Consider the following 72,089-nt stretch of genomic DNA (forward strand, 5'->3'; position numbering starts at 1 on the left):
TCAATGTAAGGATGCTTATGTTTATGAAAATGAGAATGACTCAAATGATGTATGTTTCCATGGAAATGAATTACCATATGCTATATTTAATTGAATTGTGATGCACTAACATATGTTGTTGATGGTATTTAGGCTTGTGCCAAGCTTGTGGTTGGATTATATTATGCTTAATCTTAATGTTATGTATTGAAATGGTAAGTTATGTTCATGTTTTACGAGCTTACTAAGAATTATGTGCTTATGTAGTTTTCTTTCCTATGTGTTTTTTTAAATAATCGGAAGCTCGATCGGTTTGGAAACTCGTCGGAGACCTATCACACTATCCAGCATAAATATCGGTAGTTTTTGATGTTTTGGCTAATGTTATAATGACATGTATAGGTGGACTTGTGTTGGTATCTATTTGAATGTTAGTTGATAATTTTGGCATGCATAAGTGTTTTGGTACCATTTGATGTTGGTTGGATTGGGTCATGTTGGTACTTTTGGTGCCCTATTAGTATGTATTAATGTGGCTATATATTGATGCATGTTTGAATGACCAAAATGGTATGTGATGAGTTAGTTTTAATCTGGCCAAAATATGGTATGCTTAAATATGGTATTGAACTAGATGTGTATATTTGAAATGTGGTAAAATATACATGTTTAGGTAAGTCTGAATGCTTGCATTTGAGGTGCCTTATATAACATATTGGTTGAATGATCTTGGACTATTGGATTTGTCATTTCATGTAAGTTTTGGTTATGTTTTGAGGCTTTGATTATGTACACAAAATACCTTTAGGTGTATGCATGGTTTGGTGTTGGAAATGACTTACTGAGACACAAGCGTATGGGGCTATTTCAAGAGTTATACGGCTTGGCACACGAGCGTGTGACTTGGCCGCGCGACCCTACTCAGTATGTTACATGGGTGAGGACACAGGATTGGACACGGCCGTGTGTCCCTATTTCGGTTGTTACACGACCGTGTAACCTCTGCAGTCCAAATTTTCTAACTTTTTTTTGTACTTTTTGATTGATTCCAATATGGTCTTGAATTGATTCTAAGGTATTTCTAAGGCATCGATGGCTCAATTAAGGGACGTTATGTATGCGATTGAGTGTATTTAGATTATGTTTTCAATGATGTATGAAATGAATGTATTAATGTTCCGTTTGTACAGTAATGCTCCGTAACCCTATTTAATGACAGATACGGGTTAAGGGATTTACATTTAGTGGTATCAGAGCTACGATAATTATTACATTTACTAGTTTAAAAGTCCAAGAAGTACTTGTAATTGGACCTAATATGGGAGAGGTACAAAATCCCCTCATGTAAATAAGGGGGACGACAAACCTTAGGATTATTAACTAAGGTTGTCGCCCCCTATACTCCTAGTTAGATTAGGAGTTTGTTTTTCTAGTTGAAATAAACTTCTACAATTCAATAAGGGTTCTACTTCTCTCTATAACTAGATGGCATCAGTAGGACTTAAAACACAACTTTAAGATATTGTTACCCTACCCAAAATAAAGGGAATTTATTCTCATCTATTAAATATATTTTTCGAAATAATAGTCTTGCCTGTTTTCTATTGAGAAGGGATTTTTTTCACACTTAAACAAAGAAAACTGTTTTCGATTTTGTGTTTGATTCGAATCGTTTGAGCCCACACTTGAAGTAGTTTGTGGTACAAGAATAGTGGAGAAAGCCATTCGATTGAAAGCCAGGAACGACAAGGATCTGTATAGTCGAAAACATATGTGTGAATTCGATAATTACTTTTTTATTCCATTATGTATGTATGTGTGCTTTTTTTATAGTATGTATTGTGTTGCCTTGTTGTAACAAATCTTTAATCATGTTCGATAATCATTATAGGTGACAGACTGACCAATTTGTGTATGAATTAGGGCCAAACTCGGCAAACAGATACTCAAATCGATATTAGAGTTATTGAGGTAATTTTGAAGAACAAGGGTGTTCGTATTGGCATCCTTATGACTCTCATGGGTATGCTAATGGAAGGGATAACTACAACCAATAGTGGTCAACTAGTTATCCGACCTATGATTGGTATTATCAAGATTATTGTCCGGATAGGGTTATAGATTGCGATGAGTATACTAAAGATCCATATATTGATACTAGGGTGTGTATACTCGTAGATGGTACTTCTTCATGCCATGATGCCATGAAGACTATGAAGAGTTAAATGGAATAGTATCTGCAAGTTGTACAACTCCAATCTGTAGTTTACAACCCTACTAAAGATTATGTTGAGCATGATGCTTCCGAACATGAAGAGGATATCCTCTATGATGTTGGTGGAGAGGATGATTCGAGTTTTGGTAGTCAACAAGAGATATGAATTGGAGACCAATATGTAATTTTGTGTGATGATGATAGTGTTTCCAATCTTATTAACATAGGAGTAGGAATAGAGGAAGAGTATGAGATGGAAGAGCTTGAACCAATTTTAAGTGAAAGTGTGGAAGGGATGACACATTTTCCAATCATAATTGAAGAGATTGAATCGAAAAGGCCAACCAAGGTTTTTCTTTAGAAAGTGAAGTTCCAACCTGAAGAGGAAGTAAGGCTCGGGTTTTTTTATTATTGGAATGATATATATATTTTTATTCCCAAAGCTATAGTACCTCGAATTGAGTTAATAAGTTGGTTGGGCTTTGGTGTCAAGTGGCTCGTAATGTCGATGTCTAGGAGGTCGAAAATAAAATAGAAAAAGTGTGCTCGATCTAAGATGAGGGTTCTTATTTCATGAATGAAGAACAAATGACATTACAAGGTTGTGAGGACCCAGTGAAAGTTTTTCTTCGGTGGCAATACCAGTCGTCCCGATCTTAAAAGGATTTGCTTGATTTCTTTTGTTGTTATTTCATTTTTTCTTGTTCTTCGTATGTTTGTTTTGTTTTTTTTATTTGATTGTGGTTATTCTTTTGTTGTAGGTACTTGCTCATGCTTGGACTAAACATCAATTTTAAGCTTTCACAAGGAACAAGGATGCTTCTTCCTAATTTAGGGAGTATTCTTGTTCCCATTTTTGTTTCTTTAAACATTAAGGGCAATGTTTAATTCAAGTGTGGGGAAGGGTCTAACAATTTTTCATGTTATGTTTTTTTTCTTTTTTCTTTTTATATGGTTATGGTGTTGATATGCATTAGTAGATGCATGACATGAGATTAGAGGCATAAGCATATGATCTTGATAATTGCATAGTGATTAGCTGATTGGTTATAAGAGGAATTTGTTCTTTTGAGTTAATAATTGAATAGTTATGGATGCTTGAAATTGGTTTTGGTATAAAATTTGATGCATGTTCATGCCAAATGATGCATGGAATGTGAGATTGTGATTTAATTGATGGTTGTTTCAATTGGTTGATTGTTGTATAATGGATGTTTAAGGTAATTTAGGATTGTTGATGGATGAATTAAGGCATAGTTTTGATTGAGAGAGCCAAAATGTACCATTTATGTATGTAAATCCTTAGCATCCTATGTTGAGCCTTAAACCCTTTTCTTTGGTAGCTTCTTTTGTTTAGCATTCGAACCTTTCATTGAGCTTTTAATTGCCTTATTTCTTTTACCCCGATTTTTGTTGTATACATTGGATTGGCTGTTGAACTATGGATGCTAAGGGATTAGGTAGAACATTAAGACGAATGTGAAAAAAATTTGAAAATGAATAGAAGGGAGGAAGTGTTAAGTATAGAACACTTGCAAAACCGAGTGCTTAGTTGGAAATTTGTTAAGAGAACAAAAACATTATGGAGGTTAAAAACACTTAAAGTAATAAAAAGTATAGATTGGGCTAAACGCAAAGTGAGATTTAGATTTAAATCACTTTAAAAAAATTAATAATTAATAAATTATATATATTTAAAAATAAATCATGAAAAAAGCTATTTGACTTGTAAAATATAATTACATCTTTTGCAACTAACTAACACTAATTCATGTACTTTTGTACATACATATGAATTTACTTACACAAAAATCTAATATTTATGAAAAAAAAACTTATAAAATGATGAACTAGCTAGTAGTGTACATAGAATATCACTAAGCAAAAGCTCATCAATCCTACCATTTCAACCTTACCTTTGCTGCAAAACTATCTATTGTTGGCCACGATGCCAAAGATTTCATCGATTTCCAATTGTTGAATATATTGGTATAAATGTTCTTAGTTTTAATTACCAGCAAAACATCCAAACTAAATCCAATAAGGGAGGCAATGGCCATTATGATATACACAATAGCATAATAATGGGCTCCGACATAGTTATTCCCACCTCCTAGTGTTGGAATAGCCTGTGCCTCATATAGGTAGCCAGCAAACAGGCCTAAAAAGAAGAAGGAACCTATTGGAAGGTTGAGGATTAAAATGTTGTAGACCGTAGTAATTGAAACTAAATAATTCTGAAGCAATAGGGATAGTCATTACTAGACGGACTCAACAACAAATGCCAACAACAATTGAACCAATGTAAAGGCAACTAGGCAACCAATGCCATGAGAAGGAACTCAACTGCCATCAACATTCCTAAGTGGCCTAGGTATTATAGCTTTCTTGTAGGTAGTTCAAAGGCCAAAGTGAGTGTTGTTGATTAAAAAGCTAATTCAACTAAATACATGGCAAATCAATGCACATGGAATATATATTCTCATTAGGCATCATTATCTGCTAAGTGAAAACTAATCCTACAAAGTTATTCCAAATGGCCAACCTTGCCATAAGCTAAGTTGTAAGCTCATCCAATGGCATGCATCACCTACACCATTTTAACAAATTTATAAAGAGATGAGATATGCTTATAATAATGTAATAAGGACCCTTCACCAACAAAATATTTTCAATTAAGTTTTTGGGATGTTATAGTTTGCTATATATTTTGAGTTTCTAGATTCATCAAGCAAATAGCCAAATAAGTTTTCTGTGACGTTATAATTTGCTATATATTTTCAGTTTCTAGATTCTATATAATTTGCTATATACTACGTCAAGAGATTGATCCATCAAATAACTTGTAGAGAGAAGGAAAATAAAATACTCTAATGAAATATCTCGTTGAAACTTGAAATCCGTTCCCAGGCCACCATAATATTGCATTGTTCTAAAGTGGTTGGGGGTTTAAACTAGAAGCTAGCAAGTTTACCTTATCTAACATGAGATGAAACTTATGGGGGCGTCACTAGGGGCTGGTGGGGGCTCCACCCCTAGAATGGAAAAATTTTCATTTAAATCTTTTAAAATTTTAAATTAATAAAGGTAAAATTACACTTTGACCCTCTTAAAAATGATAAAAATTTGATTTAATCCCTTGAAAATTATAAAGATATAGACAACTAAAATGGTGAAAGTGCATATTTACTATCATAAAAATTACAATTTAATTTCAGTCCCCCTTAAAAGATTTTCTAACTTCACTGGAAACATAAAAAAAGAACAATTTACATCTGAAGAACAAAATTATAAGTTCAGATTTCATTGCATTAATCAAATTGGAGTAAAACTGAAAGGAAAACAATTTACAACTTAAGAACAAATCGACCAAAGAAAAAAAAAATTCAAACATAGCTATATTTTTCCTACCAAATCCAACTTTCCAAACATCAAAACTATAACTATTTTCTTTTTGGTATGAAAGAACGGCAACCTAAGGGTTACCAAACATTAGAGTAACATTAGCACTTCTTAGTCAATCCTCTCCTACAGCATTCTTAGCCACAACAGGAATGCTCCAAAGAAATTTGATTCCAGGGTCTCATGTAACATAAGCTTAGCCAACTGGTCAGCTGGCCTGTTCCCCTCACGGTTAACATAACGAAACAAACAGTCCTAGGTCTTTGCAAATGCTCAAGATATGTCGAACTAAAGCCTCACTCATTGTCAACATTGGAGCGGACCTGCAACAAATATACTAAGCTTAAGTTGTCACTTTCAACTTCGACTTTCCTGCAACCCAATTGCCAAGCAAGCTCCAAGCATTCAAGAACTCCCCATGCTTCAACTCTAAGGACAGTGCAACAACCTAAGTTCCTGCAATAAACCCTGATCCAATGTCTTGTGTGATCCCTAATTAGATCACCAGCAGGAGCTTTGCCCTCTACTTTAATGACATCAACATTGACTTTGATCCACCCATCTTTGGCCTCTTCCAAACAATTGGTTTAAAGAGAACATGACCAGTATTCATTAGCCATCATGATATGTTTTGTCCAAGCTAAGCTCTCAGTCAACACATCTCTCGAGCCCTTATTACCATTAACCTATAGCTATTTTAATCAACATAATATAATATTTCTTGATGAATTCTCCTTTTGACATACGGTTAGTTTTAAATGTGTCGTGTAGTTAATTGTTTTATTTAATTACTTTGAAAATTTAATTGATTACTCATCAATTTTCTTGCCATGATATTATTCATTTTTTTTGCTTAAAAATTGATTTCATTTGAATCTAATAAAATTAATTATAAATATATTTAACATATTTAAATTAATTCCAATTAATGTGTAAGCCAATTTCTAGCAAACGAAAACTAGAAAAGGTGGAGATAAAAAAAAACGAACACCCACGAATTATGGAAGATGAGAAGAAAAAACTATATTTAAATTATTAAAATTCTACTTTAAAATTATATTACATAAATTACCGTTATATCTGTTAAACTAGTGTCTTTAAATTCATATATGATATTTAAATTCATGTCTCTTTCAAAAAATTTTATATAATAAATTATATTTATGTAATTTGACATTTTTAATTAATTTTTTTAACTTTTTATATATTTTATTTTAAATAACTTACATTTTAGTTTCTTACCAAATCTTGCACAATTCAAAAATTAATTTAAATGATTTTTCTATTACCTTAAATAAATATCAATCTAAAGTATTTGAAAGGTAATAAAAAGTTAATTGTTTTTATTTTTTATTATAAATATTCAAATCTTAAAATGGAACAATTTTTAATAATCTATATGAAATTTAACAGATTTTTTAAATAATGTTAAAGCAAGATTAAAATTTTTAAAATTTAGACAATAAGTAAAATTAGTTGAATACAGTTAAAAATTCCACAAGCAAAATATATTTGTAGTATCTCATTCATTTTTGTTTTAATCATGGTGTGTTTAATAAATTTTATTATATGCATACATTTATAAAAAAAATTATAAAAGATAAAATTAATAAATAAATTAAGTGTGATTTTAGTTAAAATAATAAAATTAGTTGCTTTCAAAAACAATTGAGTAAAAAATATATTTAAGTTTGAAAGATGTAAATGTTGGTCTCAATAATATCAGTTGAAACTCGATAATAAAATTCATCAATTCAATCAAAATTTTATGGGTAAATTATACAAATGATTCGTCAACTATATCCGTGTTCCTATTTTGATCATCAAACTTTAGGATTTTTTAATTTTGTTTCTATTTTGGTCACTCGTCGTTAAATTGATAACGGAAATAATGGCATGACATTTTTTCAATTGATATAATAACACATTTAGTCCTCAATACTTATATATTCTATCAATTTGATTCTATTTGTAAATAATTTAATCAATTTAACCCTTCACATTTATAAATTTTGTCAATTTGATCCTAAAATACTAATTTTAAAAAACTAAAATACTTGTGGACCTATCATTTTTAAAGATGTAAGCCCCGAAGTGGGCTGTATAACATAAAAGAACAATATTGATTGAAACCCTGAAAATATTATACCTTCAGTCAATTGAACAATAAAAACCAAAGCAAAAAGGCGACAGGTTATATCATTTTAAACATTTGGTAAGTAAATACAATTAACTACATTTCTTAATTTCGACCTAATAGTGCAACTATCCAATAAAACATATATGTATGTAGGAGAGAAGTTGTCTCTATTTTAAAATTTGAAAGATTTAGTTAGGAAGTTTGAATATTAAATTGATAGAATTTGTAAATGTGAAGTGTTAAATTTATTAATTATTCAGAATTAGGATCAAATTGATAAAATTTATGAATGTGAAGATTAAATTTATTAAATTATTTAAAATTAGGATCAAATTAATAAAATATGTAAGTATTGAGGGTTAAATATGTTATTATACCCATTAGAAAAAGGCCAGCGGGTGATTAGAATAAAAACAAATACAAATGTTAGTGCCTTAAAGTTGAGTGATCAAAACAGAAATGTGGACATAGTTGGGTGACCATTTGTACATTTTACCCAAATATTATTTCTAACATGCTTCACTATTTACTTATATTTTAATTATTATTATTAAGAAAATAAATAAAGAGAAGTTGAATGCTGAAGTGGCAACCATGTGGACGGCTTTAGCCGACAGTGTCGAATTTTAAGTCGAGGGAAACGGTTTCGAAGGTCTGAAGTAAATATCATTGAAATCCAAAACGAAAAGGAAAAGAAAATGGGAGAAAATGAGAGGACGATGAACAACATCAAGGGCAAGGGAGTTGCAGAGCGTTCAAGAGCTAACCACAATTACAGTGGTGAAGACGAAGACGACGACAATATTACCAGTTTCTCTTTTCCTTCCGTCAAATCCAGTCCTCGCAACGCTTCTTCCAAATACGACTTCGTCAAGGTTCTATCTCTCCAAATCTCATTTATTCTAATTAAGTTTAAACAGTATCTTCCGATTTTCATATGTTTTCTCTTTTATTTCTTTTTGGACTTTTAGGTGAGGGTCTGGTTGGGTGATAACGCCGATCACTATTATGTTTTATCCAGATTTTTGCTCAGCAGAATGTTAACTGTCACAAAGGTCTCAATTCCATTCATTTTTTTAAATAATGATTTTAAAGGATTTTATTGAAATATGCTTGCTTGAATTTCTTTATTTTCTTCGCTTTTTACTATTTATGTGGTTTTTTACTAGATTATGTTTGGTTTGTTTATTTTATATGTGTCGTTATGACATGAGGGTTTCAGATTCCGAATCATGTAGCAATTAAAATCGCTCTTGAGCTCAAGAAGCTGCTTATAGACAACAGCCTTTTGGATGTGTATGATTTCTTTCTGTCTCTTTTGATTTATATATCAGTTTTATTTATATATATTAATGATCTATTCGTCATATACTTGTGCAGCTCACAGTCTGATTTGGAAGTTAATCTTTTTAAGGTGTGTTCTTAACATTTTCGAGTTTGTTTTATGGATGAAAAAGTAGAGCGGAGAGCACTTCCAGATTTATTGGAGGTTGTAGCTTTGTGGAGCGTTCTAATCATACACTTTGTGCAGCTAATGGAGCGGCGTGGTTATGGGGAAGAGTATATAAATCGGTACAAGATGATGACCAGGTTAGTTAGCTTTCAAGATGATGCCAAACAATTACATGGTGCCTGATTATGGAATTAAAATTTCATTTTCAACTTCGTTATTGCATGTTTAGTAGCATCAAAGCTAATTATGCCAAAGAACTGTCCTAACTGTCTGATAATGGTGTTTGCTTCCTTATAAGAGTTTCCCCTTTTGGGTAATTATCTTCAATTTGTTATGCTAGATAATTAGTCGTATTGTGGGTCTAGGTCCAATGCATGTTTTCACCCTATACTTGATGATTATAAAGACACAAGTAATATTGGATTAAGTTTAAGTTGGACTATGCATGGAACAAATTTCCATTGACTCATTACTTGCTCTTGACATAAAATATCAGAGCAAGAATATCTAAGGAACTTCTAAGTGTTCTTTGTTTCTTTCTTTCAGATTTCACCATCAAAGGGTTCCTTTGGTGATTCTTGTTTGTGGAACTGCCTGTGTTGGGAAGTCTACAATAGCCACACAACTTGCACAGAGGCTGAACTTGCCTAATGTCTTACAGGTTTAGCATTCTGTTTCTTGTATTGAAATTTTAATATTTTCTTCATATTTCCTTGTTGGTTAAATCTGTTTATTATGTTTTTTATTTTATTTTATGTATTTACATTTCTTTTTTTGACTTGTTACAGACAGATATGGTTTATGAATTGCTGCGCACAGCAACGGAGTACGTCTAGAATCTATTTATTTTCTTCTCTTCTTATATTATACAGCTTTCTGTTCCAATTTAGAAGTTTTCTGACTATTTCAAACCTGTGCAACAAATTAAATAAAATGATGGTTATCAAGTAAGACATTTTATGGTTTCAATCAAAGGAAGACATTTTCCATAACCTGTAATAGTTTGTTCTAGTTATACTTGATAGGAATTAAGCTTTTCATTTAGAATGTGTCTTTTTGGTTTTCCACTGAAGTGTCACCACAGCTATCTATTGATTACAAGATAAGAAGTTTATTTTGCTAATCACTTGCTTTTTCAGGTAAAGGTAGATGTAAAGGCACTACCTTAAATTGAATAATGCATTTGATTTAGATGTTTATTGTTATTGTTTTCTTGATTTTTAGTATCGCTCACAATCCATGTGTCTTAGAAAAAGTAGATTGTACTTAATAGAAAAAAGCTCATCTGTGAAGTTGGTTTGCATGACGTCCGTTACTTTTAACAGATTGTAAAAAATCCTTACTTATCTTATTTGTTTTAGTGCACCATTGGCATCCACTCCTGTATGGGAACGGGATTTCAGTTCCTCCGAGGAGTTGGTTACAGAATTTTGTCGAGAATGCAGGATAGTTCGTAAAGGTAGTTTCTAAAATATCCAGTTAGCTATGATGAAATTTTGTTCTTTCCTTATAAATGTAAAAGCAGGAATTGCCTAGAGACATATAAGACCCAAATAGCTTGTTATATGTTTTATTTGTATTTTTTTGTAAAGGTATATTCACTATTGGTTTTGTTTTGTGCTGTTTATTTCCTAGGGTTGAATGGGGATCTAAAAAAGGCAATGAAAGATGGAAAACCAATTATAATCGAGGTGTGGCTTTTTTGATTGCTGATTACTTTCTTTTTGCCAACATCCTACTCATTCTCCATCCCTGTGACTTTGTGCATATGCTTCTTTCTTTCTTTTATCTTTTGTGGTTAATGCTGATGTCATTTCACCTTAATGTGCTCAAGAATTAACACTTTGATATGTTCATGCCTATAGAGTACACTATGTTTTGATTTTTTGTGGTTCATATTAATTATTTCTTTGCATTGATTCATCTACTTTAATAAGATATTTTGGTGCTATCTTGAAAATAAAACCAAACAGTTCCATAAAAATACATTATCTGGGAAGTATATCTTTGGTATTGTAGCAATTGGGCATGAAAGGGTGTCGCACAGCTTGCTCATTCAAATAAGCGCAGAGTCTAGCTGGCCATGAGCTGCTTTCCATGAATGAATAGATTTTATGCATCAAAATACATTATTTGTTGTTTCTATTGTATTTTCAGGGCTTGAATCTAAACTTCCATCCTTAGATTTCTATTGATCTTCATGGTTATTCTTGTCTGTGATTTGATGAATGTAATAGTTAACATAACATGATCTAGCCATAGTGGGCTTTAGTGGGGCATGGCTATGTGTTTGAACAAAAATTCATATCACAATGTGATATGTTATAGCCTATAGGGATGAGGTTTGAACTTTGATCTTCTACCATATTGCCCTGCAGATAGGTGTTATTTCTGGAATTTGTGTACTACCTTTATATCTGTTCATTTTTTTGGCTGCGAGCTTTGATGAAATGTTATAATCTGCTTAAGTATTGTAATTTTCGTCTGTACCTGCTCATTGCATGAGATTGGGAAGTATTGGCATGCCACGTCAATGTGTGGCACATTGAAGTTGGTGGGTTTTCCTTGTTTTTGTGACAATAACAGGGAATACATTTGGACCCAAGCATTTATTTAATGGATGATGAACATAAAGCTACAACCTCTGTGGCTGAAGGGCATCAACCAAACCCACTGTCCGTTGCATCAAATTCTGCAGTGCAAGTGGAAAATAATTGCACAAGTACATCTGAAAGTAATGTGGTAAATAGCCAAAACCATCTTGTGCATGGTGTGTCTGCTGATCAGGTGAACAAAGTCTCTGAATCTCTGGAGTCCATTACTCTAGCAACTGCATCTGAGAATAAAGGTAGATTTCTGCTCTCAACTCTTTATTTGGTATGGCACCTAGCTTTGTTTCCTGTACATGTTCAGTATTAGAGTCTAAGTAAGTGCAATATGACAGTTTATTAACCGTTTTTTTTGGTTTATGCAGGTGAAACTGTTAAGGCAGCTGAAGTAAATGGAAGTACCTTTAGAAAAGAGAAACCTGGTCCTAAACCAATAATTATACCCATAGTTCTGAAGATGGCTGAATTTGATCATAAGGTGTAGTTGCTTTCTCTATTCACTTTTGTATATCCAGATTTTACGGTAAACTACATGAGAAGCTTGTCGGTGAGTGTAAATTTGTTTTAGTTAATAATGAGGTGCACACTGCTAAACTTAGCATATTGAGGAAATGCCAGTTCTAATTCACCTTTGGTAAAGCTGCAAATACTGGTGCTATGTTGATTTCCATTTATAGAACTCTCTTTTGATAGAAGCTGTACCATCAGAAACCTGTGTTTGTATGGGGAGAAAAGCCCACCTAAGGATTTTGAACTCTCTACAATATGGATGGTTCCTTTAGTGGAGCATGGAGCTTATTTTCCACTATTCTGTGTGTCTTGTCATTTGTTGGATGGGATATTCTAAATGTAAATTTATGACAGTTGGGTTCTTTTGATGGTTATATCCTTGCATAGCAATGATGCTGCTGCATTTTGTTCTTGATGTTGAAAAGATGTAATCGGGTTCATGTAAAGTTATTCTTGATGGTATGAAGGTGGCTTTCTTTAATTATGAATGTATTTCAACTGTTCCCTTGTAATGTCTCTCTTCTCAATTTCACATGATTTTCTAAATTCTAACCAGTTTCTACTATATTCAGGCATTACTAGAGGAGCGGATCACTACTCGGACATTAAGTGGTAAATGTGTAGTCCAGGTATAATAACGGTTCTGGGTTCTCATTCCATTATAAACTTTTGCTAAACCTGAAGGTGAAGTAGCTATCATCATGGCAGAAAAATACTACCATTTGACAGAAAGCTTTGTGGGGTCATTGGATGGTATTTTATGAATCTTTAACCGGATGATTAGGACTGTTAGGTTGATTTGAAGTTTCTTCTCAATCTTAAATGTTAATATTTTCCCTCTAGCAAAGGGCTATGATTAAGGACTGAGTTCTACAGTATGATTCTGTAAATATAGAGTAGCTGTTAGCTTCATTTGGTGTTTGGAAACTTGATTCTTGCAAATTTCAAAAAGTTATATTCCTGTATGTTGTTCCCTTTAATATGGATTCTTTGCTAGTTTTCTGTTAATGGTAGTTTTGTTAAAGCTTTACCTTTAGCTTGCCTAGAACCTTGTGTCATCTCAAGTACAGTCATAAGTTGCCTTCTATCAATAGTGGAAGTTTTTCACTCTTATTTGAGTATGAAAACAATTACTTGAATTTTAGCACATGGTAAATTTGTCCAGAGTTCTGATAAGCTGGAGAGGATACCTTTGTCAAGTAGGACAGTCTAACAAGGTACGCTAAGGTGTGAAATGATGCCTTCCAACCATGTCCATGTGTGCAAAAATTTTGCATCATTGTTTCTGCTAAAAAAGGGCATGCTGATACCTTGATTTTTCTTTTGCTCTATGTCAAATCTCTTTCTTCTTCAGTGTTGTTTTCATTGTTTATTCCTTTTGTAAACTATTTACTCAATTGACTTTTCTATTCCACTGTGATGAAGTTATAATAAAAACTTTCAGTTTTGTTATTCTTTTATTACAGGATACAGATAAGCTAATAACCAACTTAAAGACTATTCAAAACTATCTTTGCTCTTTCGAGTCACAGGTATGCCATTTCATGCCAGTTTCTATTGATTTTTGGCTGAAATATTTGTTCCTTTTCTCTTGTGTTTTTCAGTGCTATTTTCTATACTTAATATGTAACATCTGTATGCAATAAAATGTCACATTAAGGTATCTTAGATTTAATATAAAATCAGATTGCTGGTAAAGAAAGTGGGCCATGTGTAAGATGTCCCTCTTGATTGTCCTATCTAACACTCTCCAAGATGATTTCATGAGTTTGCTTTTGTTGGAATTACCATCTGATGTTTTGTGCTTATGCTTTGGAGTTCCTGGATAGTTGGATTGCCCTATCATTTTAGGTATTTTAAAGTTTTAGTATGGTAGAAGAGTGCAGTAATGAGCTACCTTACTTTTATAAGGAAGCAAATCAACAGGCATTTACACCCCGGCTTGTCATAATTTTAAAGGCTTATTTTGACTCAATTCTCCAGTTGTTTGAAAATTTAAGTGTTATTAACTTTATGTTGTTTTTCATCCATCTTTGTTCCTTGGAACAGGGTTTAACAGTTGTCAATGTAGCGGCGACCACATTTCCACAGACATTAGATTGGCTGCATGGATATCTTCTTCAGGTACACGTTATTTCATGTTAATTGTAAAAGCCAGAAATGCTACGCCATCTGGCAGCAGCTTCAACCTGGTGAAATGGATGATTTTCTGAGTTGCAGCCAAACATAGTATGATGTACTTTAGTTATGTTTTCCCTTGGCTCTAAATTCAAAGGTTCTTGTAGTTGGAAAATGAGACAATTGTGAAACTTGATTCTCTGTTCAGCTAAGAACATAGATTAGTAACTTGTTTTTATCCATTTATGTTGACAGTGAGATTATTGTCCAATAAGGTTGTATATATCAAGTTCTGCACCAGGTTTTGTCATGTTAAAAACACAGCCCAGCTATTGAGGATACATAGCAAGAGATTTTGTTACCATGAAGAAGGCAGTATATAGCAATTGTCATTCTCTTAAGTTCGTGGCTATGTAAAACAACCATGCAAAATGAGAGGCTATAAAGTGTCCTTATCATCCATAAACTTCACAGTCAAGTTTGTTAATAAGTTAGGTGTCCAAAGAAGGAAGCAGTTGATATTAAGTCTTGGCAAAAATATTTTATGATGTAGTTTACTGTGGTCCACACCTCGAGGTGACCCCGTTAATCTGTATTTCATATGTATCTATCTTCCAAACTTGCACATCATTAACAAACATCTACTTACATTGCTTGTCCATACAGTACAATGTTGCATAATATCAGCATTAGGTGCCTTCCCTATATTTCTTGATCAATATAAACTGATGTGTACCCTCTTCTTAACAATGGCTTTTCTAGTGCATTGAGCAAGGCATTTCCTCAGAGTCCAATGAAAACAGTAGGCAACCAGCTGAAAAATAGGCTATGAGCTGTCGTTAGCTTGGGCAGTCGGAGGTAAGAATGTCACCCTCAATATTTTTGATATTTGTGCACCATAGATCTAAAACAGGGCACGTTTCAGTGTATGTAGGTATATATGTAGAATTGGGGGTGTGGGGGGAGGAAGTAGAATATAGAGTACAATTTGATGCTGAGAAAGAAAGAAAAAAAAAATCAAGAGTAAGAAGATAGAGAATCCAAGTATGATTAAAACTGATTTTATTTGCATGTTTGCTTTTATGTAATTGTATATGTCATGGTCTAGGCTTAAATCTGGTGCCTTATGTTTGAATGATGACGTGCTTCTTATTTGTTCTGTCAGAGCTGGGATGGGATATATTATGGATGCTGAGAGCAACACCAGGATTAAGCTGCTGAAGTTTATGGGATTGAATTTTAGAAATCAAATTAAAGCAAAGATGGTTGCATGTAGAGTATCAGGCGAACCAAGTTATCATTGATCTCATCTGCCTTTTCTGGCAAAGCCTGGATTTTACCCTTTTTTTAGAAACAATTGTATCCTAGTTGTATTCACTGAAAGAAATCAAAAACCATTTCAAGTTGATTATGATATGCTCAAATCATTGTATTTGATCATACACTGTTTTTTATCCGTTGTTTTCCCTTTACCCATTCAACACAAAAGTCTATATCAGCCGTTGATTGATTTCTCGAAAGTATTACTTAAGAATTTTCTTTTCATAATTTATTAAAAATTGGAACATGTTTTTTCTTACATTTTGATGTACCAATAAATGAGGTTGCTTTTATTGTAACATCCTATTTATCTTCATTCTCAAAGTATACTGCCATTCAACAAATATAATCACTCTTTCTCCTCATATCTTTGCCAACAATCTGATCTTAAAATTTAATTATTGTGTATGTTTATTTAAAAAATTATACACAATTGAAACAAATAATTGCAATTTTAATATATTAAAAGAAGAGTATATAAATATTATCATCTCTACTTCATCATATGCACTACCATCACATGTTATCTTCAAGTTATCATCTCATTTAAATCTGCTATTTTTATGAATTTTGCATATAATTTATTATGTGTTTTTGTTACTCCCCGAAAACCACTATGATATATAAGTGGTGCTAGTGGGTTTTCTTGGTAAATAAAATGTGATATATCGGTGATAGTAGAGAAAGATATTAGATATTGAAGAAAGCTGAAACAAGTGAAATATTATGAAATATTAATTTGAGGTATAAACTAAATTGTAAAGTTATGAAAAGTAGAGAAGTCAAATTATAAAATTTAAAAGATGCTAGATTAAATTGAATTGGTGGAAAAAAGTGAAAGGATTGGAGTTAAATTTTACAAAAAGAAAGTGAGGACAAAATGATCATTATCTAAATAAAGATATTTTGGTAAATTTATCAAAAATATTTTTGAACATGTGTATTGAATTTACTTGATGAAGTGAGAACTAATGTGTGCATTATTATATATTTATTATATTTATCAAATTATGGAATTTTGACATGATTTGGGTCATTGGAACTTGATGAAAATAGAGTTGGATTGAAATTATTATATTTAAGATATTATTATTCAAGCAATATTAAAAGAAGTGTTGAAGAAGCAAGAAGAAAGAAAAGTTTGGCTTTTATTCAATTGATCTTCCTTCATCAATTTTTACGTTCTTTACTCAAAACCTTTAATTTCTAAGTGAATTTTCAAGTGAAATTAAGTCTCCAACAATATCAAAACCTTAGATTTCGCAATGAAATTCATGAGTTCATGGGTTGAAGTGTGAGAAATCGACATGTCAAGGTAAGAATTCAAGTGTTCTTTTCAGAATTTTGCATTTAGTTGAAATAGGATCAAAAGATAATAAATTTTTTACATAAGTTTTGATTATGTTTATGACATGTTCATGAAGAGAATAAAAGAGGTAGTGATGAAAGTGTTGTATACAAAGAAAAGAAAGTGACAAAAGAGTGAAAAGAAAAAAAGTGAAGGGGAGGAAGTGAAATCTAGCCAAAAATAGGTAAGTACTACGAATTCTATTTATTTTTCAAGGGATTAAATTGATATATGTGACAAGTTAAGTGTAGTGAATGTAAATTTAATTAAAAATAATATTAGTATGAAAGAATCAATGAGAAATAGTATTCAGAAACGATAAGAATTAAAGTGAATAAATTGACATATCATGTGACATGAGAAGTGAAAGTGAAAATAAGCTTGAAGTGTAAATAATATGTTAGAAAATGGGACTAAATTCAATAATATACAAAAGTATAATAAATTTTGTAACCAAGTGATCTTGAGATAGAAATTATTAGGTGATACGTGAATTAACAAGTAATGAAATTAGCGAAATGAAATATAGTAAGTAAAATTAATAATGAATAAGTGTTAATACGAGTGAATTTAATAAATTAATTATAAAGTATATAAGAAGTGAACGCAATAATTAAGTGAAAGTGAATATGACAAGTGATATATAAAATTAGTGAAAGAATATTTAATGAAGGGTTATTATTTTGTACACTACCACGGGAGGTTTTTTTAACTCCTCAAGTAGCTTAGAATTTTACATGTATCCTTATATAATATTAAAAAATTAAAATAACTTTGACAATATACTAAGTAAATAACACTTGTCACTCATTTAATAGTGCTAGTGGAGTTTAAAAAAACTTCACTGACAATATACTAAATAATTTTTCTTTAATGAATGAATTAACTGATATATGAAATGAATTAATTATGTGAAAGTGTGTGATATGGGCATAAGTAATATATGAAAGTGTACATGTGAATTTGTAGTGCAAATGTGATGAGAACAAAAGAAATGTTCACAAGTGAACAAAATAATGTAAAAACCCTAGTAAACAAGGTAGAACTAGTGGGATAGGCACTTTGGTGCTTAGTGTTAACAACACTTCACTTTTGTAGTGTGATTCACACTTCAGTGCACAAGTGATTAGCACTTCAATGTTCTGGTGATTCCGCATATCATTCTCGGTTCCCCATCGTTCACTAAGGACTATGTTAAACAAGTGGAAGTGAAGAAAGTGACCAAGTGAAATAAGTGCTAAGAGAAATAAGTGGTAAGCAAAGTAAGTGGGAAGTGAAATTTTATACCTAAGACATGTTACATTAATTAAACATTTGATACTCCTATAACGAAGTGGCTAAGACAAGACATAAAATGAATTAGTGTATTTAAATGAAATAAATATTAAATACTGAGATAAATATAGAATTCATGTGAGTACTTACTAAGCTTTGATGAAGCTTAACACGTTTTCAAACGCGTAGATTGAAGAAAGCGTTCATGAGAAAAAAGATTGAGCGTGGCTTGCCAAATCATATCTCACCAACAAAGTAAGCATTAAGAAGTATTAGTTTTAAATCATGAATTAGTGTGACATGTACATAGGTATCTATTGAGTATGAAAGTGATAGATAGTTAGTGCATTGGCACAAGAATTGAGCTACGTTTTAGTGAAAAATATTTTGAAAATCTAGTGGTTATTGATAATTCTAAATTATATAGACATTTACAACACCTTCAGACTAGTAATTCATGCAAATTCTGAGTGCTTGATAGTAAATTCTATAGTTTTTATTACAAAATTGTCAAGTTGGAGAAAATTAAAATTAAAATATATATTTTACTTAATTACATGCTAATCTTATATACTTTTGCCAATTTGAAGCAGTTTGGAGCAGTAGAAAAGAACACAGTCTTAAAGCTCACCTATTGATGCTTAATGTTGTAGCATTTCTACAGCATAAGCCATGCAGACATGAGTTGATAAATAATTAGCATGGAACACCTCAAATAAAGTATTGGAATCTCAAATTCACCTTGACCCAGCTCTCAAATGGGCCATTGAAGCTGAACAATCCTGCTACCAAGAATAAAGCCCAAATCCTCTAAGGGAGGAAAGAGCCCAATCTGGCCATGGGGATGTCAAACTGTCCAATGGAGACTTGGTAAATCACCAAATCAGCAACCAACCTCCATTTCCAAAAAATATGCAAACCGTCCACTCCTTCCAACCTTTCTCGCTTGAATCAAACTTGAATCAAGCTAACATCCTTCCAAAAATAGCAAACCATCCACCCACCTTCCTAAACTCAAGGGCCGATGATGTGTGTCGAATCCACCAATATAAACCTATGCCTAATTTGCGATTTAAGCAGTATAGGGAGTAGGGTCAATCCCTCAGAGACTGGGTTTACTGTAAATTGTTCATCTTTTGACCAGATTTATGTCGGGGCAGTTGTCGTGCCCAAGAAGTTCGGGGGGATAAAATTTGAAGATCTGAAATAAATAAAATGCGTGAAAAGAAAAAGTTGAAAACAGAATAAGAAAAACAGTTAAATAAATATGAAGAAAAATTAATTAGAATAAGCTCAGCTTTAGGCACGAATTTTCCTCGTCTTTGAACCGATCCTCGAAATTAGATGAACTCCTCTTTTCCAATAAGCTAGTTATAGCTACCAAGGGCGCCTCGGACACCAACTCTTCCTTGTGTAAATTAGTTATGGAACATCCAATAACTAACCCTTACCGATCAAACAACCACGAAACGTTCGTGATTTAGAACTCCGACAGCTTTGCGTTCTAGAAGAGCCTAGCTCGAACCAATGCCCTCAACCGCGTGAGACATTTAAATCTGGTTACTACTTCCCTTGACGGAACCAAAAAGCAATCTCCACTTGGCACGCCAACGCCAATGTGTTCACAGAAAACCGATTAGAAACGTTCCTTTCGGAATTCCAACTGTACGTCTAACCACACTAAATCAAACGACGTCTTCTTTGACTTAATGTTGATCTGACTTTGTGAGTTGACAAAATCATACTCTTAATCTAGAGAAGTAATAAGTACTGGAATTTTAGGAGTTAAATTGCTCGGGTTCGTAACTCACGGGTTTTGACGAGGCTAGTTTCGGCCTAAAGCTGAAAATGGGTTTAGTTGGCTAAGGTTTGGAACATGATGGTGTTGGGCATAATTGGATAAAGTAAAAAAATAGGTGGAAAGGATGGGTGGCGTAATTAAATATAGAGGCTAGAAATTTAGTAATATATTAAAATGGATGGTTGGCTACTAGAAATGAAAAGGGAATTTGAAAAAAAAAGAATTGCAAAAGATTTAAGGAGGTGGCTAACTAGGAATTAATAAATTGAAGAAAAAGAAACTATGAACAACAGATGCTACGTGAGAAAAAATGGAGAAAAGATTGAATTCAAAGATGAAAGTTGATTTATGAATTGATTGATGATTAAGATGAACAATGTAGCCTCTATTTATACTAGTGGCCTTACTAAATTAAGAGCCAACTAGTATAGAAAATCAAGGAAAAATATTCCATGATATAAAAAATATCCCAAAATAATCTCCCACTAAGTCAACAATTTCAGCTAATTATTCTTGGAAAAATTCTGCTTTGGCCCTCATTTGCTTCTTTCTTCAATCTAGCCCAATTGTTTCCTTTTTCTTCTATTTAGCCCCAAATTGCACCCCTGCACAAAATTCAACAAAAACATGGAAAAATTAGTGGTGCACTCTCATAAATTAACCAATTTAATTACATAAAATATGTAACTTTGGAATTTAATCAAATCCCCCCACTTAGCTTATGCTAGTCCTCGAGCATTTTGTATGAATCTGCAAAAGGAAAAATTTTCTCCAAAATAGAACTTGACCCCCATGGTTTGCACAATTCAACAATTTAATCCTAGAACATTAACATCTCAAATAACCTAGCCTAAGAAGTAAGTAAATATATTTTGGAATTATTAGAGCTTGATAGGCCTACCCCTAATTTATTTTTTATTTTATTTAATATAATAATTTTTTGTGTACTTAGGACATTTTCGAATTTTTTTACGCGAGACATAATGACAACCCAAGCACCATGTTCCGGTTACTCAATTCGGACGTCTCTAAGCGGGTTATTTAGCCCTACTCGTAATAGCTTGTTAGTGGAGTGAGTGCAAAGAAATTAGACAGTCACACAAACCTTTTTACGCGAGATGTAATGACAACCCAAGCACCACATTCCAGTTACTCAGTCTGGTGTACAGCTCCAATTTTTCACTCTTAACATTCGTATCAGAGGAGTTTTATTATTATTATTATTATTTGAAAGATGAAAAGTATAAGGTAGACAGTCAAGCAAACTCATAATTCCTAAAAATTTCTTACCCACTAAGTCTAGGTTATTGAAAAGTTTATGCGTAAAGAACTAAATAGCTAAATAGGTCAAACTATAAGTGTACCATCCCATCTTATCAAAAGAAAAATTTACCTTTTACCGAAAACATGCAAAAATAATGATGACAGATAGGCAAATTCCAATTTATGTTTCCCTCCCCCTACTTATTTTACATTGTCCCAATGTAATTTAAAGAATAAAAGTAAAGATAAGTAGGAGAAAGAGAGAAAAAGAAACTCCCCATGTATTTCAACGTCGTAGAGGGTGATCTCGTAGGTAGAGTGGGCCTTGGCTGAAATAAAAAGAATTTTGTGGGTTGACATGTGGAATTTAATTTTGTCTTGGAATGTTTCCTGCAAAAATAAAAATAAAAATGAAAATAAAATAAAATAGTAAAAATAAATAATAATAGGAAAATTTAAAATGTTTTTTTTCAAAATTATTAGCTAAGCTATAAACTCGAGAAATAAATTATTAAAAACCAAGATTACGAGATTTGGTAAAATAGTCGTGATAAATGCACCAAGTAAGTTCCCAGGAAAGAGAGGTGAGTCACAATGAATATTCTTAAGTACGAAGTCTTTCCTTAGACAGAACTAATCCTTGACATGCATTTTCATTTTCCATTTTACCAACAATTTTATTTGCATAAAGGAAAAGAAAATTTGGGTTGCCTCCCAACAACGCTTTGTTTAACGTCGTTAAGCTCGACGACCTGTTATTCAAATTCTGGGCTCCTTGAGAACAATCTCCTCAACTGTGTGCATTTGAAAATTCTCGTAGAAGGGTTTTAGTCGTTGAACATTCACCTTAAAGCACTTCCAAGTTTCTTCGCTTTGAATTTCCACTACACCATTCAAGAATAAATTTGTAATAGTAAATGGACCTATCCATTTGGATCGAAGCTTACCAGCGAAAATTTTTAAGGTGGAGTTGTATAGAAGAACTTTCTATCCTATTGAAAACTGCTTCCTAGTGATCATCTTATCGTGGAACGCCTTCGTCTTTTCTTTATAAACTCGAGCATTTTTATATGCATCGTTTCTAATTTCCTCGAGTTCCTGAATGTCCAGCTTTCGAGCTCTTCCTGCAGTCTCCATCTCCATGTTACATTGTTTAACTGCCCAAAATTCAATCGGGATATGACACGGTTTACCAAAAATGAGTCGATAAGGTGACATGCCTATTGGTCCCTTGTAAGCTGTCCTATAAGCCCAAAGTGCATCATTTAGTCTCAAGCTCCAATCCTTTCTGTTAGGTTTAACAGTCTTCTCCAAGATGGACTTGATTTCACGGTTTGACACTTCGGCTTGCCCGTTTTTTTGTAGATGGTAGGCAGTGCAATTTATTGAGTCACTCCATATTTCTCCATAAGTGCACTTACGAGCTTGTTGCAAAAATGAGTTCCTCTGTCACTGATTAATGCTCGTGGAGTACCATACCTGGAAAAGATAGAACTCTTAAGAAAGTCAACCACAGTCTTAGCATTATCATTGCGAGTAGCCTTTGCCTCTATCCACTTAGAAACATAATAAAAAACTAAGAGTATATAGAAATTATCGAAAGAAGAAATAAAAGGACCCATAAAATCGATGCCCCACACATCAAAAATTTCGAAAATATGGATGAGAGTAAGGGGCATCTCATTTCGACGGCTAAGATTACCGACTTTTTGGCATCTTTCACAGGTTTTGCAAAATAAAAAGGCGTCATGAAATATACTTGGCCAAAATAGTCCACACTCGAGGACTTTATGTGCGGTGCGTTTAGGTCCAAAGTGTCCTCCACATGCATAAGAATGACAAAAAGTTAAGATAGACTGTACCTCTATTTCTGCTACACACCGTCGAATTACCTGATCGGAGCAATGCTTCCAAAGGTAAGGATAGTTCCAAATGTAATATCGAGCATCCTTTTTTATCTTATCTTTTTTAGACCTTGGTAATTCTGAAGGTGTAGTACCTGTCACGAGGTAATTTACTATGTCTGCGTACCAAGGATGAATCGCATTTGCTGAAAACAGGCTTTCAAGTTGTCTTTCAATGGTGTGTCATCCACTAGAATCGGCAATCGACTCAGATGGTCAGCTACCAAGTTTTCGCATCCCTTTTTATCTCGGATTTCAAAATCAAACTCTTGTAGGAGCAGAATCCACCTGATCAGTCGAGGTTTTGCCTCCATCTTCCCTATCAAATATTTCAAAGCTGCATGATTAGAAAAGATAATCACTTTAGTTCCCAACAGGTAAGATCCAAACTTATCTAAAGTAAACACAACAGCTAATAGTTCTTTCTCAATGGTTGTGTAATTGCTTTGGGCAGCATCCAGAGTTTTCGAAGCATAGTAGATAACATGAGGTTCTTTCCCTATTCTTTGGCCAAGAACAGCTCCCACACTTCGATCACTTGCATCACACATGATTTTGAACGGGAAGTTCCAATTTGGTGGTTTGGGAGCGGAGACCAATTTCTGCTTCATCAAGTCAAATGCGTATTTACAAGTTTGGTCAAATTCAAATTCTTTATCCTTTTGTAATAGACTGCAAAGTGGTTGCGCGATCTTCGAGAAGTCTTTTATGAATCATCTGTAAAATCCTGCATGGCCAAGAAACGAACGAATTTCCCTCACAGATGTGGGGTAAGGTAATGAGTTAATAATATCTGTTTTTGCTTTATCGACCTTAATACCTTTTGAGGAAAATATATAACCCAAAATTAATCCTTTGTCAACCATGAAGTGACATTTTTCATAATTTAAAACAAGATTAAATTCTAGGCATCTTTGTAATATCTTAGCAAGATTATCGAGACATTCATTAAAGTAGTTACCGTACACCGTGAAGTCATCCATGAAGACTTCAGTGATTTTCTCGACATAATCGGAGAATATGCTCACCATACATCTCTGAAAAGTGGTCGGAGCATTACAGAGTCCAAACGGCATTCGTCTATACGCAAACGTTCCAAAAGGGCACGTGAAAGTTGTTTTATCTTGATCTTCAAATGCCACCGGAATTTGGAAAAATCCTGAATATCCATCGAGACAACAATAATGGGTCTTAACAGCTAATCGCTCGAGCATTTGATCGATGAAAGGAAGTGGAAAATGGTCTTTTCGAGTAGCTGCATTCAACTTTCTGTAATCGATGCAAACCTTCCATCCATTTTGGACTCGGGTAGGAACTAGCTCTCCTGACGAATTTTTCACCATTGTCACGCCAATTTTCTTGGGCACGACATGAAACGGGCTAACCCAATCACTGTCAAAGATCGGGTATATCATTCCAGCATCCAACAGTTTCTGGATTTCTTTCTTTACTACCTCTATCATGGGTGGATTAAGGCGCCTCTGGGCATCTCTCTTTGGCTTCATGTTATCTTCGATGGAAATTCTGTGTATACAAGTGGATGGACTTAGCCCTTTTATGTCGGCTATTATCCAACCAATAGCTTCCTTATAATCCTTCAAAACTCGAACTAGACTTTCCTCCTCGTCTTTGGTTAGTCTATTTGACACTATCACCGGTAAGGTGTCTTTCTCTCCCAAAAAGACATACTTGAGGTGGTCCGGTAATGCTTTAAGCTCCAAGGTTGGTGGCTGCAAAATCGAAGGGAACATTTTAATTTGGGAAGGTAATAGTTCAAGTTGGTTACCTCGATTCGTCAACGATGGTTGCGTTTCCTAGTGTTTGACAATTTCTCGCAACGGATCTTCTATAATTGAAATTCTTCGAGACGACTTAAAGCATCCATGTCAATGCTTCTGCAAAGGACAATTTCCAACTTATCAAAGTCATGATATTCAGAATAATTTTGAGTTAAACAATCTATACTATCGATACTGGAAATATTTGATAATGAGTTAGGATGACTCATGGCTTCGTAGACATTGAATTTCACGATTTCGCCATCAAACTCCATTGTCAATGTTCCACTCCGAACATCAATTTTTGCGCTTGCGGTACTTAGGAACTGTCTTCCAAGCAAAATGTCAGACGAATTAGTTGAGTTAGCGTCCTCCATATTAATAATGTAGAAATCTGCAGGGAAAACTAATTCGTTAACTTTAACAAGGACGTCTTCCAGTAACCCTTCGGGATAGATGACTGACCTATCCGCCAATTGGATTCTTACTCCTGTCTTTTTCAAAGGACCCGCGTTAATCAACTTATAAATAGGATAAGGCATAACATTAATGGAAGCCCCTAAATCTCACATGGCTTTCTTAATGCCTACATTACCTATCTCACAGGAAATAGCAAACATACCTTGGTCCTTGTATTTGGGCGAAACTTTCTTTTGCAGTACTGCGAAGACATTCTCTCCTACATTCACTCTTTCGTTACCTACTAACCTCCTCTTGCTAGTGCACAATTCCTTGAGAAATTTCGCATAACGAGGGATTTGTTTGATAGCGTCGAGCAAACAGATATTTACCTCCACCTTCCTGAACGTTTCGAAGATTTCTTTTTCCTCCTTCTCTTTGTTATCCTTTGTGAGCCTCCTTGGAAAATGAGGTGGCATCACGACTGGTTTCTGAACTTCTGATTTCGGTCTAACTTTTGGACCAGAAATCTACTTTTCCCGTTCCTTGTCTTGCCCATGACTTTTGTCGGGAATTGGTTCCAGAATTTTTCCGCTATGAAGAGTTATTGCACTTGCATTCTGCTGAGGATTCAGCTCTGTCTGGGAAGGTAATTTACCTTGAGATTCCAAACGATTAACTGCCATCGAGAGTTTACTAACTTGATTAGTTAACTCCTGTATTGATGCGTCTGTCCTCTGTTGGTATTTTACAGCATCGACGGCAAGTCTCTCCATAATAGCTTCTAGAGATGTGCTCGGCTTGGGTAGCGGTTACGGAGGTCTTGGTTGGTACGATGGATTATGTCGAGGATTAGCTCAGTAATTCAAGTTGGGGTGATCCTTCCACCCGGGATTGTAAGTGTTGGGGAAAGGATCATAGCGTTTTTGTGGAGGTCTCAAAAAACCTCCGACAGCGTCTACATGTGCCGTTGAATTTTCGTTAAGGATTGGGCACAAATCCCTCGGATGTTCAGACGTAGTACATATTCCACACAGTTGGGTCAGCTTCTTCTATTCTGTAAGCATAGATTGAACAATATTAGTAAGCTTATCCAATTTATCTTCTAAGGATGAAACGTTTACCCCATTAACCCGTCTTGTGGGTTCTGAATTTGGTCGATACTGTTGAGAATTTACCGCCATGGTGGATATCAATTCTCTTGCCCTTTGAGGAGTCATATTGACAAGCACCCCTCTACTAGCAGCTTCAATCATTTTCATTTCCATAGGGAGCAAACCCTCGTAGAAATACTGAAGAAGTGATTGTTCGATCAAACCGTGTTGAAGACAACTTGCACACAGTTTTTTGTATCGCTTCCAGTAGTCGTACAGTGATTCACTCTCCATTTGGCGAATTCCCACTATGTCTCTCCTAAGTTCAGCTGCTCGCGATGCTGGGAAGAATCTGTCAAGAAAAATACGAGATAAGTCATCCCACGTTGTAATAAAACCGGGGGTAAGTAAAATAACCATTCTCTTGCTGTATCAACTAAAGAAAATGGAAAGGCCCGAAGTTTAATTTCATCTTCGGTTACCCCCTATGGTTTCATGCTTGAGCAGACCATGTGGAGTTCTCTCAAGTGGGTATGTGGATTTTCGTTCTTCAAGCCTAGAAGAGTGGGCAAAAGGTGAATTAGGCCTGACTTCAACTCGAACAGGGTTTCTCCGGCTGGATAGTTGATGCATAACGGTGTTTACTAGTTGGGAGCAGCGGCTAGTTTACGAATGGTTCGGTTCGCCATCCTTTCTAGTTCACCGACTTCTGCTTCTTTTGTTTCAAAAAGTGGTTCAGACTAAGGTTCAACCACTTTGACTTGTTTCCCACGTCGAATTGCCTCTGTACGAATTGCTTGGCTCAACCTTTTGACGTTGGACTCTAGGATCCCTTGTCCTAGTTTAACTTCTATTTTACTCGTACGTTTGAGAGCTTCTGTCTCTTTTCGTCGTACTCGTGCTGACTTCTCGATCTTTGGGTCGTATTCGAGATCTCCAGATGAAGATCTGGTCATGAAGATGATTTAAACAATTTGTAAGTGTTGCCAGTCCCCAGCAACGGCGCCAAAACTGATGGGTGTCAAATCCACCAATATAAACCTACACCTAATTTATGATTTAAGCAGTATAGGGAGTAGGGTCGTTGTAGTATAGTGGTGAGTATTCCCGCCTGTCACGCGGGTGACCCGGGTTCGTTCCCCGGCAACGGCGCCAAAACTGATGGGTGTCGAATCTACCAATATAAACCTACGCCAAATTTGCGATTTAAGCAGTATAGGGAGTAGGTTCGATCCCTTAGAGACTGGGTTTACTGCAAATTGTTCCTCTTTTGACCAGATTTATGTCGGGGCAGTTGTCGTGCCCAAGAAGTTCGGGGGGATAAAATTTGAAGACCTGAAATAAATAAATAAAATGCGTGAAAAGAAAAAGTTGAAAACAGAATAATAAAAATGGTTAAATAAATATGAAGAAAAATTAATTAGAATAAGCTCAGCTTTACGCACGAATTTTCCTCGTCTTTGAACCGATCCTCGAAATTAGATGAACTCCTATTTTCCAATAAGCTAGTTATAGCTACCAAGGACGCCTCGGACACCAACTCTTCCTTGTGTAAATTAGTTATGGAACGTCCAATAACTAACCCTTACCGATCAAACAACCATGAAACGTTCGTGATTTAGAACTCCGATAGCTTTGCGTTCTAGAAGAGCCTAGCTCAAACTAATGCCCTCAACCGCGGGGGACATTTAAATCCGATTATGACTTCCCTTGACGGAACCAAAAAGCAATCTCCACTTGGCACGCCAATGTGTTCACAGAAAACCGATTAGAAACGTTCCTTTCGGAATTCCAACTGTACGTCTAACCACACTAAATCAAACGACGTCTTTTTTGACTTAATGTTGATTTGACTTTGTGAGTTGACAAAATCATACTTTTAATCCAAAGAAGTAATAAGTACTGGAATTATAGGAGTTAAATTTCTCGGGTTCATAACTCATGGGTTTTGACGAAGCTAATTTCGGCCTAAAGCTGAAAATGGGTTTAGTTGGCTAAGGTTTGGGACATGATGGTATTGGACATAATTAGATAAGGTAAAAAAATAGGTGGAAAGGATGGGTGGCGTAATTAAATATGGAGGCTAGAAATTTAGTAATATATTAAAATGGATGGTTGGCTACTGGAAATGAGAAGGGAATTTAAAAAAAAAAGAATTGCAAACGTTTTAAGGAGGTGGCTAACTAGGAATTAGTAAATTGAAGAAAAAGAAACTATGAACAACAGATGCTACGTGAGAAAAAATGGAGAAAAGATTGAATTCAAATATGAAAGTTGATTTATGAATTGATTGATGATTAAAATGAACAATGTAGCCTCTATTTGTACTAGTGGCCTTGCTAAATTAAGAGCCAACTAATATAGAAAATCAAGGAAAAATATTCCATGATATAAAAAATATCCCAAAATAATCTCCCACTAAGTCAACAATTTCAGCTAATTATTCTTGGAAAAATTCTGCTTTGGCCCTTCTTCTTTGCTTCTTTCTTCAATCTAGCCCAATTGCTTCCTTTTTCTTCTATTTAGCCCCAAATTGTACCCTTGCACAAAATTCAACAAAAACATGGAAAAATTAGTGGTGCACTCTCATAAATTAACCAATTTAATTACATAAAATATGTAACTTTGGTATTTAATCAGTCGACCACCTTTAAGAGAAATTCAAGGGATGTCAAATGCTAAAAATAGTAAAGACTCAAAGGGACTCTCAAGTATAAATAAGGGAGCTATATTCACTTCTCACCATCAACTCATTATTCATCTCTCATTTCCTCTACATACATCCACCACTCTTCCATTCTTTTCTCTTATTTTCCGTTCATCCATTCCCACTTGAGATATTATTTGCAAAGTTTTGAGAGTAGCCACTTTCAGCAAGAAGAGAAGAATAAATGAAAAGCAAAATAAGCTGTGCCATGGATATCTACCAAAAATGATTTAGCAATTATCTTCTCCTTCAATCTTTTATTTTTGTTCAATTCAAGAAACATAATTGCAACTAAGTTTTCTACTTTGAATATGTTATACAATTATAATTAAAATGACCCGATCTGAAATCCGACCCTGGGTTCGACCCGAAATCTGACCCAGTATAATAAAAAGTGGCAGACATCCCAAGGGGATGGGGCTTCTACTTCCGCTTCCTGTTCTTCTTCTCCTCTATTTTGGGATACACCAGAGGACCATCCTCTTTGAATCTTGCCTTTCACCTTGACTTCTGTTGATACCTTGTATCAACAATTAGTGTGGTGAGTGTGGATTGAATCCGTCAAAGAGTTCATTTTTCTCTATGACACTGAGGTCCCTGTTATCGTCTCTTTAATACTTGCAAACTCTTTGAGTTCTCCATTTTTGGTTCAAAAAATAGCAGTTGAGGAGTAGAAATGCCCAGTGGCAATGGGGAGATGTCGAGAGGAAGCGAGCAACATCGACAGAAGATATATGCACCAATTGCAATTTCATGGTTTTATGATTTTCTAATTCTAATCCCTTTTAAGCTCCCATATATCTATTTATTCTCTAATCTAATTTATTTTTTTCCTTTTTAATTTGATTATTGATTTGCTTTGCGAATCGGGTCCGATTGATTACTGTTTCAAATATGTTTATTGAATTTCTAGCTCTAGAGTTAGTTAAGGGGTAATAATTTTAGCTAATATTTGTGATGTTTTAAAAGTAATTTCTCAAGTTATTTAAAAGTTTATAGAGAATTGTAATATGTTTCGAAGAAATTTAAGCTTAAAAATTGAAATAATCGTGTATCGATTAATCGTTTATGTTCGGATGTTGTATAAATGAGCTTGGCTGCTTTGTAAGATTTCAATTAATCTATGTTTATATGTTGAGATTTATATATATATATACACATGCACACATATAATGTGTATAAATATCCTAAGTTTGGTCTGTTTGTTTTCTGAAAATATCATAGTTGAATAGATACAAACTGGATTGATCCTGTTTAAATAGTATATGGATGTTTTATTAAATTGTAAGTAAGAAGCTGGGAAAATGATGGAATTGGAAATAACATTTCATACCAGGAATCATGCCTTGTTTTTCTCATATAATATGAACATGATCTTTCTCGTATTTGCTAGTGTCGAAATGATTTTTTGAAAAACAAAAAATTTAGTCGTCGACTTAAAAACAAAAATGAGAGTCGCCACTGATCTCTTAAAGAGGTGTGATCGGATCACTTTGAAAATGATTTTTTAGTCTACGAATTTTGAGAAAATAGGTTCGGGATTCGGTTACGCACAAGGAAGGGTTAGCACCCTCGTAACACCCAAAATTGGTACCGAATTGATTGTTTAATGTCTTAGTGTCGAGAATTTGAATACGATCCTTCCCTGTTTTATTAATGTTAATTTTATAAAAGATGCTTGGATAAATCGATGCGGATGCTAAAGACCTCCTTGTCTCAGAGCAATAAAATGTCACACCCAATACATTAGGGCACGGCATTTTTAGTCCTCGAGAATAAGCTTGTCTTTTGATTTCCAAAACTTGTGCGGTGAAGTTTAAAAAGGATATTTAATTGCTTTAAGTCAGATTAGAAATCGAAACCCAATACATGAGGACACAATTTCTCAAAATTCCTAGCATTGAATATAGCCTTTATTATTATTTTAAAAAATTCTCATCTCGAGGAATCAACATATCATGTCCAATACATTAGGACACGTCGTATCGAATTCCCGAGAATGCTTTTTTATTTACATTTTGATTAGCAAATATTCTCAATTATTTAGACTCAACGAGGAAAATTGGAACCCAATACGTTAGGGCCCAATTCTTTCGAAGATCCCAAATACCGAACATTGCGTTATCTTGAAAGCTTTTGAATGAAATGATTTTGATATTTAAATGATATTAGATATACCCTTTTTAAACGAATAAAGTGTGGTGGATTGAAAATGGATGACGCAAAATAATAATTCATAAGCCACAATGTATACTAATAAATGACAAATAATCAAATAATAGGAACAAGCAACACAATACGCATAATAGCAATTGTCTCACGTCATACAACATTCAAAAATCAGAGGCATTAATAATCAAAAACAAGAGAAGAAATGATAGTCAATAAATTATAAGCACTAAATTTTAAAATAAATATATATGAGTTCATGATAGATTCAAAATAAGGTTAATAAAATAAAAACTATATAAATAATAGTATTTTTTGGAAGAAAATCAAAATTCATAACATAATGTACACATATTAATTTAAATAAGCATTACATATGGATGAAAAGTTTAATAATAATACAAATAATAATATGATTAATAAATAATAGTAATATTATTAAATTAATTGATGAAGAAAATACGAAAGGGATTAAATTGCAACTAAAACAGAATTTCTAGGGAACAAACATAAATAAAGCCAAATAAAGGCCAATGCGCATTGCGCGAATAACATGGGGGACTGAAATAGGAAATATTCCCATCCCTCCAAAACGCAGCATTTCAACCTGGACCAAAATGAAACCAAAACAAATTGCAGGGTGAAAAATAAAAAAAATGGTAAAAACTGATTTAAACACACCCTAAAAGAGAGAGGACCATTCGCGCAAATTGACCCCTGGGACAAAACGCGCGGATCCTCCCCTTTGGGTCGGGTCGCGAGCGGGCTATAGCCTAAACGGCATCGTTTTACGCTTTATAAAACTAAAAAAATAAATAAACAAAACCTAAAAACCTAAACATCAGATTCCATTTCCCCATTCCAAAGAAACCTAAGTGCCAGCCCCAGGTACTGCGCCGTTCTCGAGTCCATCACCTCCACCAAGACCCCGATTGTGACGAAGAGGGTCAGAGATCGGACGGCTTCTGAAAACTAGGTACGATTCCCTCCTTTTTCTTTTTTTTGTTACGCATAGAGAAAAAAGAAAAGAAACGGAGAAAAAAGAAAAACTGCAAATCACCTTTCAAATTTTTGGCTTTTGTTTTCTCTGAATTTTTTTTCTTTTATTCCATATGTGTGTAAAAGAAGCCGAAGCTCAAAACAATACAGAAATGGGGTTTTATAGCCCCGAAAATACATCTATTTTTCCTTCTATTTTTCTCCTATTTTTTTTCTTTTCTGTTGCTATTTTGTTATTTTTCTTTTTCTCTCTTTGTTTGCTGCTTGTTTGTTGTGTGTAGGTACGGGTACGGAGACCTACATGGAGGTACGGAGGTGTGCGTTGCGGTGTGTGGAAGCCACTGTTGCGGCAGCTGGAAAGCAGTGATGATAAGGTTTTCTGATTCTCTTTTTGTTGGGCTATGTTGGGCCATTAGATTTGGCCGTGTTGATTTGGTCTGTATGACTTTGGGTTTGTAACTATGGACATTATCTGGACATTTTATTTTTATTTTAATTTAGTTTTAATAAGCCCGGGTAAAATTGGTTATTACAGCTAGCTTACCTGTCAAGCAAAAAAAAAACTATTATTTTCCCTTTAATATGAAATCATACCAGAATCCAGTGCATTACACTTGGAAAGTTGTAATAATTTAAAGAAGTTTAGTAATGATGAAGAAGTGTATGATTTTGGATTGGAATTTATTCATTTTGAAGTCATAATTATTCATTATTAAGTTGGTCTTTGTGAATAGTTTAAAACTCTCAAATGCTCTTTTCAAATTTTTGCTTTTTGGAACATATTGATTTGCTTATACTTTTTATAACATACACTGAATTTTGCTATCTTGGTTGTTTCCTTTAGCTGAGAAACAACAAATGTTACAGATTTATGCATTGATGAAACTGCCTCTTTCAGAAATGGATATGTGAGTAGGTTCTCTAGAGATGCATTCACAACCTTCTGCATCAATTTGTTTTATGTAAGAGCCCATTTTTGCCCGGCCCGAGCCCAAGTATTAAAACGAAAATATAAAATATATATATAATAATAATAAATAAAAAATAATATATATAAATAAAATGTCCAGTAATGTCCATTTACATCTAAAACCCGCTAAGCGTAATACCAGCCCAATGACCCTAAACCCAAATCTAATGGCCCAATATAGCCTAACAAAAAGAGAGTCAGGAAACCCTAATGGCTGAGGCGCCGCTGCCAAGCCTCTCCTTACGCACGAGCCTCCGTACACGCGCCCGCACACCACCGTACGTGCCACATCTGCGAGCCTCCATGTTCGCTCCTCCGTACCTACACAACAAACAAGCAACAGCAAAGAATACACGAGGATAACAGGAAAAATAGGAGAAACATAGAAAAAAGAGAAGAGGATGTCCTGTAAATTTATTTTTTATTTCCGGCTAAGAAAAGCCGTTTTCGAATTTGTAAAAGGGATCTTCTTTTTTACGGGAAATTGAATAGAGAAAAATAGGCATTCAGAATACAAAGAAAGATCGAAAGGTGATTTTAGGGGGATTCTTTCATTTTTTTGGAGATTGCTTCTCGATTCTTTTTTTTCTTTCTTCGCTTTTACATTGGCTAATATTTTCTTAAGGAAAGAAATAGTAAAAGAGAGGGGAAAACTTACCTGATGACAGATTCCTGGCCTTCTCTGTCGTCATCAAAGTATAGGCTGGGTTGAGGAACCGTTGGTATGCCTTCGGAGTGGAACAGTGCAACATTCATCTGATTCAATTTAGGTTTTTAGGAAATGAAAGTATTTTCGGTTTTGGCTTCTTAATGCGGACTCACACGACAACGTTTGGAGTCAGTGCAATGACTTCGAAACGGCGCCTTTTAAAGATCCAGACCCGAGTGGTGACCCGGTTCGGGTAGGATCCGCGAGTGATGGGTGTCTGGTTTATTTGTCCAATAGGTCCTCGTGCGTTTACGGGGATGGCAATTTAATTTCCTTTAATTTATTTGCAATTTGTATCGCACATTTAACTCTGTATTCATTTAGATCCAAACCCGAACGGCACCGTTTTTGTGTCGGATTATCATTTCTGTATTGCTTGCGTCTAATTGTCCGATTAGTCCCTCAGTTTTTAACTGGATACAAAGCTAATCCTTTTATTTTTGTTTATTTTGGCTGCCTATTTAATTTTGTTTTAGTTCAATTTTTGTTCCATTATTTTATTCTATTTGGTTTTATTTTTCTTTTAACTTTGTTTCAATTCTAATTTAGTTTTTATTACTTTAATTTTAAATCTAATTAGTTCTTATTTTTTGATATATTTATTTTTAATGTAGTATTTTAGTATTTAATCTTGACATTGTTTTAAATTTCTCATTATTATTGTCTTAATATAAAATACTATTATTTTAAATTACCATTAATATTATTTAAATTTATCACATTCTTATATATATATTATGTAAAGTTGACGTGATTTGTATACATCTCTTAATGTTTTTATTTTATAATAATATTTAAAAATTCATCATTATATTTCTATTTTTAAGAAAAAGGAGAGGAGCTATACAATAATGCTCCTATATAATACTATTTCACAAACATAGATATACGCAGATTTTTATTAAATTATTTTATATACATACGCAATATATTTGATTTCATATTATTTTATATATATATATTACCTATTTTTAATATGGATTTCTTTTAAAATACTCTTTAATATATTTTGCTTATTTCAACTTTTGTATATTATTATGTATATATTATCATTTATATTATTATTAAGTTTTTCTCCCCACATGAGTTCTTTATTTAAGCTAGTATATGTGTATGATTCAATGTACATTGATTTGTTTTATATAGTATTTATTTTGAAGGTTGATGTTGATAGTGGCATAATGCATGATTGGAACTATTGTTATTGTATGTATTGATTTATTGCTCATAACTCATTGGTGTATATTTATTATTCAAATTTTGCATGATTCATTGTTCATTTAATCAATGCGTTTTTACTGTGTTTCAATAAAAGCATTAGAATCATCTTATTTGGCAATTTGTCAAAATACCCACTATTCATGATTCTTGAGAGAATTGTGCCCTAACTTACTGGGCTTCAATTTTTTTGATGAATTTAGATAGCCAAGTATCTCTTTTGTAATAAAACCTTATGACATAAATAAATAGCTCATTCTCGAGGATTCGATACGTGGTGTCCTAACGCATTGGATATGACGTATTGTTTTCTTGAGACGAGGATTTTAATAACAAATGGAAATAAAGACAATATTCGATATTTAGGAATTTGGTGAAATCGAACCCTAACTTATTGGGTTTTGATTTTCTCATTTAACCCAGATAATCGGAAATCCTTCTCAAAATGCATAGGTTTTAAAAGTCAATAGATAAATTTAATTTCAAGGATTTAAAATGTTGCACTTTAACTTAATGAGTGTGACGATTTATTTCTTTGAAATAAGTGAATCTCATCATCCAATTCATTTTACTCAAATTTTCTTTCCAACGGATCATATTTTAAAATCTTTTCAAAAATTTGACACTAAGACATCAAACAATTGATTCGGTACCAATTTTGGGCGTTAGAGTGTGTTAACCCTTCCTCGTGCGTAACCGACTCTCGGACCTATTTTCTCAAATCTCGCAGACCTAAAATTTATTTTTAATGGTGAACCGATCACACCTTAATAAAAGATCGGTGGCGACTCCCATTTTTATTTTCAAAGTCGATCCCCTTTTTTTTAAACTTAAAAGTGGTTTCAACAGCATCAATTTGTTTTAAACCATATTAATATGGATAATACATTTCTTTTTGTTGTATTTGTAAGCATTTCAAGGAATTACGATCCGACCAAGAATACTTGTTGATGTTAGCAGAATCGATTTATCAACAACTGTTCTCAGGTACAATGTATGTATACAAGAGGTGAGATATATTTGCTAATTTAGTGCAGAGACCTGAAAGATGTGGATGCAAAGCCACTGTCCTAATAGTTGATAGCCCTAGGCTTGGTCGAAGGGAGAAAGACATAAAGAACAAAATGGTTAACCCTTAATTGAAGAACTTTGAAGCTAACTTACCTTATATATATGAAGCACGGGAAAAATTGTGATCTAAAGAGCCTCATGATTTAAGTCATATTATTGCTACTTTGTATCTGGTGTGGCTGGCCATTTGTTTGTCCATTTACTAAATTGATGCTTGACATTTTCCCTATAAATTGATTCTGGCTCTTGTTTTTTTTTTTACAAAAATAGCTTGACTAATAGTTGTTTTGCAGCTTGACTTTGGAGGTTGAGTTGTCTGGACAATTATGCCTTTCCTGATCAACATGCGTTTTTCTTGTGAGATTTGTATTTTAAGTTGGTGTTTGAAATTTGTGACTTTAGTTTTGAGAAGTCCTCCAAGCACAATGCTTATCTTTCCAAATTTGAAACTAAACTGGCTAAGTTCTATGAGAGATTGGTGATGGACCTTGACAGAAGAGTTAGGCAAGCTAAGAACGATGCTCTGTGGTCGAGGTAAACCAGCAAGGGTATCACCAGGCCAATAGTAGAGTTAAGCTCGCAACCTCCTATCTTTTGAGTTAGCAGACTTAAGCTTGTAGCTCCCAGATAACTAGCGGACCTACGCTTCCAGCTGATTATTTAAGGTTAGCAGAGTTAAGCTTGTAACCTCCGATCTTTTGAGTTAGCAAAGTTAAACTTGTAACTCCTAGACAACTAGCGGACCTACACTCCAACTGATTATTAAGGTTAGTAGAGTTAAGCTCGCAACCTCCTATCTTTTGAGTTAGCAAAATTAAGCTCACAACTCCTGGACAGCTAGCGGACCTATGCTCCCAGCTGAGTATTAAAAGTTAGCAGAGTTAAGCTCGCAACCTCTGGTCTTTTGAGTTAGCAGAGTTAAGCTCACAGCTCTCATACAGCTCGTGGACCTACACTTCCATCTGATTATTAAAGGTTAGCATGGTTAAGCTCGCAACCCCCAATCTTATTTACAAACAAATTCTTTCTTACGGAAAATACAATTAGCAGTATTCTGCAATACAATTATTGATTCATGTATCACACTATCAAACACAAAACTCGCTCGATAAAGCTTCAAGTTAAAACTTGTATGACAAGTTATAAATTACACACATTTCATAAATGTTAGGTCATTTGAGAAGAGTCAATTTATAAATCTTCTTCGACCAGGTGGGGGACAAATTATTATACAATTATAATTAAAATGACCTGATCCGGAATTCGACTTGAGGTTCGACTCGACATAATAAAAATTAACAGACACCCCAAGGGGAGGGGGCTTCTGTTTCCTTTTCTTCTTCTTCTCCTCTATTTTGGGTTAAACCAGAGGACCATCCTCTTTGATTCTTGTCTTTCATCTTGGCTTCCATTGATATATCAACAGAATATAATCATGATTGTTTAGTTTTGTTGGTGTTAGAATGATTTAAATTTCTCAGCTTAGATTATTTACCTTTGTTAAAGATGTTCTACGCATGTGATTTGTTTCTTCATTCAAGTAAAATTATGAACATGTTTCTCATGCATTACGAATGAAGGGAAATAATTGAGTTAGCTATTTAATTCGATCAAGGTTATAATTAATTGACACAATACTTGGATGGTATATGTTTGATCATTTAGTGATTGAATTAGTAACAATATTAAAAATATTGTTACCTTACTTAACCTTTGTATGATGTTTGCATATGAAATTGTGAGTTCGTTGAATATAGAAATATGCTAGATGAACTTATTAATTAAATGAGTAAACATTATAACTTAATTTAATAGGGTTAATAAATTGTCAACTTGCCACAGAATATCCTTAACATCTTTTAACATTATTTAAATAATTCTAATTTAGAAAGGATAATTATTCTAACACATGCATGCTATTGTGATTAACTCTTAAAAACTTGCATAATTCTTTGTTTATTTTATTTGTGAGCACACTTAGATTAATTTTTAAGGTAATTAGGAAATTCATCACACTTCTATTTATCTCATCATCAACCAACTTTCTAAGTGTTAATTTTGTAACTCTTGATTTACATTTACAGTCCCTGTAGAGACGATAACTCTTACTTACTACTTTATTACTTGTCAACGATTGTGCACACTTGCACATCATTCAAATTAATTCAAGATAGTTACTATTTGATGTTTGAACATAGATGATTTTGTGGTGTTTTGAATGATACTTTGAGGTATTTTAAGGTCTAAGAATGACTGAAAATGATTTGGATTGATTGGAGTATGAATTGGTATGTTTTGAAATGTCTCAACTTGATTTTGGCTTCTTGTATCCAAGTCTCGATACTTGGGGGTCAATTATCAATACTTACAAACTTTGAAATTAAAAATATAAAATTAAAGGCCCAAATATTGATACTTAGGGTGCCCAACTCCAAGAAAATGTTGTTTTAAGCCTTAAAAGGCATTCGAATGACTTTAGAATGCTCGAGCTTTGTAGTAGGACCCTTAGGAATAGTTTTAATTATCATATAAAACCCTAATAAAGCTTAAAACATGTGTAAAAGTTGAGAAGTTTTATAAGAAATTTAATGTGACATCTCTTGCTCAAGTTAGAAATTAGACTTAGGTAATGAGCATTACAGTTTTTATCACCCTTAAAATATTTTCCACATGTTCAATGTCAAACTGAACTTTAATTTTTTAAAAATAGTTGTAACATCACAATTAAGAGAATATGCTCTAAAAGTACTAGATAACTTATTTCTTTTTTGAGCCTCCTTTACAAGTATTTTGAGGAAAAGACATTTTATCGATTTTATCATTTGAATTGTTTTAATGTGGTCGCTTCTTTATTTGTGTAACACTCTATACCCGACCCAATAGACGAGTCAGATATAAGATGTCACATTAACTTCGAAACAAACTACTAACAAATTTCAACTAAATTGTAAAACTAACATAACTAAAACCGCCAAATATGTTTTGATTAATCATACTTAACTTAGTTAGTTGAACCGCTAAACAAACATACAATTATCAATCTCTAGATCAAAAGTCTTAACAAGCAGACTTATGTACAATTAACAATAACAGTTCTAATATTTTTAATAAATTTATCTTTACTATAAATAAAATACTATAGTTTGTATATAATTACAAAAAGAAAATTTTGACCTTTAGGCTCAACATGTAGGTCACCCCACTATATGCGTGTTACGGCTAAGAACATAAGTTCGCCTAAGCTTGAACAAATTTTGGCTTGATTCCTCTTCAGCTCTTTATATAAACCATTACACCTGGAAAACATAACAAAAACTAAGTAAGTTCAAATGAATTTAGTGAGTTTCTAATATAATATAATATTTATGAATTATAAGTAAGAATTTCATGGGTTTGATCTCCTGTTTGACATTGCTTGCACAAGTAGGGTTCACACATTCTTCCTAGCGTAGTACTGTCCTCTCCTTGAAATTTCGTACACCTTTGGCTTTGCTACAATCCTCAATTTTGATCGTTCGTGCTATATGCTACAATGTGGAATGATTTTGTTTACCCATTTGTTCTAGTTTCTTAAAAGACGAATCATTACCTTTTTTTTCTAGCAAAACATGTGTGTATTACCTTAGCAATTATTATCATTGCAGAATAACATACGATGAATTGATTTTAGAAAACTCATGCATGGAGAATTTTTACCTATGGATTTACATTTAAAATCTTATAAACGCGGACTCAGGCATGGTGAACACATACTTGCATACCATACTTGTATGTGGAATCATCACCACTAATTCATAGAGAAGGGGTTGTATGAAACTTTGATTCCACGTCATCTTTATCCCTTTCTAATAGGGGAATGACAAATAAGATTTTTCCTTCTAATTTTTAGCATTTTAATTGAATTTGAATTTTTTTCAAGAGGAAAAAGCTGAAAATCAAGAGGAAAAATCTGATTTGTCATTCCCCTATTAGAAAAGGATAGGGATGACGTGAAATCACAGTTTCATACAATCTTTTCTCCATATTCATATACAGGGATTCTTACTTGTGAAATCTTTCTTAAATGGTAGTTATTGCTTGACTCTTGTTTTGTGGATAGTCACTGATAGACTTATTTTAAAGATAACCCTTGGCGGACTCCTATATGAAAAAAGATCCCTACGATTTTGGCTTGAGAAAAATAACTTATACAAATTCTAGTGGCCTGAACATAAGGGTGAGCCCATGCAATCTCTTGCTTAGATAATAGTCCATACTAACTCTTATGAAAAATAACATCTTTGAACTCTCAACTTGAATCATGGATATAAGATCAGCAAACTGCTATAACTTGAATCATAAAGATACATCCAGTAGACTGCCATGCATATGGATTCATATTGAAGATTCATGAGTGCGAACTCATACATGGCAAAATCATACATGTGGATCCATAAGCGAATGTTTACATATAGATACATATTCTTATACGCGGACTATTTTGCGAACTTTCACATAAAGGAATTCCAAGTAAAAGTTTGTCATGAAACCCAAAGAACAAGTTCAATGGACTGTCATGCATACAGATGCGTAGAAGAAGATTCATGAATATGGTGGAATTTCATATGCTAATTTTTTCACGGACTTCGTTTGGTGATTTCCCACATATACCTTTCACAAAAAAACTTAAAGAACAAGTCTGGCAGAATTTCATAACTTACATATGTCTTGGCCATGGACTTGCTTACACATATGGGGCTTTAAGCCTTAGAATCCGCAAAGTCTCATACTTAGAAGATACCACGTACGGCTATTACATACATGTGCATATAAATCCCCATAAAATCCAATCGCACTTCCTCAAAATCGAATACCATGCGTATATATTCTCCGTACAATCCACCTAAACCTCAGCAAAGCCAATATCGTGTGACACAGAGTGCACAACATGCTAATTCTTCATCTTTCATCCACCAAAACAACCCTCCATACTCCACATAACATTCATATTTATGACACAACATAGATCATACCAAATATATCATCTAGCGAACCATTTCAATGATAAATTCTTCAGTAATTATTTTACCAATTAAAGTTTAACAAAACAACAAACTGAAACATACAATCAAACATGCATATGTAAATCATCACTTTGCATACTTCAACCGTATGACAAACAACCCACAATAATTCAACTCATCATCAGCAGAACATGAAGTCAAATACAACACAATAACATAGTACTAATATATATAACAATCATCGATGGTTTCAGTTTAGAAACTCACTTGCAAAATACCTAAAAGCTGGTATCGATGACACCTGCTTAACTTTTTCCTCATCACCTAAGCCTTCTTATTATCAGTTAGCTAAACATAATAATCATATCAAGATCAAAACAAAGACATTCAAATGTAAGAAAACCATAATTCATTTGCATGTAGAAAGAATGTAAAGGTTAACTGCAACCATAAACATCTTAGTACAAACTTGATAAATTAAGCTGAAATCTTCAATTTTCCTTCCCTTTTCTTCAATCAAAAGATATAGAAAAGCTTAGAAAGATTATCAATTTACTAAATCCTCAATCACTTAAACTGATACACTAATTTCTCTATCCATACAGATCATTTCTTAACTTCTCTCTTTCCGATCAAACCAGAGAAGAAAATGAAAGAAAGAAAAATGAATACCAGAATGAAAGAATTCTTCCATATATAATCTTTCAACTACCGTTTCCCTTAATCCCAAGTCGTTCAGTATTATTAATACCCTTAATCATAATATTTCCAACTAAAAGAAACTCCTGGTTATAATGTTATGAGACTAAACTTGAATTCTAACTATTTACCAATCAGTTTGCAAGATTCTCATAATCATAATAGAACTCACTTCAATAGAAAGTTTTTCTAATTTAGTATCTATAGTTGTCGTGGCACTTAACATTTAACATTTCTAGGTGACAATTTCACTTACTTTTATCTATTGCAACATTAATAATTATATAAAGAAATTTAACTATATAAGCAACAAAATGCAAATGTTAAAATATTCAATAAAACCTAACAATTTCAATATCTAACAAATGTAAAACTCTAATGCCATAAAACTTTCTATTTCCAAAAAAAACTTAAAACATAACAATTTCAATACCCAAAAAAAATCACATATATATAGCAAAGTTTTTACACAAAATAGGTGACTGGCTTTTGTTGGCATAGTTCGTTGGTTGCCATTTGGCTATATGGATGAATGACACATAAGAAATATTTGTTTTAAAAAAAATTATTATTCCAACCAAATTCAACTTTACAAATTTTATTGGGTAATCAAAATTTTGCGGGAGTTTGTGGGTTACCAAAATTTAAATGTGCCAATCAAATTCAATTTATGTATTTTACTAATTTAATAATGATAAAAAATTATTCTAATTTTCCACAATTCAAATTCAAATTCGGTGAAGAAATAAATAACATAACCTCAAAATGTATTTTTTGAAAAAAAATGTAAATTTTGGGTTTAAGCACATGCAGGAACACAAATTTAGAAAATTGTATTACTAAGGAAAAATCAATGCAAAAAATATTGGATTTTAGAATTTCAATCAAAGGAAAAAAAGAGATCAACCCTGTCTTAATATTTATTGTTTCCTTCGCCTATAAATATCAAGTAAAAAATATCAAAAACACAACACCGAAAAGTAAAGAGTTGAAATAATAATGGCAAGAGAAAAGTTGGTGTTTCATCCATAGGTATTGTATTATTTTAATTTCAAATAAAATTATTTTTTGGGATCCAAACAAAGAGGTTCAGGCGAACCTAATTACAAGGTAATCATTAGTCATTAATATCATCTTTTGATCATCTCTCCTCAATTAGGCGGGACATCAACACGTTTAGAGGTTGATTGAAGATACATAAATCTACAAATGCAATAAGTGAGCCTTTCAATGACCAAATGAATAGAGCTACCCTCTATACTAGACAAGCTTATCACCTATAACTCAACAAAAAAACTCAAAGCTATCCTTTAAAAGCCAACTACATACAAATTTAAAATGACTAATCATTGTATTAGGAAGAGCAGTCGAAGAAACCAATTTAATGGGAGAATGGTTAGAGTTAGAACATACCATATTGTACAACTTATGATGTATAAAAATCTTGAACAATTATTGCATGCCGAAAGCCTTATCCAATATTTCCTGAACAAAAGAATTTGTCCCACAACCTCATTCTCAAGTGAAATTGAATTCCAACAATGGGATCCCAATAAAGGAACAATCTGAAATGCAGTTGCAAAAACCTTCGATCAATGAACTTAGCACCTCCAACCTTATCAAACAGAAACAAAAAATTATTGAAGTCACTAATACACACTCAAGGTAATAGTGACGCTCCATGAAGCGAGCATAGAAGATCCTAAGTTGCTTGTTTCCTGCTTAACTCCAAACAACCATAGATACCTAAGATGCGCCATTTGATATTGTTCATCCTCTCAATAATTATATCGACATGATTATTCGAGAAGCTAGAAATTTGAAAGTTAAGACCATTATTCCAGAGTAGAACAAGTCTCCTATTTCTAGCCAATCTATCAAATCTAAAACAACAATCAATCGTAATAGAAATCCAAATATCCTCTACTCTAGTGTTTAAAAAAAGTTTCCATAGAAAAACTATATTCAACTTACTAGAATGAACAAACTCCTTAAGAGCTAAAATTGCTCAAGGGTTTCCAAGTCCTCGACAGTTCTATTCTAAGCATATCATAGCTCTTAGAAAGCTAGTTGAGCAAGACTCCTCGATATAACATTGATTATGAAATTTTCAACATTAACTGAAGAGGAAACACCTTTACTGTAATTTTTCCCATAATTATTCGAATCAAGGAGAACCCTCATCGTTTTCTTGTTTTTAGATCCCTAGAGTGATATGAACTTTGCTTGTCTCAAAAATAAGGATTAGAATAAGTTGCAGTAAACTCTTGTTGATCACGTCTCTATGGATTCTTTCCCATTCTAGAGTGTGCCTTGATCTCTAGCTTAATCTCTTCCAACCATTCATATGTCGTATTTCCTATTCTGTAGCTTATAACTTTCAGGTAATTTGACTCGTCGTGACCTATAATGCCATACAAATAACATATAATCGGTATCCTCTTGTAACTAAAAGTGACTTCAAACCAATTGTTTCCTTGCTTCCTCAACTTCTTCAATATCATGAAAGATCACCTTATGTTAGGTCTTGCCCTGAAGTGCATATAATTATCCCATAGATTCCTTCTCTTACTAGAATCGTACTCCAAAAATTACCTTATAAGATTAGTAAGATTTTTGCCAATGCTTCAGCATCAAAAATCGAGGGCAATTGACGTACTTGAACCTAAAAATCAACATAATGAAAATCCACTTGAAAAGGATTCTCACCTTATTGTAATTGATAGACAAGAAGGTTGAAATTATTAAACAACCATGGTCCCTTACCATCATCTTCATGAGATCAAACTTGTGATAGAATTGAATGAGATGTAGTTGTCATTGAGGGATTTCATAGAGGCTCCCTCTAATGGACACCATATATTTAAAAGCTTCTCAATTAATTTTGGATTCACCATTCTTTCGCCTAGGAACGTACCCACAAAGCACAACTCATACTTGATTTCTTCTTCGACATTTCTCTCATCAGTAATCAACAACTCTTCATTCTCTTTGTCTAAAAGTGAAGGATTTTGGAAATCAGTTTCCATAATTGCCAAAGAAACCAAAAGTAAAGATGATAAAACCTTGACTTTGAAAGACTAAAACTATACATAAGGGAAAAAAAAGCATTATATATTCTAGAGAAAACCATAAGGAACTTTTGTTTTTAGAGGTAATGATAAAATAAATAAATTTCTCTAGAGAGATCATGAAAAGATTTGTTAAGTTTAGTTCCCATGCAAAGGTGGCCATGCACGACATGCAAAGGTGGTCAAGCTTCTGGAATCGCAGCAAGCAGTGGAGCCATGGTGTGCAGCAACTGAAGTTTGAAGCTGCCAATCTATTTGCTGTTTTAGTTTCATTTCGTTTTCTTTTTGTAATCTAGTTCATGTTGAACTAAGTAGGTAAATGTTTTGATATTGATTGACTAAAAAGTCAGCAATGCAAGTTGTACAAGCTAATCTTGTAAGTTTCAATGCAAATTAGTGGAGTTAGGTAGTTGATTAGGTGATTACTTGTTTGATTTACTAGTTGACTGATATATGTAATGGCTTAATGCCTTGTTGATGTGTTAATGAAAGTTATCAGCTCATTTTCATTCAATCTTTTCTCTCTTTTTCTGTTTTTCACTTGCTAGCTTCATCTTTCTGTTGTTGCTTCCGAGTTTGCTTCTTCACCAAGCCTCGAGGCTTACTACTCAAGCAAGGCTAGAAACAGCTTGCTGCTGCCTCTTGCACCAACAATTGGTATCGAGAGCTCTTGTCTTAGTGGACCTGTTGCTTCAAAACAAAGAATTTGATGGCTTCTTCAGGATTTTCACCAGCAGCCCCACCAGTCTTCAATGGAGAAGGCTTTCACATATGGCTGGTCAAGATGAAGACTTACCTACAGGCCTTCGATCTGTGGGAAGTTGTCAACACAGATACTGAGCCAGCACCACTGAGGGCTAATCCCACAGTAGCTCAGATTAGGCAACATGCTGATGAGAGGACCAAAAGGCACAAAGCCATGTCCTGCATCCAGAACTGTGTGTCAGATGTCATCTTCACCAGAATCATGGCCTGTGAGACTCCAAAACAGGCCTGGGATAAGCTCAAGGAGGAGTTTCAAGGCACTGAGAGAACAAGGCAACAGCAGCTGCTAAACTTGAGAAGGGACTTCGAGAATTTGAAGATGAAGGAAGAAGAAACAGTGAAGCAGTACTCAGATAGAATTATGGCAGTGGTTAACAGCATAAGGCTCCTAGGTGAGCACTTTGATGAGGCAAGAATTGTGGAGAAAGTCCTCTCCACTTTGCCTGAGAGATATGAGGCCAAGATATCCTCTCTAGAGGACTCAAGAGACCTTGCTAGCATCTCTTTGACTGAGCTAATCAACACCTTTTATGCTCAGGAACAAAGAAGAGCTAGCAGAGCTGAAGATCACCAAGAAGGTGCATTTCAAGCCAAGGCCAGAGAAACCTCGAGCACTAATGCTCAAAGAGGCAAAAGGCCCTGGAAAAACAGGCCTAAGCCTGATGCTGCAAGGAGCAATGACCAGCCCTGCAGATATTGCAAGAAGCCTGGCCATCCAGAAGACAGATGCTGGTTTAGGCCAGATGCAGTATGCCAACACTGCAAGAAGAAGGGCCATGTTGAAAGGGTCTGCAAAAACAGAAGTAAGCCAAGGCAGAATCAATTTCAGCAGTCAAAGGTTGAAGCTCGAGTAGCTGAGGACAGTAGTGACCAAGAAGAACAGGTCTTTGCTGTTTCCTGTGTAGCTTCTGAAAAGAAATGCTCTAAAAGCTGGTTGCTAGACAGTGGTTGCACTAACCACATGTCACCAGATGCCACCTTGTTTAAAACCTTGGACAAAAGTTATAAAACCAAGGTCAAGGTTGGAAATGGTCAGTTTATAAGGGCTGAAGGAAGAGGAGAAGTGCTGATATGTACTCCCACAGGCAACAAGATCATTCCAAATGTGCTGTTGGTACCACAGATTGACAGAAACCTTCTCAGCATAGCTCAACTGCTCGAGAAAGGTTATTCTGTTGTGTTCAAGGATAAACAATGCCATATTACTGATCCAAGTGGATCAAGTCTTATGACAGTCACAATGACTGATAAATGCTTTGAGGTTCACTGGGCAAATGACTCAAACTCAGCATACACAGCCTCTGTTGAAGACTCCAAGCTTTGGCATCAAATGCTTGGACATGCCAACTTCAGATCAATGGCTCGATTGGCCAAAGAGGGCTTGGCAGAGAACTTCATCAGCTCAGTGGAGCATGATGATGTGTGTGAAGTTTGCCAAATGGGGAAACAGGCAAGACTGCCATTTCCTACAAATTCAACCTGGAGAGCTACTGAAAGACTGCAGCTGGTGCACTCTGATGTATGTGGCCCGATGAGGACTGAATCACTCAGCAAAAACAGGTATTTCATCCTCTTTATTGATGACCTTACAAGGTTTTGCTGGATTTTCTTTTTAAAACACAAGTCTGAGGTAGCTCAAGTGTTTGTGAAGTTTAAAAATGCTGTAGAAACAGAAACAGGTTGCAAGCTGAAATCGATAAGGACTGATAATGGCACTGAGTACACTTCAGCTCAGTTTCAAGCCATTTGCAATGATGCTGGTATCAAACATCAGCTTACAAATGTCTACACACCTCAGCAGAATGGGGTAGTTGAAAGAAAGAATAGAAGTCTGATGGATATGGCCAGATGTCTGCTGTTTGAGAAGAAACTGCCCAAGACCATGTGGGCTGAGGCAGTAAACACTGCTGCTTACCTTCAGAACAGGCTTCCTACTAAAGCTCTTGCATCCGAGACACCTTTCGAGGCTTGGTCTGGTTTCAAACCTTCCTTGGCACATCTGAAGGTGTTTGGTTGCCTGTGTTATGCACAAATACCAGCAGCAAAGAGAGACAAGCTCTCTAAAAGGGCTCAACCAGGAGTTCTAGTAGGCTACAGCTCAGTCAAGAAGGGCTACAGGGTTCTGGATCCCTTGATAAACAAAGTCCAAGTGAGCAAAGATGTCATCTTTGATGAAAAAGCCTACTGGAATTGGGAGAAAAATGAGCCAGAAGCAGTTTCAGAAAACCTAGTGCCTAATCAAGCTGAACTTGAGCAGCTAGAACCTGAAATGGATGTTGATGATGTGCCTGTGAGAGGCACAAGGCCCCTTGATGATATTTATGAAAGGGCACAGGTTGCAATAGCAGAACCTAGCAGTTTTGAAGAGGCTGAGGCAGATGAAGGCTGGAAACTAGCTATGGTCAATGAAATCAACATGATTGAAAAGAACCAGACATGGGAACTTGTTGATAAACCTGCTGGAAAGAAGACCATTGGAGTAAAATGGGTCTATCGAGTAAAACAGAATGCAGATGGCAGTCTGAACAAGCTAAAAGCCAGGCTTGTTGTCAAAGGATTTAGCCAAAGGTATGGTCTGGACTATCTGGAGACATTTGCACCAGTAGCCAGGCTTGACACAGTTAGAATGATAGTTGCCTTGGCTGCTCAACATCAGTGGACCATTCATCAACTTGATGTTAAGTCTGCATTTCTCAATGGCTTCCTGGAAGAAGAGATCTACATCGAGCAGCCTCAAGGATTTGTGATCACTGGCAAAGAACACATGGTGTACAGACTGAAAAAGGCTTTATATGGCCTGAAACAGGCTCCTCGAGCCTGGTATGCTCGAATTGACTCTTACTTGCTCAGTTTGGAATTTGAGAGAAGTCCCAGTGAACCAACACTGTATGTGAAGAAGAACCAAGCTCAAACTCAGCTTATTCTGTCACTCTATGTTGATGATCTACTGATAACTGGAGGAGATGGAAGAATGCTGGAAGATTTCAAAAGAAAAATGAAGGAAATGTTTGAAATGTCTGATTTAGGCAGAATGAACTACTTCCTTGGAATGGAAGTGAACCAAACAGAAAAAGGAATCTTTCTTTGTCAAAGTTCTTTTACTATGAAGATCCTGGATAAGTTCTCTATGAAGAACTGCAAGCCAACAAGCACACCAATGGCTGTTGGAGTGAAGCTTTCAAGGCAAGGAAGTGGTGAACCAATTTGTGAGACCATGTACAAGAGTCTCATTGGCAGTCTGTTGTATTTGACTGCCACAAGGCCCGATATCATGTTTGCTGTTAGTATGCTATCAAGATACATGAATTGCTGCAATGATCAGCACTTTCGAGCAGCTAAAAGAGTGCTGAGATACATCAAAGGCACCATTGGTCATGGTGTATTGTTCAAAAGGGCTGAAAGCATGAAGCTAATAGGCTATGTTGATAGTGACTGGGCTGGATCAAGTGATGACATGAGAAGCACATCCGGTTATGCATTCAGTCTTGGCTCAGGCATGTTTTGCTGGAGTTCTAAGAAACAAAGTCTGGTGGCACAATCAACAGCAGAAGCTGAATATGTTGCTGCTGCATCTGCTGTGAACCAAGCCATATGGCTTAGAAAAATCTTGACTGATTTAAACCAAAACCAAAAGGAGGCAACAGAGATTTATTGTGACAACAAATCTGCTGTTGCAATTGCAAAAAATCCCATTTTTCATGGCAGAACCAAGCACTTCAATATTAAGTTGCATGTTATAAGGGAGATGGAACAAGCTCATGAAATCGAGCTGATTCATTGCAACTCAGAAGTGCAAATTGCTGATATCTTCACAAAGGCACTCAATGTGTCTAAATTTGTTAAATTCAAAAGGGAATTAGGTGTTACTAGCATGGAAACTAAGGAGGAGTGTTAAGTTTAGTTCCCATGCAAAGGTGGCCATGCACGACATGCAAAGGTGGTCAAGCTTCTGGAATCGCAGCAAGCAGTGGAGCCATGGTGTGCAGCAACTGAAGTTTGAAGCTGCCAATCTATTTGCTGTTTTAGTTTCATTTCGTTTTCTTTTTGTAATCTAGTTCATGTTGAACTAAGTAGGTAAATGTTTTGATATTGATTGACTGAAAAGTCAGCAATGCAAGTTGTACAAGCTAATCTTGTAAGTTTCAATGCAAATTAGTGGAGTTAGGTAGTTGATTAGGTGATTACTTGTTTGATTTACTAGTTGACTGATATATGTAATGGCTTAATGCCTTGTTGATGTGTTAATGAAAGTTATCAGCTCATTTTCATTCAATCTTTTCTCTCTTTTTCTGTTTTTCACTTGCTAGCTTCATCTTTCTGTTGTTGCTTCCGAGTTTGCTTCTTCACCAAGCCTCGAGGCTTACTACTCAAGCAAGGCTAGAAACAGCTTGCTGCTGCCTCTTGCACCAACAAGATTAGCTTATTGACTTCACTCGAACCACAGCTTCTTAAATTCTAGTAACCAAATTTAGTTATTAGATTGAAGCAAACTATGGAAGCTTAAATTTCAACTCAAACTTATCATATTTCTCTCGAGGATATTAAATTTTAGCTTAAACTTATCATCTTTCTCTCAAGAATATGCAACAATTGTCTCCTCACATGAAACAAGCTAAAACAAAAAGGCATCGACATTCAAATGAATATGCCCTTCGTCACACAAGATTGGAAAATGTTGAGCATTTATTCAAATATTATCAATTTGCTAGAGCAATTTGATCTAGTTTTGCCTTTAACTATAAGTGTCAACATGTTTCAACATAAACCTTTCAGCATTAGATTCAGAAATGGGTTGTATGAGATAATCTGGAAGAAGAAAATGGTGAACAATTTTAAATGCAACACTGCCCTTTATATTTAGAAACAAAGGAACATAGCCATTTTTCAAGGAACAACACCAAGTCCAATCACGATCCCTGGTCAAGAAAATGTATACATGGAAACCCTTATTCAAGTGAATAACTTGAGAATTGTTTAGCAAGAAAAGGTCAAGATAGTGAATAGAATTAGACTACCAACTTAGGAATGATACAAGTTGCAAATAGTATTGAATTACATCTAAGAGCAACAATTAAGAGTATTGAAACAAGTTTTCAAAGTGGCCTGCTAAGTGCTAACGACAAAGGTCACTATGGCGAACACTATAACAAGTAGTCACTTGCCATGTTGGAAGTTGAAAATTCTTTAATTAAAATCTTTGGACTTCAAATAATGCTAGACAATTCTTTAAACAAAATCTTTGGACTTCGAATAATGCTAGTACTATGGAAGTATGAAAGCTCATCTACGAAAGCTCATCTATAAAGATCAATCTATTTGAAATAACTTATCTTAAAGATTAGATTGGATCAAATCAAGCAATTAAATCTCTTAGATTATGAAGATTGGATCTGGATAACATTAAAAACATCTCAAATGATCTATTTTATATTGATCTTTATTATTATATTGTATATGTTATTTTAGATGGTAATAAGAGATTGATTGTGATTGATCTAGTATGTTAGCAAGTTTTGAAACTCTTATATATTTGAGAGATTTGTATAGGTTTTGTACTACGTATTAAGAGCACTTATCTGTTCATTGTAAAATGTATTTTTTTAGTGCATTTGAGAGAGTAAAATAAGTTTTGTTGCTTGGTTTAATGCCTAAGTTCTCAGGGGAAGAACTTAGTGGTGAGTAATCTAAATCTTTATGTACAAAAGTAAGACTGCTATACTGGAGTGTGATAGGACTTGAACCACTTGTTGTATTGGGTTAAAGGATAGTGAATTTACTCAGTGAACTAGGCTCTATAAATGTAAGAACATAAAACTGTGTAAACAATCTTGTGTGTTCTTGTTCTTGTTGCAATGTCACCTTCAATGAGCATTGCGGTCATCATTTCTATTCAAGCACATTATTTTTTTTTACTAAGCAATCATCAATTTTATGTTTCAAAACAAAGGAATAGAAGTAACTCTAAAATTAAAGTAACAACACTCGTTAAAGACCATTTCGTGCAAAACTTTATTATATTGAAAGGGAAGATATTACACTGACCAATAGAAATTGCAAATTAACTTTGTTGAATTTTGATTGAGTGTGAATAAGCTATATATGATCAAATTTCGTAGTCCCAAAGTTCTTCAAGGGTCTTGTATGGGCTTGTTGTATTATTAACAAGAAAGTCGCCTCTCATGATCTTCCTCTCCTGCAACTGCTCAATCTCAATCAAATCTTCATCATCCAATTTCAGGTCCAAGGATCCCATGTTTTCCCTTAATCTATCCGGATTGAAACTCTTCACAATCACGCTTGCTCCCCTCGTTAATCCCCATTTTAAAGCAACCTTCCATTCATCATTAAATTATATTTATACGTTACCCACCGGCCAAGTTGGTGATAATAGGGTCAATCAAGCTATACAGAAAGGAGAAGTACCTGAGCTGGAGTTGCTTTATGTTTGAGAGCAATGGAGTTGATGAGTGGATTTTTAACCACAGCGGTGGATCCCCATGCATTCCCAGGTCCTCCTAGTGGTGAATAACCACTCACATGGATGTCGTGCTTGCCACATATTTCCCGAAGTTTTCTTTGCCTCCACATTGGATGCATTTCCACCTTCACCCACACCATCCAAATTCATCACTACTGATTGCTATCAGCATTTTATTCATGCACCATCACATATATATATGTGTGTATATATACATAAATATATTCTCTACCAATCTTAAAACAATTGAAAGCTTCATTTAGCAAATGTTTTTCTTCCTATTTATTTATTGCCTTTCGGCTTTCGTTTTTCATATGTATATATTAACGGCTGATAATGTGATATTTGAATCATTATTTTATGATTTTGGTTCTTTTCATCACACACACATATATATACCTGATTAACAGCTGGAGGAACAGAAGCAAAATCTAACAAATGTTCAATCTTCTTGGTGGAGAAATTGCTGACACCAATACATCTACACAACCCCCTATCTAAGCATTTCTGCATCCCTTCCCATGTGGTCTCCATGTCCAACTGCTTTTCAAAGTCTTCTTCCTTTGGCACAGCATTGCAAGCCCAAGGCTTCAGTTTTATTGGCCAGTGCACCAAATACATGTCTATATACTCCATCCCCAGGTTCCTACAATATCATACAACAATTGAAATGTATTACTAGTACGAATAAAAATTCAGAATTTCCCTACTCGTTTATATATACATGCATGATACAACATAAAAGTTCAAATCCAAGCTGATTCCTTAAGAGTACTGCTAGTTAGCAACAACTTGTAATAGCTATGGAGTCTTTTATTTGACACCGATAAATGATAAAACTACCATCGGGTATATCTTTCAGTTTTATCATGTTTTCTTTTCTGTTTTTTTTTCCAGTTAAATAATTTTAATTTCTATAGCTAGCTTTTGGGCACTGGTTGGATCGTTTGCATATAGTTTTAGTACATAATATTAACCTTAGGGTGTGTTGGAGTGCGGAAACAGGATCATGGTGATCACAGCTCCAGAGTTTAGATGTGAGAAAAACATCTTCCCTTGGGATGATTTGATCCTCAATTGCCTTTCTTAAAGCATTTCCAACAGCTCCCTCCGAACCGTATATTTTTGCTGTATCAAAATGCCTGTACCCCATCTGCAACCACTCATTTCATCCATTAGCGTAAGTTTCTCATGCTAAATCACTAAATATACGAAAACATGCGCATGCTTGCAACATACTTACATACATCTCATCCACTGTCATGGATTTTGTAGGTTGAGCAGCAAGGGTTAAGTTTGTGTGTGCGTGTGTGTGTGTGTGTGTTTATGAGGGTGTGTACGGAAATGTACCTTGAGAGCCAAATGGACAGCTTTCTCTGTTGTAACCCTATCATTATTAGAAGAGTAAGTACCTAATCCAATCACTGGAATTGTTATCCCACAATTCAAGCGCACTTCATCCTTCCTCATTATTTTCTTTATTTTTTACTTCTTCCACTCTCTTCTTTCTTTTGGCACCACAACACTTACGTTTATATATATATATATATATATATATATAGAGAGAGAGAGAGAGAGAGAGAGAGCGGTAGCTGAGAGTCTGAGTCGTCCGTGTACATATGCATCCCATGTAACACTGTGGTATATATAGAGTGGGAAAAAAGTCAACTTTTGCCTCACATGGGATCTGAGTTAGTGAAAAAATAAAAAGAAGAGGATATGATATGGGCAATATCAAAGCATGGGATCTTCCATGTCTCTTGGGATTTGATCAGATATGCCTCAATCCTCCCTTCTTAGAGACGAACAGTCAGACTGTATCCTTGAGCTATATTGACACAAATATAATGAACCCACCAACTAATATTTAATCTAATCATCGTATTTATCCCCCAAAAAAAATCTAATCATCATACATCTACCATTTTGCATATATATATATTAATAAGAAATAATTTTATGACATGAATGAAAAAATATTTTAAGTAAATAATATATTTACAAAAATTGTATGTTAAAATTAAATGAGGTATTAGTTGAAATGGTGTAAAATTAAAAGTTAAAAATATATGTTTTAAGTTCAAATCTCTTTATAGCATTAAAACTTGTGACAAAAATTCAATAAAAAAATGTAAATATAGATAAATAAATAGATAGATATAAATTTGATTAATAAAGTTAAAACAATTTAGAATATACTGACATTGATCATCAGATCAATTTGAATTTAATATATGTTCTACTTGTTGATGGATATTGATCCACTATACCGATCGTCGAATTATCTTTTGGAGCTCGCTGACGTAACTTTAGAAAATAAAACATAACAATCCAATGACTTAAATAAAACTTTCGAATAGTTTAGTGACCAAATTGTAATTTTTTTAATTAAGTGACCAAAATAAAAACTTACTTATAATTTAATGATTAATAGTGTAATTTACCAAACTGAACGCAAGAATGAAAAAAGAAAATTGAGGGATGATTTAATATTTTAGACTTGTTCCAAAAAAAAAAATTATTATGACACAATTACTTGAGTGAGCAGAAGGTAGAAAAAGTTGACCGAGTGCTATTTTGAAGGACTTGTATATAAAATTGTTAAATGTGGCATTTTAATTCTAATTAATTAAAAGAAGTCAATGGAAATTATATATTGGATTGACTAATTTGTGTCTTTTATATTGTTTTAGGCGGTGGCTCTCTAGTTGGCTTTGTCCCTAAAATAATAATATTAGTTATAGAAAAATTACGAAAATGTGAACTTTAGTTAACTCATTTTTTATATTATTTATGTTCAATACATTATTTTTACATAATAGCTAATTTCTTATTACAATTTATTTATTGAATATATATTATCAAAGTCGATGAAAATATTTTATATATATTGATGGTTTTGGTCGTGAAGAGCAAATCTCTATTTGACTTTACAGAAAAGTCAAAGGAAGAGGAGATGGAAATTGATGTATATTGATTTTCTCTGTTTGGACCGACCAAAACAAAGTCCACTTCTCTAAACCGATTTTCATCATGATTCGTTCACGTGGGCAACCGCCGCTTTCATCCTTCTTTCATCACATACATGTCCTTTTCTTTTTATATATACTACAAGATGAAAAGCTTTCCCTTACTTAAGCTAAGGGAAGAAATATTTTTAGTATGAATTTTATAATGTGTGTGTATTTTTTTTAAAATATTGAATTTTTTGTGATTTTAAATTGAATTGAGACTCGGTTGAAAGTAATATTAATCCGGTAATAGTGTAAATAAAAGAAAATGTGGCAAAAAATTAAAATAAAACTCATTAAAAGAAGTTAAGAATTGAAATATTATATTATTAAAAATTTAAGATCGAGGTCAAATCAAACTAAAAAGTATTTTCAAAATTTCTCTTAAAATGTTTTTTTAATTAAAAAACATAATACTGCATGTTTATATAATTGCCTTTCAAAGGTAAAGGGTCCCTAGAATCTTGTGTTGAAAAAAAATTTGGTTTGAAAATTATTTTCTTGTACAGTGAAAAATAAAAATTTTGAAAACTAGCCTAGTTTGTTATATTTATAGCAATAAATCTTAGATCGAATTGTATCTGTATTTTCAAATTGACGGATCCTTGTCGTTCTCAGCTTTCAACTAAATGATCTTCTCTGCTATTCTCATATCACGAATCGCCTCAAGTGTGGGCTTGATCAAACCAAATCAAACACAAAAACTAGAAATAATTTTATTTTCTTTTGGGGTGAAAACAAAAAATTCTCTTGTTAAATAGAAACCGACAGAATCGTTATTCTAGAAAATATATTTAATTCTTTGAAAATAAAAGTCTATTTTAGGGTAGAATAACAATATCTGAAAGTTGTGTAAGTAGTCCTACCAATACCATCTATTTATAGGGAAAGAAAGTAGAACCCTTATTGAATTAAAGAAGCTTGATTCAATTAGAAAAAGGAAATCCGAGTTCAACTAGGATGTAAGGGGCAACAACCCTAGTTAAATATATTAGGTTTTGTCGTCCCCCCTTATTACATAAGGGGCTTTTGGGTCTCTTCGTTATCAGGTCCAATTACAAATACTTTCTAGGCTTTTAACTCAATACTTTATAATTTGATCCAACCCAATATTTTTTTTATTTTCCAAAAATAAAAAATATATATAATTAAATAATTTTCTCATCCCAATTTTACCCTTGATAAAATTTTCGCGAAAATATATTTAATATTTCACCATTCAACTTCTTCACTGTGACCGTATGATTTATTTTCATTTTCGGGCTTTAAAATAGTTCAAAAACATAAACTCAATCTTCCGATCATTTTTTAGAATTCCTTGTTCATTTCTAAATAAATTCATTTCTCATTTTCATTTTCATTTTCATTTCCATTTTGAGAAAACCACATTCATTTCCTGAATGTTTCCTATTTCACCATTTCTATTCATTTATGTTCATTTGATTCATCATGCAATTCATTTCTGGTTTCAATGAGCTAGCGAAGGGATTAATTGGACATATGCAATTGAGGCTCAAATGATTTATAATTAAGTTCCAACTTTTTGCCTATTAATTATAAACTCATTTAGTCACGAAGTCATTCCACTATAGTATCGTGACTGAGCTCTCCCAAACGGCATACTAGTATGAAAGCAACTCGATTAGTACTTGTTCAATGACCTTGTCATAAGTGTGTTTCCCTTATAAGATATCTTTAATCTCTTTGGAACAATATTTGTTCTCCCAATATGATCCTATTTTATCTCATGGTAACCATTACATCTTCCTTCATGAAAATTCAATCACTATCAATTAGTGATCAAGTCATCTATCACAAAGACAAACGACTTGTGGCCACATTTACTTTTCATCAACCATGTAATTTTGATGAGAGGATATCATTTACCCATGTCTCGTGCTATGAATTCCACTATTATGAATGTCGCTACATATTGTAGAAGTTGTACACCCAACACACTAGCTTTCGATTTCTTATTTATTCGAACTTAGGATTTTACTTACATCAAAGTGTACGAGTTACACATAAATAGCACGTCATTCACTCAGGATTTAGGTATGCCACACTATGAACGTCACAAGTGAATAAATTTGTAAACAGATTCAGGATCTATTCTTCTTAGGTCCAGTTCAATATACTATTAGTCCAGTTAGTCACATTTATGTCTCTATCTTCTAGGAGTCATATGCTCCGATGGCTAAGACAAAGCATCTCCCTAATTGGACTGCATGGACGGTATATTAGTCTTTCAATTGGTTTTCTCATTTGCGATTAGACTAAGGACGTGTTTAGATTCATCTACTAATACAAGCTATCTTTTCGTATCACGATCTGACCACATAATATCATTCAGTATTAGTTTAAACATTAGATAACCAATAAGTAACATTTGCTTCTATTTTTTTTTGCATGTAAAAACCATTTGAGTACAATTATACAAAGTATATTAATGTAATCGATGAATTTTTTTATTAATCAGTTTATTTGAAAAAAAATTATAAGTGTATATTGGCGAAAATAGTATACTTAGGGCACCAGATCAATAGTCTCCCACTTGCCCTAATGAAGTAGATGAGTCATGTTTCACATTCTTGTGCCCTTCCATATGTTTCCCAAATAGATCTCTAGTTATTAGAGTCTTGGCAAAGCAAATCCCCATGGTTTGTCCCTCATATGTGATCTTTGACTACATCCATTATTCCGTTAAATACTATCGTCTCCTTTATAATACTTTTTTATCAAATTCTTTCCTCCTTATGTGGTTTCTTTGAGCTTTAGCTATACCCGCACTGTTATAGTGCCATAGCTTTTCTATACCTAATATTCAGCCCTCTATGGTGAAGTTCGTAGTGCAACCCTGCTTAACACTTATTCACACTATGGAACCACTATCTAGGATAAAACCACAGCCCGGTATCGATTTCCTAGAATCCAGACAGGTTTGGAAGTCAGAATTAGTATATCCTATAGGAGTAAGATCTCCTCTGTCACACCCTAGATTTTAATAATTTATTATGCTAATTTATGTCACAAAAGAATTAATGGTCTAGTGATTAAGTGTGTTAATTAATTCTAAATGGTCTCATGTTCAAACCTCCACACTCCCATATTTTTAGTTTAAATTTTTGAATATTCTAGAAGGTCAAACCCCTATTGCTGTCACTTTTACTTGCCATGTAGGGAGGATTTTTTTCCCTTTTTGTTAAGTCAACATGCCTTCCACATCCCCCTTTTCACTCATTTATTCTCTCATGATCTACCTTTCACTCCTCTTATTCTCAAACCTACATTTTTTCCCCATAGACTACCTTGGTCAGCCATTGAACCTAGACACTCCCCATTTCATTTTTATTTTCACCGTTTTGCTCTCTTTCTCTCCTTTGGCTGCACTTCCACCTTACTCCTCCATTTTCTCTTCTTTTTCTTCCTTTTCACCACCTCTAACATCATTTTTTTCCTCATTTCTCTTCCACTCCACCACCACACAAGGACATCGCACCTCTAGCGCACCACCACCTATCATTCGCCGCCGCCATCACCATCTCGCCATCGCGCTGTCGCCATTGGCCACCACCAAAATTTACTATTTTTTTCTTTTCTCCTCCTCTTTTCGAAACTCATCTCTGTAATCCCTCAATTCTGATTTTTTTTATTTATTAAAGATCACTTCTCATCTTATTTTTTCTAACTCGTTATTTTATGTATTATAGATCCAAATCCTCCTCTCTAGTCGACTTTTCGGGTAATATTATTGAGCCTTTTCCTCCGTCATTACGTAAGTACAGAAGATCCTCCATTCATGACTTTCTTTCATACTATTATTTCAATTAGAATGTTATTAACAATTTGTTTATCGTACCTTCATGAAGTTCCATTCAAAAATCCAGGAATCGTATCCCAATTGTAGCAGTGTGTGAATTGTCGATCATTTGCGTAATTTTCACTGAATCACAATCATTTTTAATCATGTGCTATTTATTTATTAATCTGTACTAACACGAGTATTGGTCAAAATCATAGTGACTCAAGAATCGAACTCTACCCTTCGAAGTTGGAATCAGATTTGTTCAATCAGTTATACAAGGAGTAGGGATCTACTTTTAATTATAATGGGTGATATTTATTATGATAAAAATAATAAAATGAGTAATATAATATTATTGTTTATATTATTCTCTAAATAATGAAATATTGGGAGATTATAAAAATATTCATAAGGATCGATAAAATCTGATAAAAGAGAATACCAAGTAAGTATTCTTGAAACCTCATATCTGTGATGGTGATTGTAATTTGACAATTTTTGTATAATATGTTGTTATGTGATTTTTATTACTCATGCCATGTGATTTATGGCTAATGAAATACATATGTGCAAGTGATGTGAAAATATGATTATCGATGTTCTGATTCACATGAAATTATGTTATTATTCTTATCATCTGATTCGCATGTTAAGCATGCAATATTTTTGATATTCTGATTCGCATGTTAAACATGTCTCTATTATAAATCGTATTGAGATCTAATTCACATTTTAAACATGGCATACTTCTGATTCTTATTCGCATGTAAAGCATACTTACTGAAAATATGTTTTGTATGCCATATCACATGTATAAGGTCAGGAAAATATGTACGGATGAAGTATCTGGAAGTAAATTTGCACTATCTGGTGGTTCGCCCACAATATTTTGTTTTTGGCAGCGTAATTGCACTATCTGGTGGCTTGTCCAAAATATTGGGGTGTTATTGGATGGACGAGTTCTGGGGAACTCATTATGGTGTGTAACAGAGATGGTAGGATTTGTTTTCTGAAAATCCACATTGTTATTGAAAAGCGTTGCATTGACATCATCATTATGCATTCTGTCATATGTAATTCTATGACTGAATATTTAGTATGTTGTGATCTGCTTAAAATGATGTTGATATGAGTTAAATTATCTTATTATCATTATTAGTAACCCACACTGGCCTTTATAAGCTCACCCCTTTTAAATTTTTATTTTTTAGATAATCAAGATTAGGATGGGCTCGTCTACAAAGGTTCTCTCGGTCACTTTTCAAAAAACTATATTTTTGGTATTCTTTATTTTGGGATGTGTTTAATTGCTTTGGAATTTGGTTTTAGACTTGGACTTTCTTTTGGATTTTGTATTTTGGATTTATTGTGGTTTTTGGATGATTTTACATAACTTACATTTTTAAACTAGTACTTAAGAGGTTTTTGTCAAATAATAATTAAATGATAAATTTTTCACAATAAGGTTAATCCAACTCAACGATAGTATTTTCAAACTTGATACTCTGTTTTTAAAACTTAACACTACTTTCTCATGAAACTGATGGTTTATAAGTTATATTATATCTACAATTTTCAAAATGACTAACAAGTTTTTTTTAATGTATAAAATTGTCCGTTGCAATGTTTTTACTGAAAAATACGTTTCTTGAAAATTACCAATACTTGAATTTTTCTAAAAGATAGATGATTTTGACGAACTCTTTCAAATGAAAATTATAAACAATTTATGGCCTCTTTTAAATCAAATCAAGATAAAGTTTTAAAATTAAAGACGATTATTAGAAAATGGTTTTCTACGCCATTAACATGGCCAATGTGATCTTCGAGATTCGACCATAACGTCTAGGTCGGGTTTAGGGGGTTATATTTACTGGTAGTAGAGCCCGATTCAAAAACTCAGACTATGTTTTGTTTTCGAAAATACATGCGTATACATCAAAAAGGGTATTTTGGGAAAAATCTATGCTTTAGTTAAAAAAATTTATTCACTTTTGAAAAATTCGAGACTTTGAAGCCGACCTAGATAAGTACTTCTACCTTATTAAATTTTGATATGAGACTATAGTATACTATAGATTCCGAAAACTATAGATATTGATATTCTAGTAACCAAACTTTAGAACTGAAAACATTCCGAATTGATAATTAAAGCTTGTTTCTAATTGTCAGATAAAACTATATAGAACTTAAGAATTCGTTAAACAAATATGAGTACTCAAGGTGTTCGTTCTAGGGGTATAAGAGCTCGTGGAGAGTAGGGTCTAGGGACCCAAATAGATTCATCTAGGTCACGAATGTGCACACCCAAATTAAACTCGAGCCAATGGCTGATCAGGTCAAGAATACGTATATATTATGGAGGAGGATCATCAGGAGCCTGCTGACGATGCTGTGTCACAGGCCATGCTTAGGGTACTACAGAGTGTTGCTGGGACCTAAAGTGGATCTAGAAATCATAGAACTATAGAAGAGAGGTTCCGAACTAACAGAGTTGAGTTGTTCAGGGGCGCTATTGGGACGACCCCCACTGTGGCAGAATACTAGCTAGAGGATACGGAAAGGATTTTAGATGACATGGAGTGTACCACAGAACAGAAATTGAAGGGTACAGTGTCCCTATTAAGGGACGAGGCTTATCGCTAGTGGCAAGCCGTTGCGAACGATACTTAGGTTGAGAGATTGACTTGAGATTATTTTCTAAAGGCTTTTCAGAATAAGTATGTAGGTAAGAATTATGTTGAGGCCCGTCGACTGGAGTTCATTGAGCTCAAACAGAGGGACAGATTTGTGGATGAATATGAAGTCAAATTTCTACGGTTAAGTCGCTACGTTCAGGGGATGGTTGCCATTGGCAAGACAAGTGTGTCAGATTTGAGAACGGGCCGAGATATGAGTTAATGATGCAAGTGGCCCCTCTGCAAGAAAGGGTTTTCGAAACATTAGTGAAGAAAACCAAAATTGTGGAGGAAGTAAAGCGTTTAGAACACGAATCAAGGGATAGAGCTAGAATTCTTGCCAAGAGAGATGTCGATCCCATTGTTCAGGCTCCATAACCTATTAAGCGAGTCCGAGATGATCGACCTATGGAAAATGTTGTTGCTGCTACTGATGGTGGGAGAGCCCAATATTGTGTCACTTTTGAAGAGAGGCATCTAGGAGAATGTTGGAGGAGTTTGGGCGTATGCCTAAGATGTGGATCCTTGGAGCACAAAATCAAGGATTGTACGCTTCGAAATTAACAACCGTGTTTAGAATTAAAGAATTGGACAGCAGCCTCCGAGAGGTCAAGGTCCGAATGGAGGTGGTAATGTTGGGCAGAGACAAAGAGCCCAAGGCCAGGGTACTAATTGAGCTGATGCAAGATAGCCTGCATTAGTGTACGCAGCTAGGTGCAGAAAGAACAGTAACACCATCGACGTCATAGCAGGTACTTTTACTGTTAATTTTGTATCGTATTTTGGTCTGGTTGACATTGGATCAACCCATTCATATGTTTCATGCTTAATGGTTGATAAACTTGGAATTGAGGTAGAGGATACTATTAGTTATATGATTATCCTTAGTCCCTTAGGACAATCTATTTCTGTTAATAAAGTGTACAAGTGGTGTCCGTTAGAGATCCAATGAGAAGTATTTCCGGCAGACTTGATGGAATTACCCTTCAACAAATTCAATCTCAATCTGGGAATGGACTGACTGGTAAACACCAAGTCAGTTTAGACTGTGCTACATAAAAGGTTTCAATGAAGACTCTAGTTGGAAAAGAAATATTGATGGTTGGAGAGCGTAGAGATTACTTATCTAACGTGATGTCTGCTCTAATGGTTAAAAAGTTGGTACACAAGGGATGCGAGACATATTTGGCTTACATTCTAGATATGAGTGTAAATGGGCCATCTGTTGGGAACATTCGTATTGTAAGGAACTATTCCGATGTCTTTCCAGATGAGTTACCTACATTACTTTCGGAGCATGAGATGGAGTTTGGTATCAATTTTTTATCAGGAATAGCTCCGGGGTCTATCGCCCCATATCACACGGCACCCACTGAGTTAGTGGAACTTAAGGCACAACTGCAAGAGCTTCTAGATCGAGGGTTTATCAGACCTAGTGTGTCATAATGGAGAGCTCCAGTTCTATTTGTTAAGAAGAGTGATGGATCCATCATGTTATGCATTGATTACCGGTAACTGAAAAAAGTTGATTGTAAAGAATCGATACCCTTTACCGAGGATCGATGACCTATTCGATCAGTTTGCAGGTACCAAAGTGTTCTCCAAGATTGACTTGAGGTCCAGTTACTATCAACTGAAGGTGAAAGAGACGAACGTTCCTTGTTATGCCCTTTAATCTCATGAACGCTTCGACAGCTTTTATGGACCTAATGAATCGGGTTTTTCAACCCTATCTCGATCATTTTTTTGTGGTTTTCATTGACTACATTTTGATCTATTCTAAGTTTGAGGCGAAGCATGATGAATATTTGAGAGTGGTTCTACAAATTCTCTGAGAGAAACAATTGTATGCCAAACGGAGTAAGTGTGAGTTTTGGCTCCACGAGGTGATGTTTCTAAGACACATGGTATCGGATGAGGGTATCTGTGCCGACCCAAAGAAAATAGAGGCAATCTTGGACTAGAAATAACCTAAGAACGTCAAAGAGATTCAAAGTTTCTTAGGTTTGGTCGGTTATTATAAAAGGTTTGTGGAGGGATTTTCTGTAATCGCAGCTCCATTGACCAAGTTGTTGAGGAAAAGTGCCCCTTTGAAGTGGACTGAAGAGCAGCAAGAAAGTTTTGATAAGCTTAAGTCCGTGTTGACTCAAGCGTAAAGGTGCTCATGGGCCGGGTGGCTCGGCCCAGCCTGTAGGCCCGCCCGAAATATGGGAGGGTTCAGGTAAAAATATAGGCCCGAAATATGGGCTTAGGTAAAAAAATGTGGCCCGTTTAGAAAATTGGCTGGGCCTCGGGCACCACTTTTTTGGCCCAGGCCCCGCCCGACCCGAATATAATAATTTTTTTATTTTTTATTTTTTTTATTTTTTATTTTTTTTAAAATTTGTTTAATTTTAAAATATTTTTAAAATACTTTTTTTAATTTTTTAAATTTTTAAAATAAATTTTTGGTATTTATTAAAAAAATAGGTTGGGCCGGCCCGGGCTTGGGCTTATGAATTTTTTCCCGGGCCGGGCACCTCTACTCAAGCGCCTATTTAAATTTAGCTAGAGTTTGGGAAGGATTATGTGTTGTACAGTGATGTGTCTTATACCGATCTTGGATGTGTTCTAATGAAAGATGGTAAGGTTGTGGCCTAGGCCTCGAGATAGCTTAAGCTCCATGAACATGACTATCCAACTCATGATCTCGAACATGTTATTGTGTTTTTTGCCCTCAAGATTTGGAGGCACTACCTGTATGGTGAGAAGTGTATTATCTACACAGATCACAAAAGTCTTAAGTATCTCCTCCCCCAAAAGGAGTTGAACTTGAGACAAATGAGATGAATTGAGCTACTAAAGGATTATGATTGTACCAATGAGTACCATCCGGGAAAGGAAAATGTTTTCGCCAATGTACTGAGTTGGAAGTCAATGACTGACTTAATGGCGATGTTTGCAAAGTTCAATTTGACTGATGATGGAGGTTTACTTGTACAATTGCAATTGAGGCCTACCTTAGTAGATCAGATTCGATCGAAGAAATTTAATGATGATTCTCTTACACCTCATTTTAGACAGGTTGAGGAAGGTAACACTACCAACTTTAGCCTTAATTTTGCCGGAGTTCTGTACTTCCATGGAAGATACTTTGTGCCTGATGATTAAGAGCTGAAGTAGTCTATACTTTGGGAAGCGCATAGTAGTCCATACGCTCTGCATCCTGGAAAAAATAAGATGTACTGAGACTTGAGAGAGTTGCATTGGTGGTCAAGACTTAAACGAGATGTGACTGAATATGTGAGTAAGTGTTTAACATGCCAGCAAGTGAAGGCTGAGCACTAGTTTCCCTCAAGTTTTTACAGCCTATTTAGATCCCTCAATGGAAATAGGAGTCTGTGACCATGGATTTTGTTAGTGGGCTGCCTTTGAAGCTTACTAAGAAAGATTCAGTTTGGGTTATAGTTGATCGACCAACTAAGTTAGCCCATTTTTTGCCTGTCTGTATTGATTATTCTCTGCATAGGTTGGTGAGGTTGTACATTTCAGAGATTGTGAGACTTTATGGTGTACCATGGTCCACCATTTTCGATCAGGACCCTCGATTTACATCTCGATTTTAGAAAAAGTTACACAAGGCTTTGGGAACTCGATTGAACTTTAGTGCAACTTTTCACCCCAGTATGATGGGTAATCCAAGTAGGTTATATAGATTTTGGAGGACATGTTGAAGGGTTGTGTGATTGACTTCAGTGGCAGTTGGGAGGAACACTTGTCGTTAGCCAAGTTTGCGTAAAATAATAGTTTTCAGTCAAGCATCTAGATGGCTCTTTACGAAGCAATGTATGGTCGTAAGTGTTGTACACCTCTATATTGGACAGAGTTAGGGGGAAATAAGGTATCAAGTCTAGATTTGGTGCAAAAAAACTGAGAATATGGTAAATTTTTTCAGGATCGTTTGAGAGTAGCATTTGATTAACAAAAGACTTGCGTTGATTTGAAACGAAGAGATATTGAGTTCAGTGTTGGGGAACAAGTCTTCCTAAAGGTTTCACCGTGGAATAAGGTATTGAGGTTTGGACACAATGGCAAGCTGAACCCGAGGTTTATTGGACCATATAGAGTTCTTAAGCGGGTTGGACCAGTGGCTTGCCAGTTAGAGTTACCTATGGAACTGGACCGCATTCATGACGTGTTCCATGTTTCTATGTTGAGGAGATACCATTTTGATCCCTCTTACATTATTCAGATCAATGAGTTTGAGGTGAGACTCAATTTAACTTATGAAAAAGAGCCAATACATATTTTGGACTGCGAGCTCGAAAGATTGAGGAAGAAGCAAATTCCTCTCGTGAAAGTCTTATGGAGGAATCATGGTGTTAACGAAGCCATTTGGGAACTCGAAGAATCAATGCGTCATCGCTGCCTTCACTTGTTTAGATTAGGTAAATTTTGAAGCCGAAAATTATTTTAAGGGGGTAGGGTTGTCACGCTCTAGATTTTAATCATTTTTTATGCTAGTTAATGTTATAAATGAATTAATGGTCTACTGGTTAAGTGTGTTAATTAATTCCAAATGGTCCCATGTTCAAACCCCCACACTTTCATATTTTTAGTTTAATTTTTTTACAATTCTAGAAGGTCAAACTCCCAATAAAAGAGGATACCAAGTAAGTATTCCCGAAACCTCATATCTGTGATGATGATTGTGATTTGACGATTTTTGTATAATATGTTATTATGTGGTTTCCATTACTCATGTCATGTGATTTATAGCTAATGAAATTCGTATGTGCAAGTGATGTGAAAATATGATTATCAATATTCTGATTCGCATAAAATTATGTTATTATTCTGATCATCTGATTCACATGTTAAGCATGCCACTGTGGTAAATCGTATTGAGATCTGATTCACGTGTTAAACATGTCATACTTCTGATTCTGATTCGCATGTAAAGCATGCCTACTAAAAATTTGTTTTGTATGCCATATCACATGCATAAGGTCGAGAAAATATGTACGGGGGAAGTATCTGGCAGTAAATTTGTACTATCTGGTGGCTTGTCCACAATATTATGTATCTGGCAGTAAATCTGCATTATCTGTTGGCATGTTATTGGATGGACAAGTTTTGAGGAACTCATTATGGTGTAGTAGAGATGCGTAGGATTTGTTTTCTGAAAATCTGCCTTGTTTTTTAAAAGCGTTGCATTGACATCGTTATTATGCATTCTGTCATATATGATTCTGTGACCGAATATTTAGTATGTTGTGATCTGCTTAAAATGATGTTGATATGAGTTAAATTATCTTATTATCATTATTGGTAACCCACATTGGGCTTTATAACCTCACCCCTTTTAAATTATGGTTTTAGAGATAATCAAGGTTAAGATGTGGTCTAGGAGAAAAGTGCTTCCAGTCACTTTTCAGAAAATTATATTTTTGGTATTTGTTATTTTGAAATATGTTTAATTGCTTTGGACTTTGGTTTTGGACTTGGATTTTCTTTTGGATTTTGTATTTATTGTCGTTTTTGGATGGTTTTGCATAACCTACGTTTTTAAACTAGTACTTAAGAGGTGTTCATCAAATAATAGTTAAATGATGAATTTTTCACAATAAGGTTAATCCAACTCAACGATAGTGTTTTCAAACTCTATTCACTGTTTTCAGAACTCAACACTACTTGCTCATGAAATTTATTGTTGACAAGTTATATTATATCTACAGTTTTCAAAATGACGAACAAGATTTTTTTAAATGTATAAAATTGTTCGCTGTAATGTTTTAACTGAAAAACTACATTTTCTAAAAACTATCAATACTTGAATTTTTCTAAAAGATAGATGATTTCGACGAACTCTTTCAAAGGAAAATTATATACAATATATGGCCTCTTTTAAAGCAAATCAAGATGACATTTTAAAATTACAAATGAATATTAGAAAATGGTTTTTTGTGCCATTAACGTGACCAATGTGATCTTTGAGATTCAGCCATAATGTCTAAGCTGAGTTTAGAGGGTTACATCCTCTAGAATAGACAAGCATACAATCCCTTGTTCTCCGTAAATACTTGAGTATATATTTACCTAATTGCTAGTGTCTTGCTCCTAGATTCGTCTGATATCGATTTAACAACCCTACTGCAAAACAGATATCTAGGTCTGTGCATAACATAACATACATGAGACATCCTACTATAGAAGCATAAGGAAACTTTCTTATGTTATCTCTTTTTTCCACTTTCTTAACACAGTCCTCCAAAGAGAGATGAAATCCTGATACGGAAGGTTGATTTCCCTTCTTCGAATCGGTCATTGTATAAAACTCCAATGTCTTGTCTATGTATGAAGCGTGAGATAGTTCTATCACGTTTTTTCTTAGATCCATTTGGATTCTAAAGCCTAGAACAAAATTAGCTTCTCACAAGTCCTTCATGCTAAATTGTTGGGATAACCACAGTTCAACCAATGACAATGTCCATATATCATTCCCAATTAGTAGAATGTCATCGGCATGTAGAACGAGAAAGACCACCTTTCCATCCGTTAAATGTTTATAAACACAAGGTTCATCTACATTTTCTCAAATCCCCAAGTCTTGATCACTTGATCAAATATTTGATTCCATGAGCGAGATGCTTGCTTAATTCCATATAGGGATCTAAACAGTTTCCAAACTTTATGCTCATTTAATTTAATTATATATATGGTGGGTTGAATCATATAAATGTTCTCTTCAAGATAGTCATTCAAAAACGTTGTCTTGACATCGATTTTACAAATCTTATAATCAAGAGTTGCCACAATGGATAATAATATGTTGATTGACTTGAGCACAAAAATCGAAGAAAAGGTTTTTTCGTAATAATTACCTTCTTTCTAAGTATAACATTTTTCTAGAAGTCTAACATTATAATTTTCCACTTTTCCATCAGCAATTCTTTTCCTCTTGTAGATTCATTTACACCCAATGCGTTTTATCCCTTCCGGTAAGTCTACAAGTTCCCACAATGAGTTGGAGTCCGTAAAATCCATTTCAGCTTTCATAGTTATTTCCTAGAGCTTGGAATCAGCACTCTGCATCACTTCATCATACGTGAGTGGATCACCATCTTCCTTTTCAGAAGACTCAGTGTTAAAAACACTTTTTCTGGATTAGAATTACTAAAGCCTACGGGATACCCTCCCATTGTGACAAAGTACCCTATGTTGCTGATCATTTGCAGGTCTACAATTAGGAGTTTGTTTTAGAACTGTTTCAATAGGTCTATTATTAGATTGTCTTAACTGTTGCAAGGAGGCCAATTATACTGGTAAGTGTTTGTGTTGGATCTGGTGCCCTAAGAGTAGTAATTTCATCTAAGTATACTTGTAATTTTTTAAACAAATTGGTTAATAAAATTATTCATGAATTAAATTAATACTTTGTATATTATCCACAAATGGTTTTTTCACACAAAGCAAAATGGAAGCAAATGTTTCTCATTGGTTATCTAATGTTTAAACTGATACTAAAAGGTATTATGTGGTCAGATCGTGATACAGAAAGATAACTTGTATTAGTAGACAAAACTAAACATGTCTTTAGTCTAATCGAAAATGAGAAAACCAATTGAAAGACTAATATGTCATCTATGAAGTCCGATTGGGGAGATGTTTTGTCTTGGGCATCAGAGCAGATGACTTCCAAAAGATAGAGACATAGATGTGGCTAACTAGACTGATAGTACAGTAAACTGAACCCAAGAAGAATAGATCTTGGATCCTTTTATAGATTTATTCACTTGTGACATTCATAGTGTGACATACCTAAATCCTGAGTGGATTACAGGCTATATATGCATGACTCGTACAGTTTGATGTAAGTAAAAGCTTAAGTTTGAACAGATAAGGAACTAAAAGCTAGTGTGTTAGGGGTACGGCTTCTATAGTATGTAGCCTCATTCACAGTAGTGGAATTCATAGCCTGAGACATAGGTAAATGATATCCGCTCATTAGAATTACATGGTTGATGAAAAGCAAACGTGGTTATAGGTCATTTGTCTTTGTGATAGATGACTTGATCACTAATTGATAGTGATTGACTTTTCATGAAGGAAGATGTAATGGTTACCATAAGATAAAATAGGATCATATTGGGAGAACGGATATTGTCATAAAGAGATTAAAGATACCTTATGAGGGTAACACACTTTTGACAAAGTCATTAGACGAGCACTAATCCAGTTACTTTTGTAATGGTATGCCGTTTGGGAGAGCTCAGTAACGATACTATAGTGGAATGACTTCGTGGCTAAATGAGTTTATAATTAATAGACAAGAAGCTGGAACTTAATTATAAATCATTTTAACCTCAATTGCATATGTCCAATGGGTCCATTCGCTAGCTCGTTGAAACCAAAAATGAATCGCATGATGAATCAAATAAACATAAATGAATAGAAATGGTGAAATAGGAAACATTCAAGAAATAATTATGGTTTTCTCAAAATAGAAATGAAAATGAAAATAAAAATAAAAATGAGGAATAAATTCATTTAGAAATTAACAAGGAATTCTCAAAAATGATCGAAAGATTGAGTTTATGTTTTAGAGCTATTTTAAACCCCAAAAATGAAAATAAACTATATGGTCATAGTGAACAAGTTGAATGGTGAAATATCAAATATATTTTCTTGGAAATTTTATCAGGGTAAAATTGTCATAATTTTACTGGGGATAAAAATGGGATGAGAAATCTATTTAATATAAATATTGAATTTTATTTTGGGAAATAGAAAAATAAAATCAGGTTGGACCAGATTACAAAGTATTGGGTCAAAAAGTCTATGAAGTACTCGTAATTAAACCCAATGTGAGAGAGGCCCAAAATTCCTTCATGGAATATGAAGGGGTAACAACCCTAGTAGGAATACTAGGGGTATGACGTGCACCCTAATCTCACTCTAAGTAGGAAGTATTTTTCTATTTGAAATAAACTTCTCTAATTCAACAATGGTTCTACATTCTCTTCCTATAAATAAATAGCAGTGGTAGGGCTATTTACACAACTTTCAGATATTGTTATTATACCTGAAAATAGAGAGACTATTTACAAAACTACCAGAATAACGATTGTGCCATTTTCTATTTGAGAAGAGAATTTCCATTTTCACCAAAAAAAAGAAAAATATTTCTAGTTTCTATGTTTGATTCGATTTGATTGAGCCCACACTCAAGGTAATTCGTGATACGAGAATAGCGGTGAAGATCGTTTGGTTGAAAGCTAAGAACGACAAGGATTCGTCTATCCAAAAACACAGATACATTTCGGTCTATGGTTTATTTTTATAAATATCACAAACCGGGTCAATTTTTAAAATTTTTATTTTCTGCTGTGTAAGAAAATCATTTTCAAACAAGAATTTTTCCAACAGCTCACTCTTGCGAGGTCTATGTTCTTACTCAAGGGTTTTAGGTGTTTAGACAGAGAAGAATTTGCTACGGGTCAATAACTTTAAATTTTTGAAAACATTTGAAGTCTAAAAACAAGGAGTGTTGACTTGTAAGGATGGGAGTTGAGGCAAGATATGCCCGACAATTGTTGTAGTTCATGTTGTAAAGGGCATTTTCTGCATATTAGGCCATGCTTCTTTCTCTTATTGATGTTATAGGCTGTATTCTTGGAATGTCTTTTCAAGTGTCCGAGGAGTTACAAGAAGCTTGCAAGACTTTTGAAGCACATTTTGCTCATTTGCTCCTTACAAAAAGAGGTCTCTAGCTTCGAGATGTTACACTTTAACTGCTTGGAGTTCAAAAATTCCTTACTCTCTATGGGCCTTTGCATGTTTTCGTTGCCTTCCCACTTGGGAGTTGTCTTTTTTTGGTTTACTTTCCTTTCACGAGAGTGCCACAACTATCTTTGGGTAAGCTTTATCTTTATCGTTATCTTTTTCTACCTTCCTTTCTATTGTTTTTGGTGACTATTCGTAGCAATGTTTGGGTAAGGTACAAACATGTGTTAGGATTTTTGTGCCCTTAGTGTAGTAATTTCATCATATTTCATAAATTATTAAAATTTTTAAATTGATTGTTCATGGACATAAAACAAATGTCAATAGTTATTTCTATGTTACATTCTCCTCAATGGTTTTGTA

General features: G+C 34.3%; 3 protein-coding genes and 1 non-coding gene across 5 annotated transcripts; 3 read left to right on the plus strand and 1 right to left on the minus strand.

Annotated features, from left to right (window-relative positions):
- The first annotated feature begins 8,321 nt into the window (after positions 1-8,321).
- LOC107949675 (uncharacterized) lies at positions 8,322-15,939 on the plus strand. 2 transcript variants are annotated; one of them, XM_016884403.2, is made up of 16 exons: positions 8,322-8,611; positions 8,708-8,791; positions 8,959-9,032; positions 9,117-9,150; positions 9,268-9,326; positions 9,736-9,850; positions 9,978-10,015; positions 10,551-10,648; positions 10,825-10,880; positions 11,776-12,037; positions 12,164-12,276; positions 12,881-12,937; positions 13,775-13,840; positions 14,358-14,432; positions 15,189-15,284; positions 15,592-15,939. In XM_016884403.2, exons 1-15 carry the CDS (start codon positions 8,435-8,437, stop codon positions 15,249-15,251), a joined length of 1,371 nt encoding a protein of 456 aa, XP_016739892.2. In that variant the 5' UTR covers positions 8,322-8,434; the 3' UTR covers positions 15,252-15,284; positions 15,592-15,939. The 2 variants fall into 2 exon arrangements, with proteins under 2 accessions (XP_016739892.2, XP_040946082.1); XM_041090148.1 differs by lacking the exons at positions 14,358-14,432; positions 15,189-15,284; positions 15,592-15,939 and adding an exon at positions 13,474-13,525 and having other exon boundaries at positions 8,329-8,611.
- Positions 15,940-27,688: 11,749 nt separating this feature from the next.
- TRNAD-GUC (transfer RNA aspartic acid (anticodon GUC)) lies at positions 27,689-27,760 on the plus strand. Its single transcript has one exon. It is a non-coding gene; the product is annotated as a tRNA-Asp (tRNA).
- A 24,214-nt stretch (positions 27,761-51,974) lies between these two features.
- Positions 51,975-53,969, minus strand: LOC107950824 (NADPH-dependent aldo-keto reductase, chloroplastic). The gene is made up of 5 exons (XM_016885772.2): positions 53,818-53,969; positions 53,445-53,620; positions 52,867-53,113; positions 52,413-52,592; positions 51,975-52,320 (listed from the first exon to the last, which is right to left on the minus strand). The coding sequence occupies exons 1-5, from the start codon at positions 53,935-53,937 to the stop codon at positions 52,093-52,095; spliced, it is 951 nt and encodes a 316-aa protein (XP_016741261.2). The 5' UTR covers positions 53,938-53,969; the 3' UTR covers positions 51,975-52,092.
- An 11,378-nt stretch (positions 53,970-65,347) lies between these two features.
- Positions 65,348-66,399, plus strand: LOC107949886 (uncharacterized). Its single transcript, XM_016884651.2, has 2 exons — positions 65,348-65,469; positions 65,952-66,399. Exons 1-2 carry the CDS (start codon positions 65,348-65,350, stop codon positions 66,397-66,399), a joined length of 570 nt encoding a protein of 189 aa, XP_016740140.1.
- Positions 66,400-72,089: the final 5,690 nt, after the last annotated feature.

The sequence above is a fragment of the Gossypium hirsutum genome, chromosome D03 (assembly GCF_007990345.1).
Source record: "Gossypium hirsutum isolate 1008001.06 chromosome D03, Gossypium_hirsutum_v2.1, whole genome shotgun sequence".
Taxonomy (NCBI): domain Eukaryota; kingdom Viridiplantae; phylum Streptophyta; class Magnoliopsida; order Malvales; family Malvaceae; genus Gossypium; species Gossypium hirsutum.

Excerpts from the sequence above, each read along its gene's own strand:
- LOC107950824 (XM_016885772.2), bottom strand. The coding sequence starts at position 53,937 with ATGAGGAAGGATGAAGTGCGCTTGAATTGTGGGATAACAATTCCAGTG. Across the intron at positions 53,621-53,817 it reads CTGTCCATTTGGCTCTCAAG|ATGGGGTACAGGCATTTTGA; the intron begins GTACATTTCCGT and ends GAGTGGTTGCAG. Across the intron at positions 53,114-53,444 it reads GCACTCCAACACACCCTAAG|GAACCTGGGGATGGAGTATA; the intron begins GTTAATATTATG and ends ATGATATTGTAG.
- LOC107949675 (XM_016884403.2), top strand. The coding sequence starts at position 8,435 with ATGGGAGAAAATGAGAGGACGATGAACAACATCAAGGGCAAGGGAGTT. Across the intron at positions 9,851-9,977 it reads ACTTGCCTAATGTCTTACAG|ACAGATATGGTTTATGAATT; the intron begins GTTTAGCATTCT and ends GACTTGTTACAG. Across the intron at positions 10,881-11,775 it reads GAAAACCAATTATAATCGAG|GGAATACATTTGGACCCAAG; the intron begins GTGTGGCTTTTT and ends TGACAATAACAG.
- LOC107949886 (XM_016884651.2), top strand. The coding sequence starts at position 65,348 with ATGGATTTTGTTAGTGGGCTGCCTTTGAAGCTTACTAAGAAAGATTCA. Across the intron at positions 65,470-65,951 it reads ATTGATTATTCTCTGCATAG|AGATATTGAGTTCAGTGTTG; the intron begins GTTGGTGAGGTT and ends TTTGAAACGAAG.